General features: G+C 54.4%; 8 protein-coding genes across 42 annotated transcripts; 4 read left to right on the top strand and 4 right to left on the bottom strand.

Moving 5' to 3' along the window:
* Nucleotides 1-13,743: 13,743 nt before the first annotated feature.
* Nucleotides 13,744-20,076, top strand: EFNA1 (ephrin A1). 3 transcript variants are annotated; one of them, XM_069480490.1, is made up of 5 exons: nt 13,744-13,985; nt 17,165-17,460; nt 18,662-18,727; nt 18,890-18,940; nt 19,115-20,076. In XM_069480490.1, the coding sequence occupies exons 1-5, from the start codon at nt 13,894-13,896 to the stop codon at nt 19,225-19,227; spliced, it is 618 nt and encodes a 205-aa protein (XP_069336591.1). In that variant the 5' UTR covers nt 13,744-13,893; the 3' UTR covers nt 19,228-20,076. The 3 variants fall into 3 exon arrangements, with proteins under 3 accessions (XP_069336591.1, XP_069336592.1, XP_069336590.1); XM_069480491.1 differs by lacking the exon at nt 18,662-18,727; XM_069480489.1 differs by having other exon boundaries at nt 18,662-18,940; nt 19,115-20,025.
* A 972-nt stretch (nt 20,077-21,048) lies between these two features.
* SLC50A1 (solute carrier family 50 member 1) lies at nt 21,049-23,434 on the top strand. 5 transcript variants are annotated; one of them, XM_069478649.1, is made up of 6 exons: nt 21,049-21,190; nt 21,482-21,559; nt 21,699-21,822; nt 22,426-22,587; nt 22,846-22,965; nt 23,047-23,434. In XM_069478649.1, the coding sequence occupies exons 1-6, from the start codon at nt 21,111-21,113 to the stop codon at nt 23,146-23,148; spliced, it is 666 nt and encodes a 221-aa protein (XP_069334750.1). In that variant the 5' UTR covers nt 21,049-21,110; the 3' UTR covers nt 23,149-23,434. The 5 variants fall into 5 exon arrangements, with proteins under 5 accessions (XP_069334750.1, XP_069334753.1, XP_069334751.1 ...); XM_069478652.1 differs by lacking the exon at nt 22,426-22,587; XM_069478650.1 differs by lacking the exon at nt 22,846-22,965.
* On the bottom strand, nt 23,319-24,367 carry DPM3 (dolichyl-phosphate mannosyltransferase subunit 3, regulatory). The gene is made up of 2 exons (XM_069478654.1): nt 24,330-24,367; nt 23,319-24,205 (listed from the first exon to the last, which is right to left on the bottom strand). Exon 2 carries the CDS (start codon nt 24,198-24,200, stop codon nt 23,922-23,924), a length of 279 nt encoding a protein of 92 aa, XP_069334755.1. The 5' UTR covers nt 24,201-24,205; nt 24,330-24,367; the 3' UTR covers nt 23,319-23,921.
* Nucleotides 24,368-34,314: 9,947 nt separating this feature from the next.
* KRTCAP2 (keratinocyte associated protein 2) lies at nt 34,315-36,913 on the bottom strand. The gene is made up of 5 exons (XM_069478648.1): nt 36,812-36,913; nt 36,333-36,487; nt 36,162-36,225; nt 34,704-34,770; nt 34,315-34,467 (listed from the first exon to the last, which is right to left on the bottom strand). The coding sequence occupies exons 1-5, from the start codon at nt 36,891-36,893 to the stop codon at nt 34,347-34,349; spliced, it is 489 nt and encodes a 162-aa protein (XP_069334749.1). The 5' UTR covers nt 36,894-36,913; the 3' UTR covers nt 34,315-34,346.
* Nucleotides 36,914-37,454: 541 nt separating this feature from the next.
* On the top strand, nt 37,455-46,849 carry TRIM46 (tripartite motif containing 46). 7 transcript variants are annotated; one of them, XM_069478642.1, is made up of 11 exons: nt 37,455-37,634; nt 38,215-38,255; nt 39,003-39,264; nt 39,506-39,849; nt 40,528-40,671; nt 40,791-40,886; nt 41,588-41,841; nt 42,115-42,236; nt 43,245-43,547; nt 44,365-44,662; nt 45,680-46,848. In XM_069478642.1, the coding sequence occupies exons 2-11, from the start codon at nt 38,232-38,234 to the stop codon at nt 46,071-46,073; spliced, it is 2,241 nt and encodes a 746-aa protein (XP_069334743.1). In that variant the 5' UTR covers nt 37,455-37,634; nt 38,215-38,231; the 3' UTR covers nt 46,074-46,848. The 7 variants fall into 7 exon arrangements, with proteins under 7 accessions (XP_069334743.1, XP_069334741.1, XP_069334745.1 ...); XM_069478640.1 differs by lacking the exon at nt 38,215-38,255; XM_069478644.1 differs by lacking the exon at nt 38,215-38,255 and having other exon boundaries at nt 37,455-37,644.
* Nucleotides 46,850-47,990: 1,141 nt separating this feature from the next.
* Nucleotides 47,991-52,378, bottom strand: MUC1 (mucin 1, cell surface associated). Of its 15 annotated transcripts, none has more exons than XM_069478623.1 (8): nt 52,273-52,378; nt 51,678-51,805; nt 49,983-50,105; nt 49,821-49,876; nt 49,547-49,680; nt 49,280-49,401; nt 49,048-49,197; nt 47,991-48,065 (listed from the first exon to the last, which is right to left on the bottom strand). In XM_069478623.1, exons 1-8 carry the CDS (start codon nt 52,328-52,330, stop codon nt 47,991-47,993), a joined length of 846 nt encoding a protein of 281 aa, XP_069334724.1. In that variant the 5' UTR covers nt 52,331-52,378. The 15 variants fall into 15 exon arrangements, with proteins under 15 accessions (XP_069334724.1, XP_069334726.1, XP_069334725.1 ...); XM_069478625.1 differs by having other exon boundaries at nt 49,983-50,051; XM_069478624.1 differs by having other exon boundaries at nt 51,678-51,778.
* LOC138389115 (uncharacterized) lies at nt 50,263-51,646 on the top strand. Its single transcript, XM_069477279.1, has 2 exons — nt 50,263-51,558; nt 51,641-51,646. Exons 1-2 carry the CDS (start codon nt 50,263-50,265, stop codon nt 51,644-51,646), a joined length of 1,302 nt encoding a protein of 433 aa, XP_069333380.1.
* A 2,393-nt stretch (nt 52,379-54,771) lies between the features above and the next one.
* On the bottom strand, nt 54,772-64,962 carry THBS3 (thrombospondin 3). 9 transcript variants are annotated; one of them, XM_069478613.1, is made up of 23 exons: nt 64,863-64,962; nt 63,585-63,791; nt 62,766-63,022; nt 62,561-62,663; nt 61,691-61,717; nt 61,396-61,478; nt 61,260-61,311; nt 60,991-61,139; nt 60,509-60,649; nt 60,210-60,287; nt 59,684-59,836; nt 59,373-59,483; nt 59,175-59,282; nt 58,706-58,865; nt 58,238-58,369; nt 58,073-58,121; nt 57,594-57,787; nt 57,227-57,405; nt 57,068-57,116; nt 56,665-56,861; nt 56,223-56,395; nt 55,169-55,308; nt 54,772-55,080 (listed from the first exon to the last, which is right to left on the bottom strand). In XM_069478613.1, the coding sequence occupies exons 1-23, from the start codon at nt 64,939-64,941 to the stop codon at nt 55,022-55,024; spliced, it is 2,880 nt and encodes a 959-aa protein (XP_069334714.1). In that variant the 5' UTR covers nt 64,942-64,962; the 3' UTR covers nt 54,772-55,021. The 9 variants fall into 9 exon arrangements, with proteins under 9 accessions (XP_069334714.1, XP_069334715.1, XP_069334723.1 ...); XM_069478614.1 differs by having other exon boundaries at nt 58,073-58,125; nt 58,251-58,369; XM_069478622.1 differs by having other exon boundaries at nt 58,073-58,125; nt 58,251-58,369; nt 61,267-61,311.
* Between the last annotated feature and the right edge of the window lie 254 nt (nt 64,963-65,216).

The following is a 65,216-nucleotide window of genomic DNA, read 5'->3' as shown; positions in this document are numbered from 1 at the left end:
AAAGCTCCTCCTATGTGTCTGGTACATCGTAGGAGCTCAATAAGTGGTCATAGTTTATTATTAATAGGTAAAAATGGTGCTGCTTCCTGGATGTCAGGCAAGTGTTAAAGTCATGAAGGGCTACAAGAGTTCAGAGGGTGGAGCCATCCCCAAGGTGTCCTTCCTGGAGGACGTGGAACTTAACATAATGTTGCTAGATAAACTGTAGAACTCCCAGGTGAATTTGGATTTCAGGTAAAAAATGAATCTTTTTTAGTATAAGTATGTCCCAAATATTGCATCAGACATAATTATACTAAAAAATTATTCAGGCCGGGCGCGGTGGCTCACACCTGTAATCCTAGCACTCTGGGAGGCCGAGGTGGGCGGATCGTTTGAGCTCAGGAGTTCGAGACCAGCCTGAGCAAGATCGAGACCCCATCTCTACTAAAAATAGAAAGAAATTATATAGACAGCTAAATATATATATAGAAAAAATTAGCCGGGCATGGTGGCACATACCTGTAGTCCCAGCTACTCGGGAGGCTGAGGCAGGAGGATCGCTTGAGCCCAGGAGTTTGAGGTTGCTGTGAGCTAGGCTGACGCCATGGCACTCACTCTAGCCCAGGCAACAGAGCGAGACTCTGTCTCAAAAAAAAAAAAAAAAAAAAAAATTATTCATTGTTTCTCTGAAATTCAAATTTAACTGGGTATCCCATATTTTTATTTGCTCATTCAGCCTAAACTTGAAGAAAGGGCAGCACAGATGAGCTGGGAGGAGAAGTTGGAGGGGAACCTACCAGGCTAAGTGGGAAAATTAACAAGCCCATGTGCTCACATCTGCCAGGTGCTGTGCTGGGCGCTTTACAAGAGTGTCACAAATCCCTGTGAGGTATTTATTATTCTTTGCGCTTTACAGATGAGGGAACTGAGACTGAAGACCACTGCTAGTTTGCATTTAAACCCTGGGTCTGCCTGGCCCCTAAGCACCTGTTTCTTCCCACGAACCACATCCTGGGCGCAGTAGAGAAGCAAAAGAAATACCCACCTTGGTGTTAGAGCCCCGCAGGCATCTGCCCCAGTTCTGTTCCAATACAGGCTCACTATTTAACACCAAGCTCAGAAATTATGTTTTCTTTCTTTCTTTCTTTCTTTCTTTTTTATAATTCATTTTTGAAAGCTGAGCCCAACAGCTAGACTTATAGATTGCCACTCCCTTTAACATTTCCATTTAATGAGGCTGCATTTCGGGTGCCTTTGAATTATTCATATGAATCAAGTGTTCTTTCCATGCTCAGTTTTGTGTTCCACGATACTCATCCCCAGAAACCACCGCGGGGAACGGTGCCCAGTTGCTGGAGTGTCACCATCCTTCATCAATCAAGTGCCAGGAAATTTTATAATAAAGACAAATTTGCCACAGATCTTCTAGCCCCTCATAAACGCTATCCCCAAACAAAGGCTTTCCTAGCAAGATAGACATTATGTATCATAACAACAACTAAATAAAACCACATTTTCTTCAAATTATGTTTTGAATGCCACCAATTCTAAATTGAGCACAATTACATCTACACTAAATGATGTACAGTTCAGAATATGACATTTTTTTTAAAAATCCTAAAATGTAATACCAAGTTAGGTCCCTGTCCATGTGGGGGTCTTTCTTTTCTGCAAAGTAATTCTCTTAAAAAAAAAGTTTAATTCAATAAACAGTGACCAAGATCCCACTCTGAGCACAAAGCTGCAGGGAAGACGACAGCCAAGACACAGTTCTGGTCCTCAGAGGACTTGTGATGGGGAAGGGACACATATTCAGCTAAATTTCAGAAGAGAAGGAACAAAGTAAACATTGTAAAAGACAAAATGTCACAGGGGCCCAGAAGAGGGAGTGATTAATTCACACTGCGGGGAGGTGGTACTGAGCCAGGCTGGGAAGGATGAGTAGGACTTTGACAGCTGGTGACGGCATTCCAGGCAGAGGGAACAGCTGAAGCAAAGGTAGAAAGGATGTGCGGAGGGACTCACCATCCTCATCTAATTTATCCAACTGCAGATCGCTTTACTCTAATTATGATGTGTTGTCAAATATTATCACACCTACTTGCTTCAGAAGTAAAAATCATATACCTGCATTATTAGCCCTAAAGGCCTCTAACTAATGATTTATAATAGAGTGGCTTTGAAAAAGATGCTAATTTCCCAGACTAAACCACTCTCCCAAGTCCGGGGCCCTTTACGCACATTCCAACACTAGGAACACACACCCCGACCAACAACAGCCTCCTTTTCTCGCCCCATCCGTTGGCTGCCTGGCATCGCTGCCTCTAAACTCCATCATTAACACATACTCCAGGCCACACATGCACACGAATTACCAATTCCCCATACACAGTGCCAGACAGGAAACACATTTGGAGGATTTTAAACAATTTTAAAATGTGCCTTCAAATTTTACAACTTGCTTTACTTGCCCGAGGGAGGAACCAACCCGCTTATATAAATATATAAGGACACAGCCCCAAACAGGCTTGCTCCACATCCCACCCAGCTTGGGGGATCTGGATTTTTCTGTGTGAGGCTGGTGGGTTGGGGGAGTTGGGAGATTTTGTTTATTTTGATTTTGTTTTCCCCTGTGTCTTCAGTGGCCACTGGATTTTCTGGTCATGTTTATTTTATAGGCACTCCCAGTAGCCCTTTTCTCAGACCACCCGCCACACCACCAGCTTCGCACGAAACCATTCCGCAGGCTCTGGGTGGACCTATTGAAGAAACACCTCAAGGAAAGGCTTCCCTGGTGGGGACTCAGCCCGTTCCTAGGGTCGGAGTGGCTGTGGCGCAGGGGAAAGGCCCCTCTCCTGGCAGCAGGGGCAGGAGGGACCCCTTTGGGGCTGAGAGGAGTTAAGCCTCACAGTCCCCTGCCTGGCCCAGTGCCCGATGCACAGGAGGCCCTCAGGACTCCACCCCAAATTCCTCACTCACTGTCCCTCTCACTGGTTCACATACTGGGGTCTCCAGTTAACCTTTATTGTTGTTGTTGGTTGGTTGGTTGGTTGTTTATTGCACTTTTATTACCTTTACTGAAGTATTATTTTCATTTACTAATATACACACCTTTTAAGCATATAGGTCGGTGATGACTTTTGACAAATGCATTCATTATAGACCCCTTGTAACTACCACCCCATTCAAGATAAAGCACATTTTCGGCTCCCAAGGAAGCTCCCTCACGCCCCTTCCAGTCAGTTCCCCACCCCCATTCCCACCCCCAGCCCCGCCTCAGTCAACCGCTGAACTGCTCTCTGTCACTGTAGACTAGATTTACCTGTTCTGGAATCAATTAACTTTTTCTATCCCTGCACTGTGGCTGGCTGGCTAGTGTCTGACACTGTCCCTCTGTAGCACCTGGCCTTCTCCAATGCTGCAGAGTATCCAGGTGCATCTAATGACACACAGGGCTGGGGTTTTTTATTTGTTTGTTTGGTTTTTAGACTTGGCAAGAGAAAGATGGGAACAAGGCAGAGGAAAGGAGAGTCTCGGGTATGTTCTTGGCCTGGTGGAGGGTGTGAGCAGGAGCCAGATGACTGGCTTTGATGAGGGTCCTGGGGCCTCAGGGCCTGATCCCTGACCTTTGGTGACTAAGCACAGCCCAGCGTTGAAGAGAGGACCTGCCCTCAACCTGTGCAAGGAGCCCAGCTCCAGCCGGTAGTGGCAAATTTGTAGCTATATCCACAGCTCCCGCCCCTACCAGGGCAGGGCTCGTCCCTTGCCTTGCCCAAGCTTTCTGCAGGACTTGGCTGGACTGCTGTCCCGGGAGGGGCTATGGAAAGGCGTCCCCAGAGTCTGATGGCTGTGTGCCCACTGGGGTCAGATCGCCATGCAGCCAGGAGGGAGCACCTCACAGGTGCGTGCTTGCTGAGGGCTCAGCGGCAAAGCCCTCATCCTCAGAGAGGACTAGAAACCCCACTACAGCGCAGCCAGTCGGCAAGCATGCAGACCCATCCTCAGTCCAGCTGCAGGGAAGCATGCTGGGGCCCCATGGATAAAGTCAGCTATGAACGAAAACTGAAGAGCTGACACACCAAACCCTAACATGTGGAAACACAAGTAGCCTTTCTTGGGAAGCCCCCAACAGAGGTGACACAGGAGGGGAGACAGTCCCTCTTCCCCAACCCCCACCAGCAGGAAAACACAGAGCTCAGCGAGCCCAGACATGTTTATGAGTCCGCAGGAGATGCCCTATGGGGACCATCCGCAATATTGAGGGGACTTCACAGGGGGCTGGAAGTCCTGTATCAGCAGGCAGGGGCAGGAGCCAGGTGGATTAGGAGTTGCTGTCCCTGTAAGCCCTCTGCAATAAAAATCACAATAATTTCCATAACAATAGCTAATCCTGAAGTCTTTCTATATGCCTGACAGGCCAGCCTTTCCAAGTACTTTACATATATTATCTCATTTAATCCTCACCATGATCCTATGGTGGGCACTATTATTATTATCCTCATTTCATAAATGAGTAAACTGAGGCACAGATGTGCTTTGCCCAGGGTCACACCCAAGTAAGTGATGGAGCTGGGATTTGAATTCCCGCAGTCTCTCCCCAAAGCCCAAGCTCTTCACTTGGATGAGGCCTGGGGAAGCAGGTGACCTGGGCATAGGTTCTCATAACTTCTTTCCTCTTTATCTAAAACTGGGCCCAGGTTTCCCCAACCAAAAAAAAAAAAAAAAAAAAAATTCTTCTTCCATTCTGAAGCCTCAAGCTACCAGCCTCTCCTGGCTAACATCTGCTTATTTGCTTGCCCGGCTTCCATCCACCCAATTATTCTTGGAGAGCCCCCTTTATCCTCAATCTTGGACTCCAGAACCTCTCCCAAAGCAGTCTCTGTGGCTGGGGACTGCTGTGCTGGGACTGGCCAGGCTTAGGACACTTGCTCACTACTGACCCTGGGTGGTGGGCTGATCCCATTCAAACCATAAACAGAGCCAGGGAAATCAGGAGCAGACCTATGTTTGGGGGAAATGACAAGAAGTTCTATTTCAGTTTCTACTCAACTTAAAGTGCTTGGGAACTCCAGAAGAATGGATTGAGAAGAAATTGCATATTGGGGCCTAGGCCTGGGAACAGTGCTTTGAGAGGAGTGGAGATAGAGCACAGGGTTAGGATTTGAGACCCTGGAATTGCTTTGCCTGAGGGTGGAGAGCTGGCACAATGCCTGCAGGAGCCAGGCAGGTATCATAAAAGAGTGAGGGGGGCCAGGCAAAATCTAGGCTTCCAGCTGGCATTCCATCACCTTCGTCATCCCAGAAAAAAGAGGACACCTCTACTGGCTCAGCAAGAGCCCAAGGAGGACTCTAATTGTCCAAAATTGGGCTTCTGCCCCCAGAAGGGGCAACGGAAGCTGGGCAGGCAAACCAGCAGATGTTAACTAGGAGAGGCTGGTAGCATTAAGAGCCCTGGGTGGAGGCATCTGATTGGCTGAGCTCTAGCAGAAAAGGCCTGGGGATCAAGTATTTTATCTTCAGGCTTTCATAACCCTGCCTCTCACCAGGGCTCCTGACGCTGAACAGACAACTCTGTCCTCTCCCCACATCCAGACGGCTGCATCATCCAATAGAGACCATTTCCAGAACAGTCTTGCATCTCTCTGTGTCCCCCACTGGCCTGCACCCCAGACTACCACTCTTTGTCCCTCTCTAAGGGCAGCTGGATAGTATGGCACAGTGGTTAAAATAGCACTCTCAAGCCATATTGCCTTGTTTCAAATTCTGCGTTCATTGTTACTAGCTGTGTGACCTCAGGGACATTATTAGCTTCTCTGTGCTTCAGTTTGCTCATCTGTAAAATGAGGATAATAATACTACCTATCTCTTATGATGATTGTGAAGATTAAGTGCATTAATGAATGCAAAGTACTTCAAATGAGCCCAGAATGGAGAACATGTTCTATAAATAAGATCTGATGCTGTTACTATTCCCAGGGCAACTTGCCTATTCTCCACTCTTGGGTCTCCAAACCTTTCCCCTCTCTCTGCCTTCCTGGGCCTAGGGTTCCCCAGTTAAAATGTAACCCCCTCAGCTTGTTTCTGAGGCCAACGTGGGAATCTGGAATGGCCTCAGCCCATTTAAAACCAATCTCCCTGTAAGCCCAGTCTCCAAGGGACCTCCCCCTGGGAGTCCACCACCTCCCCAGACTTGGGGATTCCTTCTGTGAGAGGAGCTCTTTTTTCTGAGTCCCGCAGTGCAGTGGCCTCCCCCGGGTATTTCCCACGCTCTGCCTGGCATTCGAGCCATTTGTACACCCCTGACCCACCGCTCTGGGTGGTGCCTGGCCCCTGCCTGTTCCCCCCTCCCTAATCTGCGGCTCCCTTCAGTGCTTTTTGTGCCCTTCCCTCACCATTACCTAGTTAATTCCGACTCCTGTTTAAGACCCAGCTCAGGATCCCCAGGACTCAACAGCGCCTGGCACATGGCTGGTGGACTTGATGATGCCAAGGACATGATGCCAAGGCCATGAGAGAGAAGGACAGCAGGAGAGGGCGAAGGAGATGACAGTGCAGCCAGGGGAGGAAGAAGGAGCAGGGAGGAGGGAAGAACGGGCTCTACCCGCCTCCTTCCCCTCGCCCCTGCAGGTGCAGGGCAGTGTGGCCTGCAGGCTTCCTTTGGACATGCCATGCCCTTGCCCACTGTCCCCACCTGGAAGCCTCAAAAGCCATTTCCTCCACCCATCTCTCTGCCCTCACTGGACCTCAGCACCCTTGGCTGCCATGTCCCTCAGGCATTTATCACACACTACCTGGCATGGCAAACATTTGTGCTCCCGGGGCTCTTCCTCCTACCTCCCCCTCTCACTTCCAGTATCACATTTGCCTCCAGGTGGCCCAAGAGATCCCAGACCATGAAGAGAGAACCTTTACAGGCGGTGCTTATAGACAACTTACTTCCCCGGCCTAACACTAGCCCCTCACATCCGTTATTTCATTTGCTCCCTATCATAATTCCACAAAGAAGGTAGTCTTGACCCCATTTTGCAGATGAAAAAACCTGAGGCTTGGAGAGGTTAAGTAACTTTCCCAAGTTTCCACAGCTGGGACTCAAACCTGGATTTCTTTGCGCTGTCTCCCTGTTCATAGCGTGCCTTATCTTGCATCCCCAGTAGCACCTAGCCCAGCAGAGCACTGCTGTACAACAAATGAGCCAGTATCTGAACATCCACCACCTGCAGGGACAGGCCCAGTACTTAGGTCCTGGGGGACTGCATCTCAGAGCCTGTTCCCATGACCCCTCAGGTTCCTCTAGGACCTTCCACCACCCTCTCCTCCTTCCCCCACCCACTGGGCTCTGGTTCTGGAAGGACTTGCCCCGTCTCCAGTCCCTTCCTTCTCCTTCTCTACTCATACTCCCGTCATTGCTCACAGCAAATATAGCACTGAGAGCCAGAGCCTTGCCTTCCAGGACAGCTGGGCATCGGGGGTGGAACTAATAACATAGTGTAGACCCAAGCCCCACCAAGGGTACCCATCTGAGTTCTGAATACCATCACCTTTCTGAGCCTCGGTTTTGTCACCTGGTCACTAGGGACAGACGTAACTCCTGCCTTTGCCTACCTCACAGTGTGTAGGAGTCTATAAAGACGAAATGGCATGTGATAAAATGTACAACTGAAAACACTGCATGGTCATAAAATGTTACACAAATGTAAGGGATTCCAAGCTGGCTGTAACATGGGCATTAAACTGTAACCTCTCAAAGATATTTACCATAAAAAATCACAGAGCCATGGGAAAAGAATCAAGAAGTGTGTTTGCTCCGGAGACTTAACCTCCATGGGTGATTTTTTTCTTCATTTGTGTTTCTCTAAGTTTTCTGCACTGATCATATATTCATTCTGTAATTAGAAAAAAAAGTTACATAAAAGTAATGCTTCTGAAACATAAATATCTAAGTCCTGCTCTTATATTGTGTTGTGGTGAAAGACCATAGCTGGGGCGGAAAAGAGGTTTATCAGCTGCCCTGAGAGTGGACGTCCTCCTGCCCACCCCTCACCAGCTTTTCCACCCTGGAGTCTGAAGCAGGGGAGCCAGGAAGAAGGGATTTCTCCCCAGCCAAAATTATAGGCAAGGGATTCCTGGCCCTGTGTCCACTCTGTTCTTCCTTCCTGCCTGAAGCATTGCAGGCTAGGAGAAGCGCTTCCCATGAACCTCAAGGGTCACCACAAGACCCCAAAGCAAGGATTGTTCAGAGCTTCTCACCTTCCTGAGCTCCAGACCCCTCACTTCCCACTGCCCCTTGGACACCTCCACCTAGAAGTTCCACTGGTCTCTCAAATGCGGCACATACTGTTCACTGTTTACCCAAAAGCCATGCACCCCTTGCTTCCAGGCTAACAGAACTCCAGTGCCTTTGGGGAGCAGAGCAGATCCATGGGTTTTTTTGGGGGGGTGGATATAGGCCCCTGTCCCAGGCCCAGCCCCAGTCAGAGCACTCCCTTCTCCTGCGCAGATATGAGTGTAGCACTGGACACATGGACATGTGAGAGGGTTCTGTTTGTTGAGGGTTAGTGGTCTGGGGAGCTGCTAGAAAAGATTTTCTTACCAGATAAAAAGGGAGCCTTGGTAGGAGAGGGCCTTTTGTTCCCACCCCTCCTTCCTGTGGCTCCAGTGGCTTGGATGTAGCACTGTGGCTGAGGCAGCTATCTTTTTGTTTGTTTGTTTCTTTGTTTGTTTTTATTTTTTTTGAGACAGAGTCTCACTCTGTTGCCCAGGCTAGAGTGCCATGGCATTAGCCTACCTCACAGCAACCTCAAACTCCTGGGCTCAAGCAATCCTTCTGCCTCAGCCTCCTGAGTAGCTGGGACTACAGGCATGTGCCACCATGCCCAGCTAATTTTTTCTATATAGTTTTAGTTGTCCATCTAATTTCTTTCAATTTTTTTAGTAGAGACGGGGTCTTGCTCTTGCTCAGGCTGGTCTCAAACTCCTGAGCTCAAAGGATCCACCCGCCTTGGCCTCCCAGAGTGCTAGGATTACAGGCGTGAGCCACCGCGCCCGGCCGGCAGCCATCTTTAACCAGGGTCCTGAGAACAGCAGAGCAGAGAGGTGGGGAGCATTTTGGACCTTTGGCGACACTGTTGAACTCCTGTCCCACTTCCAGACTGCTTGTTATGGGGGAAAAATAAGCCCTTTATTTAAACTGTTAGTAGCTGGGTAATCTGTTATTTGCAGCCAAAATCATTCCTAACTGATACAATGTCTGAAACTGAACTCTTCATTCATCCTTCCCAGGTCTGCTCCTCTCCCCTTTTCTATCTGTAACACTCCTGGCCTCATGCCCCCTGCCCAGCCCTCATCCAACTCTGTCCTCTGCTTCCCCCTCCTCTGCCCCTTTTCAATTTCAGGCCCTAGTCACTCCCACTAGAACTCTGAAACCCATTTCAAATATCCCCTCCTCTGCAAAGCTCTCCTCACCCCAAATAAACATCCCTTCCTCTGTGAGCCCATAGCTTGTTATACCACTTATATCTCCATTATAATTCTTATCTTATATTCTAATTATACATTCACCAGTGGACTAGATTCCTTTAGGGCAAGAATGTATTTCAGTGCCTCACAGTATAATGTTTGACTCAAGTGATTAGTAAATTTTGGGTGGGAAAGGCAGCAAGATAAAGCATCTTTTGGTACTTTCTGGGCAGAAACCTCAGTAGTCCCATCCTCCTTAGCTCCTGCCCTCTCATCTCCCTCCCACTCCCCACCCTGCCCAACTTCCTCCTCCCTGCAGGGGACTCCCAGGGGGAGAATTCCACCTTCTTCCACAGAGTCCGGCCCCCTCCTGAGTGGGATGTGGGGAGGAACAGATCCATCAGGCCCTGGTCACCTTGACCCTTAGTAAGAGAACTGGACTAGTAGCCAAAAGATCTGGCTTTGGTATAGCAATAGCAAAAGCTTTTTTGCACATCTGTGAAATGTTCCAAAATCCAGAAAAGCATTATGCCCAGTGTACACAACATGAGTACAGAGCCCTTGCCTGTTGTCCTCCGCTAAGTACCCAGTCCACTCCAGAGCCAGTTCAGAGTAGGTGCCCCATAAACACTTGTTAAATCAAAGTCAATCGCAGGGTTATTCCTAAGTTCTAAGAATCAATCAACCCAACTGCTCAGCAACTGAGGGATGCTTGAGTACGTGTGCAGATGTGTTTATTTATTTATACCCTGCTTCATCACAATGGCAAACTCTGAAACACTCACTCAATGAAACATTACACTGCCATTAAAAGTATTGTTTACGAAGAGTTTATTACATGGAAAATATCTTCTGTGTAAAGGGGAGAAAAGAAGTACACAATTGAGATGAGTCACATTTATCACACTGTCTAAAAGCAAGCAAACATTCTCACGAGCAATAGGCTGGCAAGGAAGGGACACAAATGTTAGCAGTAGCTGGTGGTTCTTTTCTCCCCTTTATCCTCCTGTTCTCTATTTTCTAATTTTTGAAAAATGTACACACATTACCAATAAAGTGGGAAACATACACTTTGTTTTTCAAAATGACCTTGACGGAGTGGGGCAGCGCTGCTCCAGGCTCAGGTTCCGCCCCTCCCCCTGCTGCCTCGCCCCATAGCCCAGAGATGCCCTCTGGGGCTGAGCCAGGTAAGACTCTGCGGCTCTGGTCGTCCCCACCCCAAACCACAGGGCACCCAGCAAGGGAGTAGCAATCAAGTAGCCATGCCTGTTTTAGACTGGAAATGCTGCCTCCAGGCAACAGTGCCCCCACAGGTGGGCAGGGCCTCCCCCAGGGCACTCAGAGGGTTAACCGTGCCTCTCAGGAATTTCCAGAAAGGACTCACCGCGGAAATTTCCCAGACAGGCAGGCAGACAGACAGACAGACAGACAGAGACCTCAGACAGCTCTCGACGCTAAGCACAGATGTTCGCCTGGGGTGGTGGTGCTGACAGCCAGCACAGGCACACAACTTTGGGGTGAGAAGTAGCCCAAAGCAAGAATCGAGACCGGACCCGCCTGGGCAGGCTGGGGGCTGGGATGGGGAGGAGACGGGGAGGGGGACCCAGACTTGGTCTGCAGATCCAGTCTCCCAGCTCGGAAGTCCCTTCTGTCGTCTCTGTCTGGATCGCACAGTACCTGCAACTCTCCTCTCGGTCCACCAGGCGTCGCAGCGGCTCCAGGAGGGGTGAGGGCAGTGCGAATGTGAGTGGTGGGGCTGCAGGCTGAGCTATCTTTGACACTTAGCAAGTTTGCTGTGCTGATAGCTTGTCTATTTCCCCTACTGGTCTGGGGGACTCCCCAGGGGTGGGGATTTTATCTTAGACGCACAAATATATGGATAGAGGAGTGATGGAATCAAGGCCTCAAGTGAGAATGTTGAAGAAGTCTAGCTCTGAACCAGGGAAAGAGGGCTCTGCGTCCCGTTTGCCCCCAGAATTTCCCCCACCCTTGTCCACCCCGCTTGCTTCAGCCCCAGACACAGGCAGGGCGGGAGCGGACGTGGCTCCGCCAGGCTGGGCTCAGCGAGCCCGAACCTGCCCGCCCGAGCAGCGCAGCGTGGGACCCCACACGTTCCCGCTTAGTCCTGGCGGTCAGAGAAACGAGGGAATCCGGCCCAAAGCTGTCTCCTCCAGGGAGCAATCCGGGGCCACCCTCTACAGAGCTAACACCACCCCTCCCCTAACCCCTCTGCTGGTTTCTTTTTTGAGCAGTATGCCCAGAGGAAGTGAAGTACCTTCACTGAACAGTAAGTTCACTCACTCAACAAAGATTTATTGACCATCTACTATATGGGCTAGGTGCTGTGCCAAGCGCTGGCAATAGGACAGTGAACAAGGCAAAAAGTCCTGCCCTCATGGAGCTTCAGCTCTGTGGAACTCTCGAGCTGGGATGGCGTACTCTCGCCAGGGGCACGTGGGAGGCAGACACCTAGGTGTCCTCCTAGGTGAGCAAAAAGCGCGTGAGGTGCCGCCCTAGGGCAGATCCGCGTGTAGACTTCGGCCCCTGCGGGAGGGGCGGGCCGCACCTCGGATAAACGTGGGGCCAGGCACGTCGCCTGGGGCAGGTGCGCGGGGGGGGGGGGGGGGGCGAGGTACGGACTGGGGTGGCCACGCGCAAAGTCGGGCCTTGACCTGGCCTCTGGGTTATGGGGCCTGGCACTTAGTTGGCTCTTAGTAAATATTTATTGTAAGCCTCCTGCGGTCTGAGCTCCCTAGGGGTTAGGGGGAAGCTGGCAGGGCCCTCCCCGGCTCCAGGCTCCTCCCCTGGCGGGGTCAGCGCCGGACTTGCCGCGGCGTCCGGGCCCCGCGTAATTACAGGGGCTGTCGCCAAGCCTGGCACTAAAAGAGGAGGATGAAACAGCCTGGGAACTGGGGAATCTGAGCCTGAGCCGTCCAGGGGCCCGGGGTTGGTGGCTTCCCGCGACTCGCAGACACAAGGAAGGGCCAGCCTGGGGTGCACACACACTCACAATACCTACCCAGGACGCGCACACAACCACACAAACAAACCACCAAACACACGCAGACACATAGCAGTCGGCTCTCCCGCTCCAGGCACACTCTGGAGCCTAATCAAACACCTGCCGGCCCTCTCCACCCCAGGAACTGACACCCGCCCGCCAACCCCGCTCCAGACGGCCGCCGATCCGGCTGGGAGAAGCGCCCCGAGAGGCGAATTCCAGCGAGTTTGTTTACTTGGCGCGGGGAAGGGGGCCCCCAGCTGGGTACTGGGGCCTGACTGACTGAGAGACCCGAGCCGCACAGTGGGGGGGGGACGCCGCACGAACACCCCGCACCCCCACCCCACCCCACCCCCACTGCACGCCTGTACGTTTCCCCTCCTCTTCACACGCTGTTCACAAACATTAGCATACGTATGTCAAAGAGTTTCACACGCTTCCACACAGGCGGCTGTGATATTACAAACGCTTTCACACTTGCGCGCCATCACACGTATTTACACACGCCAGATGTACATGTGTGGTTACAGTTTGTCGCCCTTCATGCCTACATTCTCACAGTCCATAGTCAAGAGCCCGTTCGCACAGTACACACGTGTGTTGTCACACACACACAGGTCATTAGTGCCCTTTGGCGCATCTAGAAACAAGAACGGATCCCTAATGGGCCCAAAGGCCCTCCTGTCTCTCGTGCGCGCAGGCACTGGACAGAGGTGCCCTTAGCCCCAGCCGCACACGTTACACACTCGATCACACACAGCGTCGCACTTTATTCCCGGCATCTAGGCGATGACACAATCTCCTGAACAAAGACAACATTGACAAACCCAACAAAAACAACAGCCGCGCGCGTGTGTGTGGTGTGTGGGGAGGGGCAGTCGGGCGCAGAGTCCGGGAAGGGGGTGGGGGACGTGGAGAGTGTGGGAACGCGGGCGGCGGGGAATGCGTGTGCGAGGCTCGGGAGAGGTGCGGGACAGAACAACCGCGCACGCTGCGAGATCCGCGCCCGGCGCGGCAAAGCCGGGTCCCGCGCCCGCGCGTTCGCAGACTCGCACGTGCTAGATGGTTCCCTTCTCCCGCACGCGACTGCGCCCAGGGACACAAACCCACCACCCAGACGGGCCCACAGAGCTTCACGCAGACCGCAAGTGAGCAGCTTTGAGCAGATTTGTGCGGGCAGAGGAGCGCGCTCCGCTCTCTCTCACCCCGGGCCTCCTCGCCTCCCCGGCCCGCCCCTCCTCCACCTCCCCAGCCCCCAAGCCCCGGGGCAGCCGCGCGCCGGGTGGGGCGGGGACGGGGCGGGGTGTCGGGCGGCGCCGGCCCAAAAGGCGGAGTCGCTGGGCGAAGGGGCCAGAGCTGTGAGCGCAGTGCTGACTGAGCCGTGGAGAAAGCCAGCGGGAACCCAGATCCCCAGGAGCCCCTCGTCCCCGCCCGGCCTGGCCAGGCCCCACGCTATGGAGTTCCTCTGGGCCCCTCTCTTGGGTCTCTGCTGCAGTCTGGCCGCTGCTGATCGCCACACCGTCTTCTGGAACAGTTCAAATCCCAAGTAAGCCCCAAGTCTCCCGCTGACAGCCTGGGCAGCCGGCTGGCACTGCTCCCCCCCAGGATAACTGTCCCCACCAGCCTCTGACCTGAGCCGAGGGGAGGTGACCAGAGGTGGGAGGAAGTCTGCAGATTTTCCTCCCCTCACTTCTGCCCCGTATGTGGGGACACCCCACTCTAGGGCAGGAACCGGCTCGTGTCTACTTGCGCAGACACTATTTCTGCTTTTCCCTTCCTTCTCCCTGGCACCACTATTACTCTGAAGTGAAGGACCCAGTTCCTGCCCCAAGCGTAGACCATCCTCCCTAGCCGCCAGGGTTCTTGTTCTAGTACCATGGAAGTTTCTGTGTCCTTCCTCGTGTATCCCTTGGGCAAACTGCTCATACTGACAGATACCTGATATGACATCAAGAATGAGCAGAGTGCTCAAGGTAACCCGGAAGGACCCCTTGGGAAGGACTTGGGGTTCAGGTGTTAAACATTCACTCTGTACTTAAGGCAACCCTGGAAAACCCTCCACAAGGGGTCTTTTGGGGTGACGTGAGGCACATGCTGTGCATTGGTAGGTTGAGGGAAACACCTGTTTTATGGGGTTCAAGGAGTAAAACTGAAGAGATTGATGGAGGGAAGTCATGGGAAAGCTTCAGAAGGAATGGAAGGGGTTAAAAGGTTACAGAGGGCTCTGGGCAGGAAGGAGTTAACTTTTCCAGGGCAGGTTTAGGGCTGTGAGGCAAATGGTACTGGGAGGAAGACTCTGTCGGACCCTTTGTTCTTGCCCTTGAGTTTTCTGAAGTTATGGGAAGAATATTTGCCGGGAAAACAGGGAGAGGGTTAGGGTGGAGCAGGGACAGGAGGGCTGGGTCACAAAAAACATTTCTCAAAGCTTAGCCACCTTCAGCCCCAAGGAGCCTGTCCCCCAGTCCCCTCGAGAAATATCGTGCCAGCCTCCTCTGACCCCGTGGCATTGCCTAGTGGGGGGTCTGCTGTCTGTGGCACGTTGGGGTGGGGCAGGGGACAGTCAGCTGCCAACCCCAGAGGGCAATGCCCTCCTGCCCGTGGGGCTCCAGGGCAGCCCAGACAGCCCTCCCTGCCCCACTCCTTGCTGCCTGTTCTTTGCCTCCTTGACCCAATCAATCTTGTCCCAGTAGTGGGAGAGAGCAAAGTCCCTGTTTATGCCCATGCCAGGTGTTGACTGAAGGAGGAGGAGGGGACAGGAAGCCATGAGTAGGGAGGGGGGGACCCTGGCCTTTTCCGTTCCCAAGCTCCCAGGTTTCCTCTCTTTCAGGAAGGAGCCTCTTCCTTGCCCCCCTCCCCGCCTTCCCTGACGCCGCTGCCCCCCTTTCCCAGATGGAGAGCAAGAGTCAATCGAGGGCTAAGTGGATCAGATTGTACCCCCAGAAGAGGGGGGTGACGGGTGCCCCCAGTAAGCACAGCTTCTGTCCTGTCCTTCTGGCCACACACACCCTACTGTACCCAGGACTAAAGAGAAGCCAGTCAGCGTGGAGTCCATAAGCAGCCAAGCCGGGCCCAGCTTGGGGGCAAATATGAGGTGGCATTGAGCTGGGCGGGTGTGAGTCTGGGAGCATAGGTGACTCAGGACAGTGGGCACTGACCCTGGGATCTCCAGGCCCCAGGCGGGGGCAGTGTGGTGAGAAGGGCGGTGCCACTGTTGGGCACTGGCCTCCTTGTGCTATAGGCTGTCATTGTCCTGTCCATTCAGACCTGCTAGCTCCCCTTGCCTAGAGGACAGTGCTGGGGCAAGTGGGCATTGTGCCATCCTGGGGTCCTGGGGGCAGTCCACACTTGACAAGGTAAATTTTCACAGGTTCTCTTGAGTGCCGGGGCGGGTAGCAGAGGTGGATGAGGAATGAGTCAGTGCCCGTCACGGGAATGGGGGAAAGACGCCAGGCCCAGAGCTGAAATACCTGTTCTGAAATGGCTTCTATGTTTATCTCTCCAGAGTGGAATTTTAAAAGCCTCTTCTGCTCCTCTCTCTCTTTCCCTCGGGGTGGGGGAGGGGCCCTGCAAGCCTAGCTTGAGCGCTGGGTTGTCGTGCTGCTGCAAAGCCGGCCGCTGGGGGGTCATGCTGACTGGGCAGTGGTGCCCACCTCAGAGTCCTGGTGGCCTAACTCCTCCCCCTGCCCCTGCCCCCACCCATGCCCAGGGCTTTGGTTTGAAGCAAGTTGGCAGCTCACTCTGCTGAGTCTCTAGCTGGCAGTGCTTGGGGGAATTCAGAGAAGCTGACCAGCTGGAGGTGGGGGGAGGCACTTTCCCACTCCTGGGACCCCACCCAGACTGGAGCCAGGTGTCTGGAGCTGGTGGGGAGGGGCCGGTGGGCAGTCAGGCTGGAGCCTGTGGGGCCTGGGGAAAATGGACTGGGGGAGGGGGCTGGCTGCCCCTTGGGAGGAGGGGAGGGGAGAGGCAGCCTCAATCTGAGAACTCCACATTTCATCTGGGGGGAGGTGCAAGTGTTGCTTTTGGAGATAAAGGGACAGGGAGGTTTTGGGGTGCACTGAGAGAAGGGGACAAGGAGACCAGGGCTTAAATCTGAGTAGCCAGAAAGGAAGATTTGAGGGGACTGAATGGATTGATGAGAATGATTTAACTTAAAGGACTACGGCCATTATCTGTGGGCCTGGGTATAGGGGGGTCTGGGGAAAAGCAAAGCTGGCAAATGTGAAGTATACTCAGTGGGTCAGGGGAAAAATGAGAGGAGTGAGAGAAGTAAAGACATAGATGTGTCAGGGGCCCAGGAATCCTGATTACAGGATGGCCCAGCAGGGTCTCAGATTGAGGTCTAATCACATTTAAAAGCAACCGGTAGAATAGATTTGGGGAAATATTTATGGATAGAAGAGAATGATGAGTGAGCTAGAGATACAGGCAGGAGCCCATCCTTGGGTAATTATCAGGGGGGTTGGAAAGTGCTGGTGCTCGGGTGTCTGAAAGACACTGAGTGGATGCTATTTGAAATACTAATAGGAGACAGTTGGGGGAGTGTTTGGAGATGGTGGAGAGATGTGTAAGAGATCAAGATCAGTACACATTGGGAGTTGAGATTTTGGAAAAATCTTCAGGGAGTCTAGTGTGAAATGTGAGGGGTCGTGTGAACATGTGGAGGCTCGAGGCTCTGGCCTGGCTTCTGAATGTCCACCTGCTTCCTCCTCGTCCTCGGGCGCCCAGGTTCTGGAAAGAGGACTACACGGTACACGTGAGGCTGAATGACTACCTGGACATCATCTGTCCGCATTATGAGGATGACTCTGTGGCAGAGGCTGCCATGGAGCGGTACACACTGTACCTGGTGGAGCGTGAGGAGTACCAGCTGTGCCAGCCCCAATCCAAGGACCAGGTCCGCTGGCAGTGCAACCAGCCCAATGCCAAACATGGCCCAGAGAAGCTGTCTGAGAAGTTTCAGCGCTTCACACCTTTCACCCTAGGCAAGGAGTTCAAAGAAGGGCACAGCTACTACTACATCTGTGAGTACCTGGGAGGCATGCACACAGGCGCCTATCCTGGGGGGTGCAGTGGCATGGTGCCTATGCTTGGGTACATGCTTAATGGGAAGTCAAGCAGCAAGGGCCCCTTCCAATCCTGAATTCTGTTTCCATTCATTCACATCACAAATGTGCAGTGAGCTTCTACTGTGTGGCAGGCACTCTGCTTGGCACTATGCATACAGATAAATAAAACACTACAGAGCCCCTGTCCTCAGGGAAGCTGGGAAGAAATACGGATAGGTTAACAAACCATTAGAACAGTGTGATATGGCAAACATGAGCACAGGGGCCTTGGGAAAATGACCTGGGTACCTGCAAGGCTAGGGGACTCAGAGAAGGCTTGGTGGGGAAGATGACCCCGAGCTTAGGAAAAGCAGAGGAGTTGGCCATGCGTGCAGGTACATGGACAAAGGGAGGACGACATCCTCAGGGAACTTCCTGTGTTTCAGCCTGGCTGGAGTGAGAGGGACACAGAAAGTGGGGCAAGGTGAGCTTGGAGAGGTGGACAGCACAGATCATGGGGACCTAAAAAGTGCTAAGGAGTTTGAAGTTTACCCTAAGGGCAGTGGTGAGCCACTGGTGGATTTTAAAAGTTATAGGATCAGACCAGGGGTTGAATAAAAAAAAGAAAAAAATATCAGGCCAGGTACGGTGGCTCACACCTGTAATCTCAACACTTTGGGAGGCCGAGGCAAGAGGATCATTTGAGCCCAGGAGTTCAACACCAGCCTAGGTGACATAGCGAGTCCCCATCTCTACCAAAAAAAAATTAAATTAAATTAAAAAAAGATCAACTTTGTATAGAATGGATCTAGGACTCACTGTGTCATTGGGGCCTAGGCAGGAGTAATATAAAATGGGCCAGGTAACGGGAACATATTGTGAAGACCTCACCCAACTTCAGGCTTGGAGGAGTGAAGGATGGAATGGGGGGAGGGGACAGTGTCTGTGTTCTTTTTGCCACCAGTGCCGAAGCTGAGGGTTATTCCAAAGAATGAAAGGTTGGGCTGAACATTGGGCAGGAAGTCGGCAAAAACTAAGGAGAGTAAGAATCAAGATTAGAGGGAAGAGAGGAATTAAAATTAGTAGGGAACCAAGAAAGCAGGGCCAGAGGCACTTGGGCTTATATTTTATTCCAACAAAGGTTCTTTCCTTAACCCCCTGTGGGCTTATCTTGCAGCCAAACCCATCCACCACCAAGAAGACCAGTGTTTGAGGTTGAAGGTGACTGTCAATGGCAAAATCAGTGAGTGTCAGGGCCCTGTGGGCCTCCCTCCTGCATCTCTATGCTGGGCCTGGTCTAGTGATCTGGGATGGTATGGAAGTCCCACAGCCCAGCCCACTCAGCACTTGCACCCCTCTGCCTCCCTGGTACAATGCCTGACCTACTGTTACTCTTGTCTTTCAGCTCACAGTCCTCAGCCCCACGCCAATTCACAGGAGAAGAGACTTGCAGCAGGTGGGTAGCTGCAGCAAATTGGGTCTGGGGCACAAGAAGGGGTCTGCTTGAGGAGGTTATGTACAGGAGGTGGCTCTTTTTCCAGGCAGGGGCTGGGGAAACCCTGTTGTGCGAAGGGCCAGTGCAAATAGTGGGGCCACTCACAATGGGGGCCTTTGCCCTCTCACCTTGCAGATGACCCGGAGGTGCAGGTTCTACATAGCATCGGTTACAGTGCCGCCCCCCGCCTCTTCCCATTTGCCTGGGCTGTGCTGCTCCTGCCACTTCTGTTGCTGCAAACCCCATGAAGGTGTACACCACACCTGGCCTTAAGGATTGGAACTGGGCTAAGGGGACAGGAGCAGGCACCACACACGTGTCCTGGGGCCACTCCCAAAGCCCCAGCCCTGGGAACCACTCCCACCACATGCACAAGCTGTCACCCAGCAGCCTCAAAACGGGTCAGTATTAAGGGTTTGAACCCAAAGGAGGTCAACCAGCCTGGCAGTGCCATCTCCACCTCCATCTCAAAGGGATGGAGAAAAAAGTGGGGACAGTCTTTTCCCCACAATTCCTGCCTTTAAGACAAAGAAACAAGCTGTGCAGACATGGTCCCTTAAAAAAGGCACAGTGGGAGCCAAACTGGAAGAGGCCTGGGGCCACATGGATGGACAGAGCTTGGCAAAGATGCCCCTCCAAGAGCGAGCCAGGATGTTCAGATGAACTGAGTGAAGGAAAAGCAAGAAACAGTTTCCTGCTCGGAGCCAGGTACAGGAGAGGTAGCATGCTTGGGCTGACCCAGCATCTCCTGGCAAGACTTCCGTCTGTGGAGCTGCTGTAGAGAGGTTTGTACCCAGGCACTGCATTCTCCCCCATCCTGGGGCAGTGCTCCCCAGAGCTATGCCAGCAGGGGGGCTGTGCCAACCTGTTCTTAGAGTGTAGCTGTAAGGGCAGTGCCCATGTGTACAGTCTGCCTAGAGTGTAGCCTAAAGGGCAGGGCCCGTATGTACAGTGTCTGTATATAAACTTGCTGTGTGTCTGTGCTGATTTCTACAACTGGAGTTTTTTTTTATACAATGTTCTTTGTCTCAAAATAAAGTGTTCGGTTTTTTTTGGATGTGCTTTTCTGCTACTCCATATTAATTTATGACCATTGAGTCCCTATTATGTGCTAGGCTCTGTGCTATGCCCATAGCAAGTGGGTTTGAATTTCTTTCTCTCTCCAAAGAATACATGCCCCTCACCAGGCCCAAAGGGTGGGCTGTTTCTTCCCCTGAGGGTAGTCCGGGACAGGAGTGCTCCTACAGCAGTCTCTCGGGATCTAAGCTGCACTCCACTCTAGGAGATCTTCCTGTCCAATCTCTACCCACTCTCCCACCCCCTCAGAGCTGGGCTTTGGCATACCATCCAGGTACTTACGCTGCTTGGGTGAGTCAGGGAAGCTGGGAACGCCAGCTGAGGCACGCGGTCCCGCCCCACAGCCCCATCAGCAGAGACGTGTGGGAGGTTGGGAGGGAAACTTCCCAGCAGCAAGTGGGTTGGACTAAGGGGTCAGTGAGAGGCTTTAGTGGGTTGGCCAAGTCGTGTAAAGTTGGCCCTATGGCTCAAGAGGAAGGGCATCTGAGAAAGACTTGGTGATTTCTGGCAATCCCTGTTATTTAGGGAAGGGGATTCAGCAAACTCCGGGAAAAAAATCTCCCAAACCCTGTGCAACTAAGGTTCTTATATGGCGCTCTGGATGGAAGGCGTGTTGAAGTCCAGTTGAGTCTAGCTTTTGTTTTGAGGTCTACCGCGTAGGTGCACCGGCCTGAGGAACACAAGCGTTGAGGCTGGGGGCTAAATGATCCAAGGGTAGGCGGAGTGTGAGGAGCGGCGGGTGCCGGGGTCAAAATCGGCCGAGCCCTAGGACGGGGACCGACCAGGATCTGGAGGGCAAGGTCTGAACCGGTACCACTGGGATCGGCGGCGCGACGACCCGAACCGCCACAGCCCCGACCGGCGCGCGGCGGGGCGGGGCCCGAGTTCCGGTTCGGCGTTCGAGGGGAGGGCCGGGTTTCGCTTCAGTTTCCGGAGGGCCGGCCCGAGCGCGCGGGGGCGGAGCCGCGTGCGCGCGGGGCGGGGCTCCGGCGTCCCGGGTCCGGGCCAGACGGCTGGCGCGGGACGCTGGGCGCGGGATCCGACTCTGGGCGTGATGGAGACGGGTGGTGTGTTCGACTCGCTCCTATCCGGAGTTTGCGTGGTCTTCACCCTCGGCATGTTCTCCACCGGCCTGTGAGAGCGCGGCCGGGCTGGGCTGGGGCAGGACCGGGAAGTCAGGAAAAGAGAAAGGGGTTTAGAGACGTGGCCACAACACCGGGCTGCGTCCGGAACCTGGGTCAAAGTGGAATCGCGTCGAGGGGACCGGTGTACAAGGTCGAGGCTGATCATTCAGCCTGAGGCAGAAGGCAGGGGAGCTGGGGGAGGGTCTGCGGTTGTCTGGGGAGGATGACAGGCATCGGGAATCTCCCCCAGCACCCTGGTTCTCCCTGCCCACCTTTCATCCCTCTCGGGGCCCCATTACAGCACGGACCTCAGGCATATGCGAATGACCCGGAGCGTGGACAGCGTCCAGTTCCTGCCCTTTCTCACCACGGAAGTCAAGTGAGAGGGGCGACAGCTGCGGTGGGAAAGGCTGTCTGAGGGAGGTGGGGGGAGGGGTAGGAGAAGTGTGAAAGAGACCCCTTGGGTCCCCCTCCCACACTGAACCCCGCGGGCCATGTCCCTCCCCTCCACCCTGCAGCAACCTGGGCTGGCTGAGTTATGGGGCCTTGAAGGGAGATGGGACCCTCATCGTCGTCAACGCAGTGGGTGCTGTGCTTCAGACCCTGTATATCTCTGTGTATCTGCACTACTGCCCTCGAAAGGTAGAGCCCCTCCCTTGGACCCACTTCTCTGCTGCATGCCCTGCCTTGGGCAAACACTACTTCTTGGAAGACTATAACAGGCTGGCACTGACACCCTTTCCTGGAAGGCCCCTCCAGCCTTGCAGTTCTTCCTCCATGAAGGCAGCCTTCTGAGACACACGCTGCCACCCTTCAGGCAAGGCTGGTAGCTCTACCTAGCCTGAGATGCTCGTGCTGCCCTGAATTTCTGCCCAACAAGCTGAGGAGAAAGGGCTTTGTCTTTGGTATCTCTTTCAGAGCCAGGGCCAGTGGGTGAGAATGAGATGATTAGCCCTGCCTCCCCACTCAATCATACAAGCACTTATTAAGCTCCTACTGTTTGTTTGTGCCAAGCTCACAGAAAAAAAGATAGCTCTCCCTCCCCTGGAGGCCTCCAGTGTTCTGGGTGTATAAGACTTCCCATCACTGGTTAGAAAGGGGCTGTGACAAGTGCAATACTGGAGGCTTAAACAAAGGTTAGCTTCCCCATCTGAAGCATGGGAGAGGGCAGGATGAATTAATTCTAGCAGGGAAGTCAGAGTGCTCCTGGCACATCTGGAAGTAAGGCTGCTCTCTCCCCTGCAGCGTGCTGTGCTGCTACAGACTGCAACCCTGCTAGGGGTCCTTCTCCTGGGTTATGGCTACTTTGGGCTCCTGGTGCCCGACCCTGAGGCCCGGCTTCAGCAGCTGGGCCTCTTCTGCAGTGTCTTCACCATCAGCATGTACCTCTCACCACTGGCTGACCTGGTGAGTGGGGGTGTCCAGGGAGGTAGGGGAGATAAGGGCCAGGCTGTCATAGCCAAAGACAAGCTTATACTCTAGAGGAAGGGGAGACCCAAATCCTGGAAGGAGACAAGGCAGTAGAAGTGCGTGAGTGGGAGGCATGAAAGAAGGGTTGAGTGACAGATCAGGGAGGGTGTTTGACCTTTTTCCTGAGGAAGTTTTAGGCAAGTGAGAACTTTACTATGTGACTGGGCCAGGAGTGTCTTTCATTCTTTCCCACAGGCCAAGGTCATTCAGACTAAATCAACACAATGTCTCTCCTTCTCACTCACCATTGCTACCCTTCTTACCTCTGCCTCCTGGTCCCTCTATGGGTTTCGACTCAGAGATCCCTACATCATGGTAAGCAGAATAGGGATAGGGTCACAGGTATGCAAGGTGGAAAACTGGTTTCTCTCCTCATAGCAGTCCTTGTGATTTCAGGTGCCCAACCTTCCAGGAATCCTCACCAGCTTTATCCGCCTCTGGCTTTTCTGGAAGTACCCCCAGGAACAAGACAGGAACTACCGGCTCCTGCAAACCTGAGGCAGCTCACCTGACCACTGGACACCTTAATACCAATTTGATACCAAAGAGAGCTCCTTGTTTCAGCTGGTCCTGCTGACCGACTCCCCAGGTGCAGTGGGTTGTGGGAATAAAAGACAACTTTGAGAATAGAGGGACCAAAGAAAGCAGCTTTACTTAGATGATCTGTGGGACCTAGGAGATTAAATCACTTTTATTTTTCAGAGAGATTATTTTTTTTTAATTTTGGAGGTTGGGGTGATAGCTTTAGAATATGCCTTAAAATAAAGTGTTCCCCACCCCTGCCCATCGTGGTTCACTCTCTATTCATGATTCTCAACCTGCCTGGTTTGGTCAAGGGCAGATCCAGTTATTCTCAAGCTGGTAGAGTTGGCTCAGAAAAGGCGTCAGAAACAACCAAGAGGTGGGAAAGACCCAGGAAGGTCTTAAAAAGAACAGAGCTTGGATGTTATGAAGAATGGAAGTCAGGCTTCAAGTACTTCTTACAGGGTTAAAAGGACCAGGAAAGTGAAATGGTATTTCCATCCTGAGAGATCTTGAGAAGGGGTCTTTGCCTCCTTTGGAGGAAAACATGGAGAAGACCAATAAGATGCAAAAATAAAGGCAGAGATGGCCTCAGGAAGATGGTTCTTCCACCTCTCTTCTCGACCGCTGGTGCACAGAATCCCCAATTCCTACTCTCCTTACTCAAACTAAAGAAAGTTAGAAAATAAACTTGCTCTTTAATGGAGAATAGGAAGGAGGGTTGTCCGGGCAGGAATGGGGTTAGGGTGTCAGAAGCGCAGTCCTTTGCGGGCTAAGTCGGCTCGGGCCTCCTGGATCTGGTTCTGCAGCTCGCGTGCGGCGTCCTCGCAGTCATGAAAAGTGGCCACGCGATAGCCTACAGTGCCCAGGGCATAGCAGCCAGCGGACACCAGCAAGTAGGCGGGCAGTGGCCACAGGACCTCCTGGCAGGACGAGGGCAGTTCCAGGCCCAGGGCTCCCATGGTCAGTGCCGCCCAGGTGGAGCCCAGGATCGCCAGTCCCCAAAGCCACTGCGCTAATTTCGTCATGGCCACTGCAGAAAGAGAAAGCAAAGCTCAGAGTCCCTTCCACCTCGCTACCCGCTCTACATTTGAGACCCATTCCGCGTTGCCCTAGTCCTCCTCGCCCGCTCCCTACAGCCCTCAACATACACTTACCTCTTTGCCCCGCGACTCCCCTTCCCAGCGCGGCCCGACGTCAGCGTCCGGAAGTCCTGCCTGGCTCCCGCTCCGCCTCCGCGCGGCCTTCTGGGAGTTGTAGTTCACATGGCGGCCGCCGTCCTGATCTGGGTGGTGGTCAGCCCCCTGTGCTCCGCAAACTGCCGCCTGGGTGTGGAGGGCCCTCGGCTCTGCTTCCCCACCTCGGGCCCCAGCTCCAAGCTGGCGTGGGGCTTGTAGAAAGCCTGAGGAGACACCCTTAAACGTTGCAACAAGGTGGGAATGTCATATCGTTCCCCTTCAACTCTTCTCCAGCGCAGAAATTCTATCCATTCATTGTCAGTCACTCATTGACTCTTTGGAACATCTTTCTTTCTTCTTTTCTTTCTTTCTTTCCTTTTCTTTCTTTCTTCTCTCTTTCTCTCTCTCTCTCTCTCCCCCTCCCTCCCTTCCTTCCTTCCCTTCTTTCCTTTCTTTCTCTTTCCTTTCCTTTTCTTCTTTCTCCCTGCCTGCCTTCCTTCCTTCCTTTCTTTCTTTCTTTTCTTTCTTGCCTTCCTTTCTTGACGGGGTCTTGCTATATTATTGCCCAGGCTGGACTGAACATGTTTTGATACCTTGATAGACTGGAGAGATACAGAGATGCCAAGAGACCCGATGCCTTTTGGGGTGAAGGGGACAAACAGAAGTCAAGGAAGCAGTTGCATTGACAACTTAACCATGAATCCTTGAGATTAATGTTAGAACAGAGGTAGTTGTATTTTTCAAAAGAAACGCAGAGGTGCAAACAATATACCTTGGAGCTACAGGAAGAGGGGCTCCAGGATGATGTCCTTTTAAAAATGTGGCAGATCAGAGGAATTACCTGATGCATTTAAAGCATTAAGAGAAGGTATATAATTCTTTCAAAAAGTTTTGGGGATGAATTCATGATTAATATATATAATAGAAAACCAAGTGAAAGAAAAGATTAGGCAATTATCAACTTAAAATAAAACAGTTATAAAAGAAAGGAAAGAAAATTAATAAAATCCTGTCTGATAAAGACCACATCTGTCGTTGGACAGAGTTAGCTTTATTAACTTGCTGGGAGAGAGAGGACACCCCAGAGAAACTGTGGGGCAACTCATAACAAAAGAAGAAACAGGGTCATTACAGAATATGGGAAAAGGTTGACTTTAGGTAAAATATATATATTTTTTAAATTTCTTTATTTTTATGTTGAGATGATGTCTTGCTATATTGCCTAGGCTGGACTCAAACTCCTGGGCTCAAGCTCTCTTCCTGCCTCAGCCTCCCAGATAGCTGGGGCTAAGTAGCCACTCCTGGGTAGGTAAAATGTAAATGAAGCAGTGTTTTGGGTAAACGTGACTATAACAAAGGGATCAACGAGAAGTCTGGGCTGAGAAGTGGACTGAGGGTCCACTTGCAAACTACAGAGTTAAGATAAATGTAGGATGTTCAGGCTGCACTGAACATTTTTTGATTGCCACAATAGACTTCGGAGATACAGAGATGCTAAGAGACTCAACCCCTCTTGGGGTGGAGGCAGAAAGCAGGAATCAGGGAAGCAGCTGCAGTCAACCATTGTCTGAAACTTTGCACCTGGCTTGAAAATCAGAGCTACTTCTCTGTGTTAAAGTAATCCACATGACTCAGACCTCCAGGCAAGGTGGGATGTTCCCTTCTCACTGACTGATTTCAGATAGCAAAGTTTGTGACTGTCTATGGTTTTAGAAAACTAAGTTTCTCAGCCCTATGTCCTTGATGTTAACAAAAGCAGTTTTTACAGATTCACAGTCTTAGTACAAACACAAATGGCTCAACTGTGAAGAATATTTTCACAGCCATAATGTAAACAACTAAGTATTGATTTAACCATTAATATTAATAAATACTGGGATATAGTTAAATAGAGGGGAAGGGAGCATATTAGGAGAGTTGGTATTAGAGAGAATAAAATCCTCAACTTCTATAGTAGGGAGTCAATTAATTATATCTAAAATAGAAAAAAAAGAAATAATAATATGAGCATGTTATTTAGAAATACAGAGGCAAGTACCAGAAGCAGCAGCCTAGCAACTGGAGAGTGTTTGCATGGAGGAGTACATATGTAGGGGTAGAAGAGTATCAGGAGACGGTTATTTTTCATTAAAAGCTCTGTAGAACTAGTTGGATTTTAAAACTATACAAATTCCTTTGTTAAAATAAAAATTAAGGCAAATGGAAACATTTTTAAAAGCCTGCTATATGAGCTTCAAAGCCCTAACACTAGCTGGATCCCCCCATCCCCATCCCACCAAATCCTACTGGTTGCTCACTGGTCACAATGACTTTCAAATATTGGCACACTTCAGGGGCTGGACATCAGCTTTGCAGATCCATGAATTCTGTTTTACTCACACACAGCAGACTTGGCCCTGAAAGACTGCCACTCCCCAGAATATTTTTTTGAGGGGGGAGGATAATGAGGAGGGGTTTTCCCCAGCACACATAAAGATAGATGATAAATTATAAATTTATGATAATCAACAGCAGAAGAGTAAACATTCTTTAAAGAGCTATTATGTGTCCTACCCTGTGTGACATAGTCATGTTTAATTTTCACAACACGCTGCAGTAGGTACTTTTATATCCCCATGTCTGAATGAAGAAATCAAGACACAGAGAGGGTAAAAGGTAAGTAACTTGCCCGAGGTTATGCAGAAAGTAAGTAGCAGGGCTGTGCCATAAGACTCCAAACTATGTTCTTAGCAATTTCCTTCTACTGTGTGGCTGGTACAGGAATGGGTAGGTAGGGTCAGCATAACAGCTGACATTCATTGATTGATTACTACGTGTCAGGCACTGGGGTGAGTGCCTTTTGGGCATTATCTCAGTCAATCTTCACCGTAACCATATGAAATACATACTACTATCTCCATTTCACAAGAGAGGAAACTGAGGCATAACCTAGACAATCTTTTTCTAGAGCCTGCACACTTCATCACAATATAGCACCTCCTTCCCTAGATCAATGGAACAGAATAAAAAGTGCATGGGTCAAGCATGTGTACCAATTTAGCATATGATAGAGGTGGCACCTCAAATGAGTGAGGAATGATGGATTGTTAGAAAAGCACTTGCAACTAGCTTAACATTTGAAAAAATTAAGTTAGACTTCAACCTCACACCTTATATTATTATACCAATTTGCAGATTCACAGTCTTAGTACAGAGCATTAAAAAAAAAATTAATGTAGAAAGTGAAACCCTAAATATGCTGTAAGAAAATGTGGTGCAAATTTCTCTAATGCTCAGCTCAAGCATCATGTCCTCTAGGCAGCCTTCCTGGGCCTTGATCCTGTCTTGCAGGGTTGGCCACCATCTCCCTCCTCTGTGCTCCCACTGACTCTCTTTTGCAGAAGGCACTAACCATGTTGAGCTGCAGGGTTTTGTTTCCCTGCTTGTCCTGACCAGGGCCATTGTTAACTCCGGGATCAAGCACAGTGTGAGAAATCCAGCAGGGTTTCTATAAATGTAAGATAAATGAGGGACAGTTTAGCATCAGATGGTCTCCCGAAAAACTAACCCAGCTTTCCTGGTCCCAGGAAATATAACTACTGCAAAGACTCCAGCCTGCCAGACACAGGGTATTTGGCCTGGGATAGCACTAGACAAAAGACAGCAGATTCTCGTGGTCCAACTTCTTTCTCTTCAGTCTTTTTGCAGATCGTCACTCTTTTGCTGCCGCAGTAGGATGAAGTACATGTGATTACAGCAGGGCATGAGAGGCAGTGCAGCTTGGGAGCTAAAAATTTGGGCTTTTAGAGCCCAGTTGTCCTGGGGTTGGCTCCTGGCTTCGGCTTCTTCCTTTATTTAGCTGTGTGACCTTGGGCAAGTAATTTAACCTCTCTGAGCCTCGGTTTTCTCAGCTGTACAATGGAACCAATAATTGATCCTCCTCCAGAGTGTTGCTCTCAAAATTAAAGGAGATAATCTAGGTAGGGTGCTTAAAACAATGTATGACATTTGGGAGGTATACGATCCGTGGTAGTTACTCTTGTTGTCATGAATAGCTGTCATTAGTTACATCTCAGAGCTGAGGACACTCCTTAGTCCCTGCGGTTCCCCCCACCCCACCATCATTGACCATCTCCTGAGGTAGGTTACTTCTGCAGATGGCTAAGCTCATGTTTCTTAGGGTTTTCTCCTTTTGCTAGCTTTGGCTTCAGAGGGAGACAAATTCCAAATCTGAGAACTCCTTAATCTAGTGTACTGAAGGTGGAGCAATATGCAAAATTAAATAGAACATAGAGAAGCAGGGGATTGACTATCTGGGAGGAAGGCCTCATAGAGGCCCAGAAGCCTAAGTTGATACTGGAAAGATGAGTAAGAGTTGTTCAGTGGGGAGGAGGGGGGATCCAAGGCCAAGGGAGCAGCCTAAACAAAGGCATGGAGGCATGAAAGTTCATGGTGAGTAATCCTTCCTGGCTGTCTCTGGGACAAAGAATGCTTCATGGGGGAGTGGTAGAGATGAGGCTGGAAAAGCTGGCCAGGGTCAGGTGATTAAAGACCCCTTAAAAGTATTTGTGTTGGGGGGGTTGGTCCCTCAGATCAGTGGTTCCCATGTGCACCATGTGCACTCCCATGTGCACCTGTACATGTCACATCAGGTAGCAGGGGTTTCTGGGTGCCCACAGGTGCCAAGGTGATTACTGGGTCCTTGGAGAGGGTTCCAGGTAGTCAGGTTGTGTTGACTTCACCCCTGCCCTCAGGGCACCCACAGTTCCATAGGGGCATCAGGACAGACACACATGTAATCAACAAAAACACATACTACAAAATTATAGACAGGCTTCAAAAGGAAATGGCGGGTCAGGAATTGTGCTGCTAATTGGAGAAGGGGCTGCGGTGAGTCAGGGTTTCCTAAGGAAGGTATCCCAGGGAAGACCAAGAGGGACCCAGGAACAATCCTGGGCAACTGAGAGGAACATCTGGCTCATTCTGGAGATTCAGCAATTCGGAGTCGATGCAGGGTAGAAGCTGAGTTTCAATAAAGAGCTCAAAGTGTAACAGTGGTGTGCTGCTAATGAGGTTCTTGGTTCTTCTTTTTTTAATAAAGACTTATTGAACACCTGCTATATGCTAAGCAACATTCCAGGGAACAAAACAACAAATTCCCTGCCTTCGATGAAGCTTTTATTCTAGTGGAGGGAGACAGACAAGACACAAATAAATACTTAATATATCAAGTAGTGAGAAGTATTATGAAGAAAAGCATAGAAGATAAGGGGCTGCAGAGCGATGGGGTACACTATGTATGTCATATAGCAGGTCAGAAAGGCCTCTCTGAGAAGGAGACATTTGTATGGAGACCTGAACGATGTGGAGGAGGGAGAAATGTAGGTATCTGCTGAGAGAGCGTTCCAGGCATGGGAACAGCAAGTGTAAAGGCCGAGAGGCAGAAGCATACCTGGCACAGGGGACACACAGAGGCCAGGGGTGGGATGGACTGAATGAGTGTGGAGAAGAGAGCAAGGAAATGAGGTCAGAGGGGTGGCAGGGACCAGATGGTGTGGCGTAACCATGCATCGTAGCTACATTGGTTAAGCAATATGGCGGATGTGAATTTGAACTCCAGCTCTGCCTTCATTAATCAATGCGAATAATCTTGAACAGATTACTTTAGCCTTTCTTTCATTTTACCCCATTTTACTAAAACAGGGTGTATTAGGGTTCTCCAGAGGAACAGAACCAATAGTGTGCGCGTTCCTCTACATGTAGGATCCTAGCACTGCCCCCTGAGGAACTCTCTCCCTTCTATCTCTCTTTATTATATATACAGTAATTTTGTGTTAAAAAATGTTAGTTTGTCAACTACTAATATGAACATGCCTATTTTTCTTCATTTTTAAGTGTATGTGGAGCCTCAACAGATAGAAGGGACCTTGGCCTCTCTACATCTTTTAGAGAATCTGTCTCCAAGGGAGAGTTGCTGAGTGAGACCTGTGGGCCCAGGAGCTCCCCACCCTGCCCCACGGCCACCACAGAGGCTGCAGTGGGAACAGCTGGTTTTTCAAACACAGGGGAATGCTCTAAACTCCAATTCCGATCAGTGGTCAGGCCTACAAGGGTTCACACCTGACCCTTTGCTGCAAGTGATCGGGGTGCCTAACTCCAGGGCCAACTGGGAACTTCTCTGCCTCTGCAGGAACTCAACGGAATAGCATCTACAGTGCAACCTCTGTGTGGCCAGCTGGCTCTCAGCCCTAGGAGGGGTGGGGGTGGGATTTGGGAACATGATCCTGGTGTTACCCCCTGAGGAACTTCCAGTGTGCTGGGCGGAAGGTGAAGAAATGTACCTAAAGTGGAGCAATTAAGTGCCCCCAACTGTGCCTGTACTAGGGTGCCAACCACTGTTTGCTTAGGAGGCAGAAGTTAGTGACCCTAAGTCAAGGAGTGTGCGCAAGGCAGGCCAGCCCAGGAGGGCCCCAAGGGCAGGGCCTCCCGGCTTCCCATTCTTTCGTGGTTCCCACAGCGCCCAGGCCCCGCTCTGCTCACAATAAGCTTCAGTGCTTGCTTTTGATGGAACCTTTCCCCTTTGTATCTGTCTCTGTGTCTCTCAGCATCTCTGTCTCTATGGGTCTCTGGCTCTCTCTTGTTTCCCAACATCCTTCCCGAGCCCCTGGGGAGCAAAGCTGGGGGGGCCAGGCAGTGGGAACGGGACAGCGTCCTGTTCTCACCAAGGACAATAAGGGCCGGAAAGGGCTGGAGCCAAGGCCTGGCGCGGACTCCCCCTCCCTGCCTGCCCCGGGTGCCCCCAGCCCCCGCCCTGACCCACTGGCATGCCCTAAATGCCATTTGTCCCTCATGCTAGTGCCAGTCCGAGGGGAGTCCAGCTTCTGCCTGGGTTAGGGAGCCTGCTTGCCCTTGGTCTCACCTTCTCACTGCCCTCTCCTCCAGTGGCATCACCTTCTGCCTTAAACAGCGTCCACACTCTTGTCCACAGCCCCCTCCCCCTGTATTATTTACTCCTGTTTCCGGACCTGGCCGCGGGTGCCGGCGGGTGTCAGGGCCACGTGTGAGGGAGCAGGAGGAAACATCTGGCTTCCCTCTGTCCTCCAGGAGTGGAGACGCCCCTCTCTCCCCCAGGCCTATAGCCTCTGTGGTGGAGCAGAGCCCCAGGGGTCTAAGAGTCAAGAGGTTAGCACCTTTGCCCTTCTCACCCACAGGTCTCTGGGAGCCATGCAGTCCTCATGCCCCCTTACTTAATGATGGTGATTAGGTGGCTGTGATACCCCTGCCAGGGTTAATTGGCAGGTCAGGTGCAGGCAGCCTGCAACTAAGCACTCAGAGATAGGCTGGGTGGAGAGCAGAGGTTGGCGCCAACCTGCCTTGTAAATGCACCCATTCCCTGAGGAAGGGGTCATTATTCCCGGCCCACCTGCTGCCCCTGGTGCCGATGCAGTGGGTGGCAGCAAGTGCCCAGATATCTTGGCACTGCCCTGGCACCTGCTGTCCAGCTTCTCCCCAGCCTCCCCTAGCCAAAGAGGTGATATTCGCTGCCTGGCCCCACCCAAGCCAGCTCTCCCTGTGGAAGGCATGGTGCGCTCAGCTAGCCAGATCCCCAGGCTGTGTCTGGGGTCACCTCCACTGGGACCTGGCCCTCTGCCCACTGCTCCCACTCCAGGTTAGGAGAAAGCCAAGGTTTGACAGTGAGACCTAGAACCAACCCAGCCTGCCTGTAGGTCTGGGGCCCATTTTGGAGAACCTCCTCTTCCCCTCCCAGAGGGGCCCACATATCACAACACCCCTCACCACCGCCCCCACCCCCCCCCCATCCATCACTAGGTGAATTGGAGCCTAGAACTGCCATTCTCTCTGGGAGCCTCTGGTCTCCATTGAACTCTCTGTCTTAACTCCCAGCCTAGAGGGAGAAGACAAGGCTTGATTCAGGCTTCAGTCCTCCCAACTGGACCAGTCTTTCGGGTCCTCCAAGAAGGTTGGCTTCCACACACAGACCCAGCTACAACCCTCCCCAGCGCTCAGGGCTGGCTTGCAAGGGAGGGTGTTGCTCTATCTCCAGGAGAAAAACGTGAGCTCATAGCGCCCTCTGTAGGCATCCTGGACAAACTGCCTAGCCCTCCCTCAGGCAGGTTATAGAAAGGCAAGGGTCTGGGGTTCTGGCCAAAGACGGAGTGCGGTGGGGTGGCCTCTAATCCTTGACGAGAACTCCTCTGACTCACTTCCTCAGCTCCATTAGGCCTTATTCCCTAACTTAGGCACCTCCTACGTGCAGGATTTTGTTCTGGAAGGGCAGGTTTTCATTCAAACAACCCACCAGTCTTTACTGTCCCTTATCAGGCACTGTGGAAAACACAAAGCTGGGCCGGGTATGGTGTTTCAGGTCTGTAATCCCAGTGCTTTGGGAGACCAAGGCAGGAGGATCACTTGAGGCCAGGAGTTTGAAAACAGCTTGGGTAACATAGTGAGACGTCGTCTCTACAAAACATTTAAAAAATAACCAAGCATGGTGGCGTGTGACTGTTAGTCCCAGCTACTAGGGACACTGAGGTGGGAGGATCCCCTAAGCCCAGGAGTTTGAGGCTGCAGTGAGCTATGACCACACCACTGCACTCCAGCCTAGGTGACAGAATGAGACCCTGTCTCAAAAAAAGAAAAAGAAAGAAAATACAAAGCTGACCAAGAAGCAGTGTACACTGTAAAGCCCACACCATCCAGTAGGAGGGGGCCTAGGTGCCCCCAAAGGACAGGCACTCTGCAGAGTTGCTCCTCATGACAGAGCACACATAGGACACGACCTGAGCAGCTACCTGCCTCATTTCCATCAAGGCTGGCTGAGAAGATGGTGTCCCTGCTCCTTTTTATAACATTTCATATACTTTGCTAAAACTTAGGTAGTTCCTAGTGTCTTGGCTATGAGATAGGGAGAAAAATGAAGGTACCAGAACTGAGAGGTTAGGGGCAGTGACCAACCTGGGGAGGCATTCTAAACACAGGCCTATGTTTGTGCTGGAGCAGAACAGATGAGGCCAGAAGGGCAACATCGCTAGGAAGTTCCCACTTGCAGCAGAAGGGGCAGAGGGCTCACGTGCCCAGGGTGGGGAGCTGGGGTAGCAAAGCCCCTGTAAGGAACGCCATGGAACAGTGTAGGGGTGAGGGGCCTTCCCTGCCCTCACTCTTCTGTTCTAAGATCCCGTCCAGTTCTGACAGGCAGGCCTTCCTGCATTGCAGACTTTACCCCTTTCCCCAAAGATCAAGACTGCAAATCATTCATGTACTTTTCTTCCATGATTAGACTCTCACATAAGTATATACCACTCCTGGCACTGATGGTACTCAATAAATATTTGGTAAAAATGAACCCAGTGCAGTGGTGCGTGCCTGTAGTCCCAGCTATTACAGAGGCTGAGGCAGGAGGATCGCTTGAGCCCAGGAGTTTGAGGCTGCAGTGAGCTATGATCAGACCACCTGTGCTCCAGCCTGGGCAACAGAGCAAGACTGTTTCCATAAAATAAAAAAATTTTTTTTTAATTTGGTAAAAATGAATCTTGGGGCCAGGTGCAGTGACTCATGCCTATAATCCTAGCACTCTGGGAGGCCAACGTGGGAGGATCTCTTGAGCTCAGAAGTTCAAAACCAACCTGAGCAAGAGTGAGCTCCCATCTCCACTAAAAAAGAAAAAGAAAAAATTAGCCAGTTTGATGGTGCACACCTGTAGTCCCAGCTACTCGGGAGGCTGAGGCAGGAGGATCACTTGAGCCCAGGAGTTTGAGGTTGCTGTGAGCTAGGCTGACACCACGGCACTCTAGCCTGGGCAACAGAGTGAGACTCTGTCTCCAAAAAAAAAAAAAGTATCTTGAAGGAAGGAAAGGCTCACCATCCCCAAGGTCTGAAAAGAGTAGGTGCCCAACTGTTTTCACATTCTGCACACCCAAGCAGGTACTGGCAGATGAGGCTCACAACATATCACAGCTCACAGAGCTAAAAAGAACGAACTTTATTGAACATTCAAGGTTAGTTTCTCTTCTTGCCCTTGCCCGTGACCTTGGCTGGTGTGAGCACTGGAGCTGTTGCCTGGTACAGGGTGGAAGAGATCTTGTTGATGTAGTACAGACCAACCATAGAGAAGATGAAGCTACAGGGTGAAGACAGAAAGGTCATGGCATCACTGGGCATGCTGCCAGCATGGTGCCCCCTAGGGCAGACACTAGCATTGGGGAAAGAACCCAGGCTCAGATTTAAGAAAATGGGGACGGGCAAAAGAGGGAAAACAGAGGGGAGGTGTGGGGGGAAAGGTCTGACACCAATACAGGAGGATCCAGTGCCAAAGAAGAGGATGCTGCACCACTTACCCAGCTGTCAGGTACCTACCAGGTGGTGACACAGACTCGGTGGATGAGACCAGATGCAAAGAGAGCCAACAGGAGGCAGAGGAGGACTAAGGAGGCAAGAAGAGACAAGGAGTGTAGTGGTCAGAATGGAAATACCAGGCATTTGTATGTGGAGTCTAGGAGAAACCTACGGCTCTCTGAATCTTGGGCAACCTGCTTGGAAGGGTAAGACAACAGCAGGCAGTGGCCTTAATGATGGCCTAGGACACGAAGGTAGGAGATGCATGCTTTTTACCAGCTCTGCCCCAAGTGGCACTTAAGTTCCCTATGCTGGCTTTCCTCCCATAAAAAGGAAAAGGAAAAATGATAGCAGAGCCTGAAGGGCAAGGCTTGCTCCCATTTGGGGAAGAGGATTAAAGCCTTTCCAACAGAAGGGAGCCAATAAAAATCAATTCATTAAGCTAGCTGAGAAGCGGTGGAAGTTGAGGGTCTCTCTCCCTAGACACAGGTTGGAGGGCAGAGTGTCTGGATATGCTTGTCAATGGAGGCAGGAAAGGATCTGAGGACATCTGGAATAGGATGGGAGAGATGGTGGGAAGGCAGAAAGCAAGGACAAACAGGGTCCCACCTGCCCTGCTGCCGACAGCAGGGAAGGCAAAGAGGGCCCAGAACTTTGCACCACAACAATGGTCTCTTTCACAAGCAAGTGAAGACAGTACACATGGAAACAAAAAATCTAACAGAGAGAAGTCCTGAGGCTGCTGCTTGGAAGGAGCTCTGGAAGCCTACAACAGGGCCAGGTAGAGAGAGCAAGACCTAGACTGGGGCAAAGAAATGAGGGCAACAGGGACAGATCTTTGTTTTACCAGAGGAAGGTTTCACATGAGATTGCATCTGCTGTGAATTCTTGAGCATGTGGCATTCCTTAGGTGATCTGGCCTTGATGCCTAATTTGCTTTATGAACTTAATTCCCCATAAATAATTAAATCATCAATTCTTGCTTAAATAAGCAATTAACAAGGATTATTCTAAACAGAAAATAATCTAAAGTATTCTAATTTGGTCAGGATTCCTGCTGCCATAGAAATTTGGTGTATCTCATATTTAGGCTCTTCACAATCCCCTCAAATAAACAGAATTCACTATTATTGGCTTAATTTCACATCAGTGAACTTGGTCCTGCTGCTTCTTCGGCTGGGGAAAAAGAACACTTTCCTTTGGATGGAAGTAAAACATCAGCCCAAACTTGCCTGTTCCCCTCAAACCTTCCCTGGGAGCTGGCCAGAAGCTAACCATGTTTCTTGCTTTCACAGCCTTTCCAGCTCCAAGTCCAGGAGCCAGATAAGGTGCTGGATCCAAAAGTGTCTTGTGTCTTCAGTTTTAGTAAACGTATTTCTCCTTAACAACCTTTACCACCTAAGCACCTGGAGATTCAGTATCATGTTTGGGGGAAGCTAAAGAGAAGGTTCAAATACTGAACCTTTAATTTTCACTTACTCTCAGGGAAAATCTTTGCTTGGAATCCTTTGCCAAAGACAAGATTCTCCAGATTATTGAAGGCCTGGGTTGAGGAAGTTAAGGAACAGGGCATGCAACGGGGAAATTGTGTGGGGAAGGGGAAGAGTATAAGCCTACGTGGCCCTCCCCCTCCCCCCGCAGGAAGGATACAGTGAGAGAGAAGACGAAGAGGCCGGAGCCAAGCAGGCCCCCCTGAATGGTGAGCCACTCGGTGGAGGCCAGCTGGCGGCTGTACATCTGCATCCCAGCGAAGAGCAGCAGGGACAGGAGAGAGGAGAGCGCCAGCGACGTGCCTGTCCCCACCACTGGAGGAATGGAGAGAAAGGACAGAGTCAGGCTCGGCCCTCCCTCCAGGAGCCACAGGCAGATGCGGCCGGTTCCGGAGCTGGCTGGGCCGACCACTTGCCAGCACTCTCGGAACTGCAGCCACAGTCCCGAACTCCCCACGCCCCGCGGCGACCCCCAGGCATTCCGTAGCCCCGGACGCCCAGAACCCTCCCATCCGGTGGGAATGCCCGCTCCCTGGAACCCAGGACACGTCAGCTCTGCCGGGAGAGGACCAGGGAAGTTTGCCTGGCCCAACTCCAGACCCCGCTAGCTTGTCCCGGGGATCCCACCGGTCCCGTTACCCATCATGCCCCGGCCGTGAGTCCAATGGGCGCCTCTGGCCAAGAAAGGGGAGCCGAACCAGGTGCAGTTAACTGTGCGCATGCGTCAGCGCCCAACGCGGCCTTGCTTCACCCTCCGGGTCTTCTTTCTCTCGGCGCCTGGGCGCAGCGCCCTCTTCCGGTAGGGAGGAAATAATGCGTCGAAGAGCATCCTCAGCCACCGCCCTGGTCCCCAGGCTTTCCCCGTATCCGGTACATCTGCTGCCACTCTGTACAAGCTGCACTTATCTCTTCAAGTCGTTGGGCCCATGGCCTATAGCCTATAGCCCACCTCTGCCTTCTTTTCCATTTATGTCAACTCGAGGGCATGTTCCTCAAATCTCCTTGCCCCATGATCGTTGGCTCAACATCTCCCGTAGACTCTTGCCCAACCCAAAATGTAGGACTCTCACCCACAGCCCATCTTCCTCTGAAACTAACCTCTCGCTTTATTTGAGAAAGATTAGGAGCCAGTGAAAAATAAGAATATAAGAAATGCTTCCATCCTCAAATACCCTTCCATGTTACCCAACCCCCCCACCGCCCTTCGAGAACCACGTGGGGAGAACTATTTCCCACCCCCTACCCCGACGGGCGCTGTTCGAGGCTGGTCCCTGGAGCATGCGCAGTGACTCCTCACCCCCACCCCTCCCCACACCCCCACTGGGCTCCTGCATCAAGCCCGGGGTTCGCAGCCGCAGCCAGGATCGGGCACCCGGGGGCGGGCGGGCACGGTAGGGCCATGGCTGAGGGTGAGGATTTGCAGACCTTCACTTCCATCATGGATGCACTAGTCCGCATCAGTGTGAGTTAAGGTTGGGTAGAGGGGAAGGGGAGGGGGTGTATAGGGGTCCGGGGCAAGCTGGGACCTTGAACAGGTGGGGGACCAGGAGGATGCTGGGATGTAGACAGGGGGCTAGTGATGGCAGAAACGACTGGGAGGGTCTGGATGCAGGTATGAGAGGGGTAATCCCAGGTGCAGCCCGGAGGCGAGTGTCCTGAAGGCGTCGGTCTCCTGGAGTGTGAGGAGCTAGGAACAGCCCAGACGCAGCGGGTGGGCTGGGGTAGCCGCCAGCAGTGCACCAAGGCTGGGGCTTCGGGGGAAAGGCGCTGTGTTTCGTATGAGGAGGGGGATGTGTGAGCTTGGATATTTTCCAAGAAAACTGAGGACAGGTGGAGGGTGATGAAGGGGACTTCCCAGGGTGCAGGTCCCAATTTGGACCCCTCCCCAAGACCCCACCCCACCGCACCCCCAGTCAAGGCAGCCTCGGAGCCTGCGGTTGTCATGGCAACCCGTGCCCGGCTCTCCCAGGGGCGGTGCCAACACTGCTCCCCCCCACCACTTCCTTCCCCCTCCCTCCCTGTCCCTCCCTCCTTTGTGTCAGCTGCGCCCCTGACCGGGATGGCTGCGAAGAGAGGGACCAAGGTGAGGTGTGGGGGTGGGGCATAGCCTAAGGACCCCCGCCACCAAAAGGGGGAGGGGTACTTCCGGTGGGGAGGGGGCGAGTAGGCGGGGCACTTGTTCCCCCCTAGCTTGGGGAGGGGGTTGCCGCTGGCCGGGTTGCGCTGGGGAGAGGGTGGGATGGTGGGGGGCGAAGGGAATGGTTTGGTATCGAGGGACTGGAGGAGATGGATGGGGAAGTGAAAGATGGGGAATGGAGGCTGGGGCGGCCGCAGGCCGGAGCCGCGGTAGGAAGACGTATGGGGCTCGCAGGAGGATGGAGAGCCAGCAGCGCCTGGCTATCGGGAGGAGTCAGACTCGGGGTGGAGGAGTGCTAGAGAAGGGGGCTGGGGTCCGCACGGAGCTGCAGAATGGGCGGTGTCCTTGAGAAAAATGCGAGGGGCAGACGGCCCAGAGATGGAGGGATGAAGGCAGGTGAGGGGAGCTGCCAGGTGGGGCTGCTGCTGTCGGAGTGATGGGGGTGGGGCTTGACGATGGGGGATGCACCAGCTCCAAGCATCCCTCCTCTGGGCCTTTAGCTCTGCAGAAAGGAAACAGAGACAAGGGTCTGAGGGCTGGGAAGGTCTGTGAACCAAATCAAGGCAGGTGCTGGGGAAAAGCCCTAGGTAGCTTGTCTTGCCCCTTCCTAAGACCCCCTAAGGGCAGCCAAGGGGCCTGCTTAGATATACTTAGGTGTCCAAGCTCTTACCTAGCCTCCTGGTCTCTCCACAGACGAGCATGAAGAACATGGAGAAGGAACTGCTGTGCCCAGTGTGTCAAGAGATGTACAAGCAGCCGTTGGTGCTGCCCTGTACCCACAACGTGTGCCAGGCCTGTGCCCGGGAGGTGTTGGGCCAGCAGGGCTACATAGGCCATGGTGGGGACCCTAGCTCCGAGCCCACCTCTCCTGCCTCCACCCCTTCCACCCGCAGCCCCCGCCTCTCCCGCAGAACTCTCCCCAAGCCAGACCGCTTGGACCGACTGCTTAAATCAGGTGGGGCTAGGGCCTGTGGGGTGGGGGTGGGAATGCTGGGCTGTTCGTCAGGAAGATGGAAGGGGTCCTTCACTGGTCAGGGGCATCTGTCTGCCTTTCTGGGGGTGGAGATACTGCTCATCCAGACTCTAGTGACAGCTGAGATCTGGCACAATAAAAATCTAATTTTAATTTAACAGACTTCCTCCACCCCCAGCCAGCTATAACTCTCACCTCATCTACCTCCCTGGTTCATCCACAGGCTTTGGGACATACCCCGGGCGGAAGCGAGGTGCTTTGCACCCCCAGGTGATCATGTTCCCGTGCCCAGCCTGCCAGGGTGATGTAGAGCTGGGGGAACGGGGCCTGGCGGGGCTTTTCCGGAACCTGACCCTGGAGCGTGTGGTGGAGCGGTACCGCCAGAGTGTGAGTGTGGGAGGCGCCATCCTGTGCCAGTTGTGCAAGCCCCCACCACTAGAGGCCACCAAGGGCTGCACAGAGTGCCGCGCCACCTTCTGCAATGAGTGCTTCAAGCTCTTCCACCCCTGGGGCACCCAGAAGGCCCAGCATGAGCCCACCCTGCCCACCCTCTCTTTCCGCCCCAAGGTGAGCTGGCCCTTACAGAGGGAGGGACATGGTGGTACTGGGCGAGTGGGGGCGCCTGGCATTATGAGCTTCCAAAAGGAGGTGGGCAGGAGATTGCCACTGCCAAGCACCTTTCTCTGTAACAAAGTCACCGCAAATCATCTCTGGGCCTTCATCTCATCTACTGCATGGGGATGGTAGTACCTGCCCTGCAGTATATATGTACTGGCAGGGTTGTTGAGAGAATCACATGAAATAATGTTTGTTCACTAAAAAGTATTATCTGTACACTAAAAACGTCTGTATGCATTCATTCATTGAACAAATATTTATCAAGCACCTACGTGCATGGTGCCATTCTAGGTGTTAGGGATACAGCAGTGAACAACACGGACAAGGTGAATTATTAGCCACAAGGCTAAGATTAATTATCACCATTATTATTATCATTACCACACATCCCGGTGAGGTAGATGAAGGGAAGAGCAATGCTGGTGAAATGGGCATTGCCAGAGACTGCAGGAAAGGCTCTCCTTGGTGCCAGTGTGTACCACCAGGTGGCACTGTGGAGCACCACCGGCTGATCTCTCCTCCACTCCCATCTGGCCGGTGGAGGGAGGGCACCACACTGCTCTCCTGGTAGATAGCGCCCTTACACATACCATCGGTTGACCACCTCATTGCTCTTTGTGTCCCTAGGGCCTTATGTGCCCAGACCATAAGGAAGAAGTGACCCACTACTGCAAGACATGCCAACGGCTGGTATGCCAACTCTGCCGGGTGCGGCGCACCCACAGTGGGCACAAGATCACACCAGTGCTCAGCGCCTACCAGGCCCTCAAGGTGAGGACCCCTCCTCATTCAACCCCTGTGCTAACTCACACTCTCACCCTCTTGCACCTCCTCCTAACTGCTGCTTCCGCAGAGCCAGGCGTGATGCCCACCTCTTTCTTCCCCCTCAGGACAAGCTGACAAAGAGCCTGACATACATCCTGGGAAACCAGGACACGGTACAGACCCAGATCTGTGAGCTGGAGGAGACTGTGAGGCACACCGAGGTGAGGGAGGGCATGGAGATGGGCCCTGGGCCCTGCGTGGGGGTGTGGGCAGGAAGGGGGTGTGGGTGGGCATCACCCAATCACTTCAGTGCAACCTCAGGAAGCCCGCGAGGTGAGGTATGTCCAGGTTCTGGTTAAACCAGGTTGGCAAGAACCCCAGTCCCCCAGGCCAGGCTGTACTTGGGGCTGCAGCAGGGGCGGGGTGGCTATAGCTTAGGACAGAGAACTCAAAAGCCCAAAGATGTCACTCAGATGCTGTCAGGCTCAGTTGCCTATTGAGGATGGCACACATCCCTGGAGCTAGCATGAGGTGATGGCTCTGATAGCTTCTGCCAGACTGCTTGAGTCAGCTGACATGGGGATGGACAAATAAGGATGGCATAGATGCCAGGAGACATTAGTGCAGTCCAAGTGGACATTAATGCAGCCATGGCTTCTTTTGTTTGGCTGAGTCCTTAAGGGGTTGAAATTATGATATGGACATCCAGAAAGGTTAGAAAAATGGCCAGTAGTAGAGCCCATCTTGGGGCATAGGTGTCTTTGCAGCCATGAGCTTGGCCCTACTGGAATAAGTGAGTAGGATTTCCCCAGATCCCTTGTGATCCTAGCCATGCTGTGGTGTTCCAGGAGGCTGGCACAAGTGCTGCCTCCAAGAGGAAGACAGTAAGTCACACGTTCTTTGGGTGTTGCTCCCTGGGCAGGTGAGTGGTCAGCAGGCCAAGGAGGAAGTGTCACAGCTGGTGCGGGGGCTGGGGGCTGTGCTGGAGGAGAAGCGGGCATCACTGCTTCAGGCCATTGAAGAATGCCAGCAGGAGCGGCTGGCCCGTCTCAGCGCCCAGATTCAGGAGCACCGGAGCCTGCTGGATGGCTCAGGTCTGGTGGGCTATGCCCAGGAAGTACTTAAGGAAACAGACCAGCCTTGCTTTGTGCAAGCAGCCAAGCAGCTGCACAACAGGTACTCAGGGGCATGGCACAGGGGCACGGGCTCCTGGGGGGCAGAGACATCATGGGTGCAGCCAACATCTAAGGCAACGTCTAGAGCACTGCCAGGTGGAGAGCTGAGCCCCCTGGGGATTTTCATGAGGCCAGACTGATGTCAGCTTGTGCCAAGAGGCAAGGAAGAGACCCAAAGCAGTTGCTAAGGCTCTAGGGGCAGGCAAGACAGACTCAAGGGGAAGGGTGGCTGCCCAGATGGCAGTGCCTGACCCTTTTCTCACCCCCATCCCAGAATTGCCCGAGCTACTGAGGCCCTCCAGACGTTCCGGCCAGCTGCCAGTTCTTCCTTCCGCCATTGCCAGCTGGACGTGGGGCGTGAGATGAAGCTGCTGACAGAGCTTAACTTCCTGCGAGGTAAGGAGATGGCCAGGCCCCATGCCCAACCAGATCCTTCTTCCCTTCCTCCCCAGCAGCGGGCCCGGGGGGCAGTGCCCACCAGGGACCTCCCCGGCCTCCTACCTGGCCTGGCCAGCCACTCCTCCCACCCAGCCCACCCTGCCACACCGTCCTACCGCGCTCAGCGCTGCTTCTCCCTCTCTTTGTTTGTAGGCTGTGGCCACCGCGGACTCTGCTCCGGAGCACCCCAGGCAAGTCAGCGGCCCTGCCCCGGGGGTCCTGCCCCCCGCCGGGCCCCCCTCCCCACCCCGACGCTCTCACGCAGCTCGGCCACCCACTCATTGCTTCCTTCTTTTTCCTGCCTTCATCTGACCTCATGATCCTCCCACTTGACCAATGCCCTCTGTCTCTCTTCTGTCTTCTTTAGGCCCTTGCCTAACTCTGGCCCTCTGACCTTTTGTCCTTGTGACCCTTGCCTTCTGGACTTGCATTCTCTTCCCCTTGATCTCCCCCCCTGCCCTGAAGCTTTGCTTTCCTCTGTTGTCTGCCCATTTTCTCCCTTGCTGACGCTGCATCTCCCTCCCAATCCTGTTCGCCCTCCTGCTCTGTGCCCTCTTGCCTGGGTTCCAGTGGCCTTTGCCTGCCTCTCCCCGGGGCTCCTCTTAACTCATAGAATATCTAAGCCGGAAGAGCCCCCTGAACTTATCTGGTCTTATACCCTCACTTGACAGAGGAGGAAACTAAGGCCCAGAAAGGGGAAGTGACTTATCTCAGGCCCAAGTGAGCTAGTGGCAGACCAGGACTAGAACACAGGCCTCCTGACTTCCTGCCCAGAACTCTCCTGCCTCTTTCTCCCCTGGGCCCTGCCCCTCCTGTGCCCAGTGCCCAGATAAGTCTTTTCCCCAGCTCCCTCTCACCCACACTCACCCCCCCGGCTCCCGCTGCTTCCCTTTTCCTGCCTGCCCCTGCCCTCCATGCCAGGCCAGTGGCCAGGCCCTGACTGACCCCTGCTGTCTCTTCCAACAGTGCCTGAGGCTCCTGTCATTGACACCCAGCGTACCTTTGCCTACGATCAGATCTTCCTGTGCTGGCGGCTGCCCCCCCACTCACCACCTGCCTGGCACTATACCGTTGAGTTCCGGCGCACGGATGTGCCTGCCCAGCCAGGTCCTACCCGCTGGCAGCGGCGGGAGGAGGTGAGGGGCACCAGTGCCCTGCTTGAGAACCCCGACACAGGCTCTGTGTATGTGCTGCGTGTCCGTGGCTGCAACAAGGCCGGCTACGGCGAGTACAGTGAGGATGTGCACCTGCACACGCCTCCCGCCCCCGGTGAGTGAGCAGGCGGGTGGGCGTGGCGGGTGGGCGTGGTGTGGCAGGCACAGGTGGTCGTGCAAAGGGCACAGGGTATGCCCGGGCCCAGGCACTAACAGCTGGTTCCGTGTGGGCACTGGAGAGGCCGTTTAACATAGTGGGTCACCTGCACTAGCTCTGGAGCTAGAGTGCTTGGGTTCAAATCCCAGCTCTGCCTCCTGCCAACTGTGTGGCTGGCTTTGGGCAAGTTTTTCACCCTCTCTGAACTTCAGAGTCCTTTCCTGTAGGGATAATATTACTTACCTCATAGGGTTGTTGTGAAAATTAAACTGTTGTGAGATGACACATGTAAAGTCTTAGCACAGTTTCTGGCTCATTAGTAAAGTGACTCTCTAGAAAATAGTTTGGTCACTGGGGTGTGGACATGATGGGGAAGCCTTGCCACCTAAGTAGGGGGCATAATATGTAGGGCTTGGGCAACCAGAGGGAACAGAGCAGTAGTGGGGACTGTCCACAGGGCTGGCCACAGGAAAGGGGTTAGAGGAAGAATTGTGAGTCAGCTCGGTGGAACCCTGGTTTCTGTGTGCACTGGTCATCACTGAAACTCTTCCTGGGGCTCCCTGCCCATCTGGGGTGCCCTTTCCTTTTCTCCTATTCCCCCCATTCCAGTTTCCCAGGAGCTCCCTGCCTGTTCCTAGTGACCGAACCCCTCAGCAGCTTGTTCCCTGTTCTGCAATCTCCCAGTGTCTCATACTAACTAACACCTCACAGCCCCCAGTGCCAGTGTTTGTCCCTGAAGTCCTTCCTTCTGTCTCAACCTTCCCCCTCCTTCCAGTCCTGCACTTCTTCCTCGATGGCCGCTGGGGTGCCAGCCGAGAGCGGCTGGCCATCAGCAAGGACCAGCGAGCAGTACGAAGTGTTCCAGGGCTACCCCTGCTGCTGGCTGCTGACCGGCTGCTGACCGGCTGCCACCTGAGCGTGGACGTGGTCCTGGGTGATGTGGCTGTGACCCAGGGTCGCAGCTACTGGGCCTGTGCTGTGGACCCGGCCTCCTACTTGGTCAAGGTTGGCGTCGGGCTGGAGAGCAAGCTTCAGGAGAGCTTCCAGGGTGCCCCCGATGTGATCAGCCCCAGGTCAGGCCCCTCTGGAAGGGATGGGGTGTGGGGGCTCTGCATAGGAGCTTGGGACAGGGTAGGGGTGGCAAGGGGAGCACAGACTTGCTGGGATGGGGCTGGCTGGGGAGGGGATTAGGAGAAAGTTGTACGAGCATGGAAGCCAGGCTGGGAGGCCTGTGGCCAGCAGAGACATGGGGTTGGTAAAAAGGTTTTTGGAATGTGTGGTCAGGGAAAGGGATGATGGAAGAGGGAGCCATCTCCACCTCCTTCCATCTGTCTGTCACTCAGGACCAACACACCATCCCTCCAAGCCTCTGTGTCCTTTCTCACTAATACCCCATCCACATCCTTTCTCCACAAAGCCCTTTCTCTCCAAGACCTCCTTCACCCACCTCTTTTCTCAACATCCTAAAATTCTTCCTTTCCACATCCCATCTCCACAACCCTCCTCTCTGCAACATCCTGTTTAACACCCTCCCACACAGGCTTTTCTCCCTAACCCCTCTCCCCAGCACTCTGTCCCCCATCATCCCCCAACGCCAATCCCCTCCTAAACCCCATCACCCCCAGCCCTACATCCTCTAATATCCTTCATCTCTGACACCCACCTTCCCAACAACATCCTTTCTCTGTTCCTCCCTTCTCCCTGGTATCTTAGTCACTAACCCCTGATTCTGCCAACATCCGCCTAACCCTCAAAACCTTCACCCAGGGTAATTCCCTCCACACCTCTTTCCTCGACCCCTCCCTATCTCGGTAAGTGCTGCATTCCGTCAATGTGCTTCATCAGTGCCTCGTCTTTCCTTGTCCCCCCAGTGCCTCTCCTGCCAGTGTGCTTTCCTTCCAGTACCCGTTTCCCACCAAACCAAACCCCCAACTTTGTACTCTAACCCATGTCTCTTCAACATGTTTTCTCCTCGATACCCCAAATCGATCCCGTCAACCTCTTGCTCCACATTCCATCCTTCCAGCATCTCCCTCCGGCACCCCATCCCTCACTCCCTTACTCCTCCTACCCTACGCCCACTCCTACAGGTACGATCCGGACAGTGGGCACGACAGTGGTGCTGAGGATGCCACAGTGGAGGCGTCGCCACCCTTCGCTTTCCTAACCATCGGCATGGGCAAGATCCTGCTGGGGTCCGGGGCGAGCGCAGGTGCAGGGCTGACAGGGAGGGATGGCCCAGCAGCCAGCTGCACGGTGCCCCTGCCACCCCGCCTGGGCATCTGCCTGGACTACGAGCGAGGCCGGGTGTCCTTCCTGGATGCTGTGTCTTTCCGTGGGCTCTTAGAATGCCCACTGGACTGCTCAGGGCCTGTGTGCCCTGCCTTTTGCTTCATTGGGGGTGGCGCAGTACAGCTACAGGAGCCAGTGGGCACTAAGCCTGAGAGGAAGGTCACCATTGGGGGCTTCGCCAAGCTGGACTGACTCTTCAGGCCCTCTTCCAGAGCTGGGGTCCTCCTGACCCCTGGCCCCCTAAGCCTCCTGGCGCCAGGTTGTTACCCCCAAACTCTTCCTACCATGTGGTCCTGCCCCTTACCCTATGTCTGTGTCTTCCCAGGGCTTTCTCTTGACCAAGGGGCTCTCCTCTGCTCACCACTCTAGCTGTCCCCCATTCTCTCCCACTGCCTGCTAGCACAGGCCCCACCCCACCTGTCTCTGTACCATGCCCTGCCTTTGGCCTCTTACCCAAGTCATGGAGAGAGCCCCTTCTCCATCTCTGTGCTGTACCCCCCAGGCTGATTGGGAGGGAGGGCACTGGAACACTGGGCATGGTCCCAGCTCTGCCCGTGGCCCTGCTGAGCTCCCTGCCCCATTGATGCTGAACTACAGCCTCGGGGCAGGCAGGCTCTTTGGCTGGACACTGTCCAGGCACTCCCTGGTGAGGGAAAGGGGACCCTATCATTCTGCTTTATTTATTTGGGTCCCCATACCCCCCAGCCGCATGCCCCTTATGTCCCTCTTCTCCCTCTTGCATGCTTTACCTGTCTCGCACCCATGCCAACGTGCCAAGTCTCCCCTGGGGACCCAGCTGAGACTGAGTACCCCCACTGGGTTGGGCCAGGCAAGGCCTCTGGTGCCCCTGCTGCCCCTGCTGCCCCTCTGCCATGGGCACTGCTAGGCCTGTGCCGAGCAACAGCTGTTATTTTCATGGTTTATAAACAATAAACTGTGATGCCAGGCACATCTCTGCCTTCCTTGAGCGTGACCATTCCTCTTAGTTTCTGTGCTGGGTGTGGCGGGCCGGAGGGCTCCAGGGTGCTCTGTTGTTCCTCAGAGCGAGGGTGCCCGGTGGGTCTGGTCGCCAAGCCAGGCTCTGCCGAGCCGACCAGGGCCAGCAGGGGGCGCAGCTCTCCAGCTGCCGGCGTCAGGCCCCAGACGGGGCGTCCGGGCGGCCTTGCCCTGACCCTGGGGGAATGTGGTTGAGGGGGCGGGCACTGTGCCTGGGCCCAAAAGGGTCAGGGAACCAGAACCATTTCCCCATTCCCAGGGTGCTGGAAAGCCCACCCCCCAGGCAGCGGACGGGTGGGCCGGCTGGGGGCCGGGGAGGGACGGGCCTGGCGCCAGCGCCCGGATCCAACCCAGCCACCCAGCCACCGACTTATCGTGGCCCTGTTGACTCTGCGGCTGTTATCGCTGCCCAAGGATTTACTTCACACTCGGGCAGCTAAGAATAGAGCCGCCTGCGGGCACCGTGCCAGGGCGAGAAGAGGGCGCGGGCCCGAGTGAAACCCGCGGAGGAGAGGGGAGAGCCACTGGGCAGGCGGACCCAGTCACGCTAGCCCTCCGAGTCCACCTAGGTTTTGTTTCCTCCTTCCTCTTGTGCCCCAGGGGTGGGGGAGAGGTGACTGAGTTCTTCCGCTGGCCACCCCTGCGCCCTTATGTCACTTCTTCCCCACATCTCCTGCTTCTTAAATTAACCCCGCTCCTTCTTGCCTCTTTTCCTTCCCCTCTTCCCCAAAGCCCCCGTCTAGGCCCCCTGGCAGACACATTCTGACCGTGTCTCCCATCCATGGGTCACAGATGAAGGATCAGAAGTTGGCTCAGCGGGAGGCCACGTTTTATTCAGCCGTGTGTAGGTTCCCACCCCCATCTCTGGGCTTTGTGGGCCCGTCCTCCCTCCGGGAGCCACCTGCACCACTCCCCAGGCATATCCCCCAGGGGCGAGGATGGGCTTCACCAGGCCCAGAGGGGTTAGGGAACTTGGTGGGGTCTCTGAGGGAAGCTGGGAGCAGCCCACCCAGCTCACCAGCCCAGAACAGAGTGGAAGGACTCTGGCGGTGGAGAACCTGAGGGGGGCAGATTGGCACTGGCTGGCTGCTCAGCTCAGCTGGTGACATGCCCCTACAAGTTGGCAGAAGTGGCTGCCACTGCCGGGTTCGTGTAAGAGAGGCTGCTGCCACCGTTGCCGGAAGAAACCTGGGTGGAGGGAAAACAGATCCAGGGTGAGGGGCAGAAGCTACCTCCTAGGGCCCCTGGATGGCACCCCAGGCAGGGAGAATAGGTCCAAGGGCCTGGCCAGCTCTCAAAGGGTTAGTTCAGAGAGAGCACCTGCTGGCCTCACCAGCAGCCAGGTGACTGTAAACAGGGCTGCTCCTCCTCCCTCTGCTCCCCTTCACCCCTCTCCTTGGCTCTAATCACCCACCTTGCCCTCCCCTGCCGCCTCTTTCCCTCTCCATTCTCTACTTCTCCAGCCCAAGGAGATGTGTTAAAACTTAAGAGGTAAGTCTCCATGAGGAGGAAAATGGGAGCAAGAAAAAGAAACTCCTCTCTCTTCCCCCACAGGGAGAGGCTTTCCAGCCCCAGGTGGTGGCAGTAATTATTTACTAGGTCCTGTAGGGAAAGGCCAAGAGACGAAAGAGGGAGGGGGGCAGGTCCCTGCTTCCTTGAGTCTCCCAAGAACCCCACTGGCACCCAGGCTCACCTGGCCTGGTGACACTTCCTCTACATGAGAGACACCCCCCCTCCAAGCCTTTCTCAGTCTACTTTCCATTCTTAGGAGATGAATGGGGACATAGGTGCTCATTCCTTGTGACTCTTGCAGGAAGGGCTCCCCTGGGCACAGTGCCGCACCCATTTTGCCCTTGGGCATCCTAGCGAGCACTGCAGTGGCACAGTTCAGCCAGAGCCAGCCAGCAATGGACGGCAAAGCTCTTTTGGGAATTCTGGTAGTGGAGGCACTCCCTCTTGAGGGCCCCTTTCTTCTGTGGTCTTCTCTCCAGTCTTGTCCCCCAGAACTCCTCTGACCTCCACCCTCATCCTTGCCAGGCCCTCCACTGCTTACCTCGTGACGCCTCTCCCCTTTCTCCTCTCCCAAGTTCTTTAGGTTTTCTAAGTATGCCTGAGAACCCCTGCCTATCCCAAACCTCTGCCTCCCCCAGCCTGTGGAGCCCATCCTCACCTCCTCATAGGGGCTACGATGGCTACTGCCAGGGGGCACATAGCGTCCGTGGGTATGGTAGGTGGGGTACTCGCTCATAGGATGGTAGGCATCCCGGGTTGGAAAGATGTCCAGCTGCCCATAGTTCTTTCGACGGCACTGACACACAGCCTGGGAAGATAGGAGGTTATGGTGGGCCAGGGGTTCCTTCCACCAGGGGGACTCTGGTCAGGGCCAGAGACTGAGGACTCACCAGGGCAATGAGATAGATGATGGCCAGCGTGACCAGGACACAGACCAGCACCAGCAGGGCGATGCCCCAGCCTGGTACCCCAGACCCAGACTGGGCAGAGGAAGGAATCGACACACTTTTCACTACAAGGAAAAACAGTGGTCAGGGCAGTCCCCCAAAGGAGACACCCTCCCCCTGCTAGACCAAGCAGAAGTGCAGGACTCCAGTTGCTGGAGGGAGAGGTGCCCTGGCGTGGTGCTGGGGTGGCAGCTGGAGAAGTAGCCTCACCACTGATTCCTGTGATATTCAGGTTATATTTGGCTGCTGCTGTCAGGTGCTGAAGAAGCTGATTTTCCACATCCTGGACACTGATGGAACCCTCTTGGAAGGCCAGAGTTGATTCTGCCACCACAGATCCTGGCCTGGTTACAGGGAAATAGGCAACTCAGCCATGGGTCCCAGATTCTCAGCACTTTTTCCCAACCATGAGTGCACCAGTCCTTCCCCAGTCATGACAACATCCACCTCCCCCACCACACGGAGTCCACACCCAGAACTGTACCTGAACTCCATATAAGAGATGCCCAGAAAATCCTTTTCTTTGTAAATCTGCAAAAACTGAGGTGGGAGGGAAAGGACTCAGGCTTGATGCAAAGTTTTGGAGTTTTGGAGCAGTTTTGGAGACTGCTTTAGGGGTGCATGGTGAAGGAAGGCAGATACCCACCAGTTCCGAAATGTTTCTCTGCAGCTCTTGGAAGTACTTGGTACTGGGATCTTCCAGGGAAGAATTAAACTGGAGGTTCAAAATGTGAAAAGATAGGAAGAAGAAAGAGATCCTAATAGACAGCTGGGAGGAAGTGCTATGATTGGGGGAGGTGGGAGAAGGTACTGTGCTATGGTGAGTGCTAATGGCAATAGTTCTGGTGCTGTGGGTGGCAAGGGTGGTGGGAGTATCAGAGTGGTGGCTGGGAATTGAAGATGGAGTACTCTTGCCCACTGGGGTTATGGTAGCCTTGGCAGAGGTGCCACCGTGCACCAGAGTGGAAGCTGAACCTAATGTAGAACTCTTGGTTGAGGCCAAGGTGACATCTTGGGCTGAAGTGGTGGTGGAGCCTGAGGCTGGGCTGGTGGCTGGGGTTGTGGTGACATCGGAGACCGGAGAGGTGGTGGAGCCTGAGGCTGGGCTGGTGGCTGGGGTTGTGGCGACATCAGAGACTGGAGCAGTGGTGGAGCCTGAGGCTGGGCTGGTGGCTGGGGTTGTGGTGACATCGGAGACCGGAGAGGTTGTGGAGCCTGAGGCTGGGCTGGTGGCTGGGGCCGTGGTGACATCGGAGACCGGAGAGGTGGTGGAGCCTGAGGCTGGGCTGGTGGCTGGGGCCGTGGTGACATCGGAGACGGGAGCGGTGGTGGAGCCTGACGCTGGGCTGGTGGCTGGGGTTGTGGTGACATCGGAGACCGGAGCGGTGGTGGAGCCTGAGGCTGGGCTGGTGGCTGGGGCCGTGGTGACATCGGAGACCGGAGAGGTGGTGGAGCCTGAGGCTGGGCTGGTGGCTGGGGCCGTGGTGACATCGGAGACCGGAGAGGTGGTGGAGCCTGAGGCTGGGCTGGTGTCTGGGGTTGTGGTGACATCGGAGACCGGAGAGGTGGTGGAGCCTGAGGCTGGGCTGGTGGCTGGGGCCGTGGTGACATCGGAGACGGGAGCGGTGGTGGAGCCTGACGCTGGGCTGGTGGCTGGGGTTGTGGTGACATCGGAGACCGGAGCGGTGGTGGAGCCTGAGGCTGGGCTGGTGGCTGGGGCCGTGGTGACATCGGAGACGGGAGCGGTGGTGGAGCCTGAGGCTGGGCTGGTGGCTGGGGTTGTGGTGACATCGGAGACCGGAGAGGTGATGGAGCCTGAGGCTGGGCTGGTGGCTGGGGTTGTGGTGACATCGGAGACCGGAGCGGTGATGGAGCCTGAGGCTGGGCTGGTGGCTGGGGCCGTGGTGACATCGGAGACCGGAGCGGTGGTGGAGCCTGAGGCTGGGCTGGTGGCTGGGGCCGTGGTGACATCGGAGACCGGAGCGGTGGTGGAGCCTGAGGCTGGGCTGGTGGCTGGGGCCGTGGTGACATCGGAGACCGGAGAGGTGGTGGAGCCTGAGGCTGGGCTGGTGGCTGGGGCCGTGGTGACATCGGAGATGGGAGCGGTGGTGGAGCCTGACGCTGGGCTGGTGGCTGGGGTTGTGGTGACATCGGAGACCGGAGAGGTGGTGGAGCCTGAGGCTGGGCTGGTGGCTGGGGCCGTGGTGACGTCAGAGACCGGAGTGGCGGTGGAGCCTGAGGCTGGGCTGGTGGCTGGGGCCGTGGTGACGTCGGAGACTGGAGCGGTGGTGGAGCCTGAACCAGGACTGAGGTTGGAGTGTAAACTGCTGGTTGTGCTCACAGCAGTTCTCTCAGTAAGGCTGGATGGTGTATGGCTTTGGGTAGACAAAGTCTCTGTTTCTCTGCTTGGGCTGGAGTTTGTGTGACCAGAATCTGTAGAAACTGTTGAGGATTGACCAATCGTCATACCTGTTAAGAAGTTGAGGTGACAGGGTTGAGTTGGAGAACAAATTCAAGCAAGGAGAAAATATAACCTCTGGCAACCGGAGAGGTCCTCCCAGGTGGATGGAGGAGTGGGCAGTGTCAGGCAGCCGCCGGGTCAGCCCTCTTCCTCCCTCCCTGTGGGCAGCCTCCCTCTCTCTGCTCACAGGCCTCTGCTCCTGGCTTGCCCAGGTCTCCTTTCCCAAGACTTACCTCTCCTGACTCCCTTACCCCCAGACTTCTCTCCAGGACATTTCCCGCCCCTGGCACCCACTTTCCTGGGGCCTGACTCTTCTCGGCCTGTCCTTAGCCTTTCGTTCATTCTGGCACAGACAGGGCCACCCCTGTCTGCAATTTCTGCCTTTCATGGTTCCATCTGCCAGGAAGCAAAACCCACAGAAAGGCAAAGAAGACCACATAAGCAGGGCAGCCCACTCCCCACCTGTGCCCCTCACCTGTAAACACTGGAAGCAGCAGCAGCAGGAAGAAAGAGGACTGGATGCCTGGTGTCATGGTGGAGAAGAACTGGGTGAGGAGGGGGCAGAACAGACTCAGGCAGGCGCTGCGTGTGAGGTGGAGCGGGTACAGGTATCTGCTGCTTTATACCAGTCCCCCGCCCGCCCTAGGCACAGCCGGAGCAGGTGACAGGTGACAAAACCCCGCCCCCTCCCCCCTTCCCTACCTCTTCCTCCTCCTCCTCCCAACCATTCCTGGGTAGGGTACATGGGCTCTAATCACTCAACCCTCTTGACAACCTGTTTGTTCTCCAACTGGCCTCCCCCTTTCACCAACCACTCCCTGGCTCCAGAAGGTGGGGGAAGAGGAGGGGCCTCAGGATTCTGCGACGTGGGGCTCCCTGGCTCTAGTTTTTGCCCCAAGGCAACAGCTAAGGTGAGAAAAGGGAACAGACAAAGCTGGCTAGGTCTAGGTCCTGGACAGCAAGAGCAGGAAGCCCACCCCTGGGTCCCCCACTCCACTTCCCCACCCATTCTGTGTCCACTGAAGCCCCACTCTGTGGGGCTGAGATAAAAACGAGGGCTTGACAATGAGTGGACTAGGTGCTAGTTTTGGACTCCCTCCCCCCACCACTTCCCGGAATAGCCCCACCCTTCTAACCGCTCCCTGTCCCGTTCCACACACAGTTCTACCCTGAAACCCACAGTCCCCGCCCGGGCTGCACTTTCCAGCAGCCTGGGTTCCTTCCTTGGTTTTCTCCTGAGAAGGGAGTGGGGGGAAAATTTTCCATTTAAAAGACGAGAAACCTGGGCTCCAACGAACCCTAGGGTCCTTCCTTTCCACCCTCCACTTTCTAGCGGCGGCCAGCCCGCACTGTTGTCCAGGAGCTCCTGCCATCTAGTGGTCACCAGAAGCCTTGTGGGGCTGGCCCGCACCGGCCCAGGGACTGCCCCGACCCGGTGGAGAGGAGCTTGGACGGCGCTGCCTAATGGGGGCAGAGCCTAGGGAGGCTGGGCCGGGGAGAGGAGTCAGTGCCTTGGACGGAGAGGGAGGAATGCACAGTATAATGAAGGGACTGGGAGCTTTAGGAGGGGTACTTCGGGGCGCGTGGGGACGGTGCCTGGAGGAAATGGTGCTAAATGTGTAGGGTCCTGAGGTACGTGGAAGGGGTATGGAGGTATGTGGGAGAGGACATCGGAACGAGAGAGGGGGAATGGGACAAGTTATATGGGTGCAGTTACATATTTAGGAGGCTGAGAGTAGGTGGGCCTACAGAATGGACTTTGGGGGCACAAAACTATCCTTTTGGGAGCAGAGTGGCATTTGGAACAGGTAGGCACCTGGTGGGGGGCAAAACCATATATGAGGGTGCATAATTTGAAAGAACCGAGAGATATTTGAAGGACAGAAATATTTTGGTGCAGGGAGGTATTTGGGGCCACAGCGGCTCGCGGCGCTCAGGCTGGCACGAGTGCGGTCTAGGACGACGGAAGCAGTTATGACTCTATTAGGAAAACAATTCTTAGCCCCAATCAATTCAGATTGGGAAATAATACATTAAAAACACTTCGGTGCGGCGCGGGATTATACAGAAGCGCGCTCAGGAGGCGCGGGAGCGCCAGCGTCCTGCTCAGCTTTCAAGGCTCGGCTTTGTGCGGCGGCCGGACCTGGGGGCGGGCGCGGGGCGGGGTGGGGGCGTCTTACGTCAGCGCGCCCGGGCGCGCGGGCCGCAGAGGCGGAGAAGCACCCCCACCCGCAGGCTAGAGAAAGCACGAGTATCTAGGTGGGCGGCCCCAAACTTCAACTCCCGGCGTTGCCCAGCAACAGCCATTCAGTCCGGTTGCTGGGACACGCGTCACCATGGCGACCGCTCCGCGCCGCTCAGTCTGAGTATTTAAAGAGCAAGCGCGCGCAACGCCTGGGCGTCGGAAAGCGGCCTTCCGGGACTCCGTGATCTCCCCTTGTCCCTTCACCCCTCCCCCTTACCATTCCTTTCACCTTCCGGGCGCTGAGGCTTTCTGCCCTCCAAGGTGAACCCAACTCCCCAGCGCGCCCCCAGTTCCTGGGCCGGGCCGGCTTCAGGCGGTGGGGAGTGGGATCCCGGGCCCCGGGCGGGCGGGAGGGACGGGACGCGGTGCAGTGTTGTTCTTTCCCCCGCCAATATTGCACTCGTCCCGGCCTCCGGCCCCCCCGGCCCCCCGGCCTGCCCCTCAAGGGGCAGCCCCTGCTCTCCTGGCTCTCGATTCCGGCTGATCTAAGATAGACTGGAGTGTCGCCGCTACCACCGTAAGTAGGGCTGGGAGGACTTTAGCCATCCTCTGACCAACACTCTATCCTTCACTTAACCCCATCCGGCACCTTCCCCACCCGCACCGCCTAATCAACCCAACTTCCCCTAAATCTCTAACTGCCAACCTACCAGTCTTTCTCCCTTCTCAGGTTCCTTCCTGATCCCCACCCTATCCCGGAAAATCCCTAAAATAAGCAATTGCACTGGCTTAGAAAACAACTGGAACTTTATGGCAATGTGCTGTTATCTTTCCTGGGGTTAGTGCCTGAGTAATACCCCTTGAAAACTTCCCATCCCCTGAAGTGGGGTGACGACCCCTCTGGAGCTGAACTCCTGATGAATGTCAGAGAAGGGTCTGTGTTTGGCTAAGGGGCTGTAGCTTAGACCCCAGGGTCTCCAGGATCGACCCCAAGGCCAAAGGGTCTAAAATCAGGATTCTGAATCCGGTGGTCACCTCCTCACACCCTTCCCTGGAGCAGCTGCCTCCGGAATGGCTCAAAGTCCTCAGGCACTGTGTCTGAAGAAGGGGAAATAAGTAATGTCAGAGGATGTGGCTCTCCTGCAAGGGCATGAGGGGTCAGGTTGATCTCGGTCTGCAGCCTCACCATTGCATCGATACTGGAGATTGGACCAAATGATGTTTTCTTGGGAGAAGCAGAATACACCGAGTCGCCCCCCTCGCATGGATGTGTCAATGATCACCCCAGAATCCGCCACTAGCTGGGGTCCCTCATAGAGTTTCACCCTGTCCAGGATAGGAGTGTCTGTTGGTGCTAGGGTGCCAGTGGGCACTGTGCCACCATGCTGTGGGGGGGGACCCTGCTCTTCTCCAGCCCCCCTTGAGCTCACCAGGCCTGAGAGAGAAGGGAGGGAAGGAAAGGGGAGGGAAGGGGGGTGCTTTTCTCAGGCCTGGGGCCCCTAGCTCTTTGTCCGGCCCCTTTTGCATCTCAAAGCACCAGCCACATTCCAAGCGAGGATTGGGTTGCCATGACGATGAGCACAATGGGCTGGGGGGTGAAGTCACCCGCTTCCCAGGCTCTAGTCCACCCCCTTTTATCCCCTGTCCTGGCACCCCACAGCCCCAGGCACCTTAAAGGGGAACCAACCCAGGTTGCTGGACTCTGGGCTCTTAGCCATAGAAAGTCCAGCCTCTAAGCAGACCCACTTCTCCTCCCTTCCTGGTCATCGCCACTAACTAGGGGCACTTGTTGGAGGGAAATGCAAAGTTGTGGACAAAGTGCTGAAGAGAGAGGCCAGTGAAGTCTGGGCCTTGGTTTGCTCTTCTGTAAATGATGATCCCTTCCAGGTCAGACACTTTGATGAGGCAAGTTCTGGGCTGTACCAATTAAGGGGCCAATGTGATACACCCCTCCACAGATTGGCCCGTGGCTGGGAGGCTCCCGGGAACTGTAAAGGGCATCTAGGCCAATGCCCTTGTTTTATAGAGGGGAAAATGGGGCAGGAAGGAAGAGCGGCTTGACCAACATTGCTTATAGGTTCTTCTGTCTGTGGTGAGAAGGGAGGTGGAGAGAAGAGGCCACGGGCCCCACCCATGGCACCAGGGAATTGAGTAAAAAGGAGGCCACTGGTGAGTCCCAGCTAAAGGGAAAGGAAAGACCCGGCCTGGGTCCCTCAGGTGGGCTCAGCCCCACTCCTCACCGAATGTAGCCAACTTGAGGCCGGTGCAGCAGCTGCCAGCGATACGAGGTCTTATCACGCCAGCCCACGTTTCTTGGGTCAGTCCACAGCAGTCGTACCTGATCAGGAGTGTGGCCAGTATGCCACAGGGCATTTCGGAGGTGCTCACCTGGGCCAGACACTGATGTCACTGCCTGGGGAGCATTGGCAAAGACAATGAATGGGTCAACCACAAGGCCAGAGTGAGGCTGGTAAGAGAGACAACAGGTTGGTAAGTGCAGGTGGGAAAGGGAGTCATGGGGGTCAGGGGAATGCTCTGGTGCCCTGGAGAGCCAACCTCCAAGCCAAATGTCTGGGTGAGAGGGTTCCCAGTCAGGCAGTGGGGTGGGGAGGAGCCCTGGGGCTTGGGAGACACAGGTTTGGGAAAGAGCCATGGGTTGGGGAATCTGGGTAGCTGGGGGACCTTAAGCTGTAGCCCGGGCTGAGCAACAGCCCGGAAAGGTGTGGCCTGCCAGTAGGTCTGCTCCGTCTGCTTCCACATGACCACGTAGAATCGGCCACTGTCCTGATAACTGAAGAGAAAGCCTGCGTAGTCATCATCAGTCACTGTGTTCACATGGAAGGTACCTTCAAAGTCCACACCATTGAAGGCTGTGTATCCTGGGGTAAGGGTTGGGTAAAGGTCAGGGGCAGCAAAGCTCCTGGTGGCCCATTGTGAGACCTGCTACATGTGTGGCCAGCTTGGTCTGCTGCCCTTCTCTCTCACCCCTTTGCCCATCCTCCCTGTCCAGTTCCTCCCCCACCCTCTGTAGGATTCCTCTGTTTGAAAATTATTGAAATTGCTGAACTGGGTATCCCTTACATACCAACTGCCAGGCCAGGGTCACTGTTCATGGTCTGAACGATTTCCATGCCCTGAGGTGGTATAGTAAAGAAAAAAGCCATGATCCAGGTGCTTTACCCCACTTAGCCCCTGCCTAGTAATCTGGTCTAATAGCACCTACCCAGCCCACTGCCCTGAGTACCTGGTTGAGCACAACCCAGTTTGGGTCAATCTGAGCATCACCCTCAGGATCCAGGACGACGGTCTGATAGGCCCGAAAATCCGTGAGGGTTACCTCGGCACTTTCGGGACACACATCCAGGGGGTCGACCACAGCATCATTGTCAAAGTCTTCCTCACACACATCACCAACGCCATTGCCTGGGCAGAGTGAGGCTAGGTGCTCAGTAAGGCCCTAGTCACTGCCCCTAGCCAACACTACCACCTCTTGGGCCTTGCATTCCTGGCCTCTTTCCCCACCCTGCCCTTCCTCACTCCCCAGCAGGACCTGCTGCCTCCCCCTGAGCAAAGCCCACAGCAGTCCAACCCTATCTGGGCCCCAGAGTTACCATCTGAGTCCTTCTGATTGGGATTGGGTACCAGGCGACAGTTATCAGGACCAGGAGGCACATAATCTGGAATGCCATCATTGTCATCATCCCCATCACACTCATCTCCAAGTCCATCATTGTCTGAGTCCAGCTGGGAGCTGTTTGGCAGCTGTGGACAGTTGTCCTTGGTGTCCTGATGCCCATCTCCATCGCTGCTCAGAAGAACAGGCACCAAATAAAGGCTCAAAGGTACTCCCCATCCTTCCCCTCTTCTGCTTTGCAGTCTCTCTGGAGTCTACCCTCCAGCCAGCCAGACCCCTTGCGGTCAGCCAGATGAGGTGAAGGTCCAGCAGTAGGAATGGAGGATAGACTATGAGAATGACTTCCTGCTCAATAGTATAGAGAATTAAGGCTAAATCATAGATGGACTTGAGAATATGCTAGAGGAAAGTAAAATATCCCCTGTAAGACCTTGCATGTCTTGGCCAAGAGCCTACCTGTCTTCATTGGTGTCACAGACATCCCCCACCAGGTCACTGTCTGCATCTGTCTGAGAGAGGAACCTGTTCTCACCATCTCCTCTTGACAACTCTGAAGAGGATGACCCGACCACTTCCCATCCAAAGGGTTGGAGCGTCATGCACAGTCCCCTCGCCCCTCACCATTCCCCTGTACCTGGGTAGGATTGCTCATTTCAGGACAGCTGTCACAAGCATCTCCCACCCCATCCTCATCTCTGTCTGTCTGTAGTGGGTTAGGGACTTTAGGGCAATTGTCCAATCCATTGGGGATGCCTAGAAGACGTGGGTAGCACCAGGTTGTCATTAGAACATGTCACACTCTCTTTTTTAGGTTGGTGAAAGCCCTGAGCTGTCTCCTCACCCAGATGACAAACTGGTCAGGAAATCTGCCTGTTCCTTGTCTCACCCTCTAGCCCACACCCTGCCTGACCCTACACCCTACCTCATGTTCCCATTGACCTCTACTGCAGGTAATCTCTCCTCGCCCAAGCCAGCTTCCTCAAGCATACCTCCCAATTCTCATAGACTCCCTAGCCTCCCTGCTCCAACCCCACCTGTAACCAAATTCTTACAGGTCCCCCAGCCACCCCCTGAGCCCCAGGCCTGCACCATCCCCATCCACGTCGTTGTCACAGGCATCTCCTTCCCCATTGCCATCTGTGTCCTTCTGGTCATTGTTAGGAACGTTGGGGCAATTGTCACAGGCATCACCAAATGAATCTGTGTCTGAGTTCTGCTGGTCCTTGTTGGGAAACAGCCGGCAGTTGTCCTGGGCAAAAGGGTGGGAGAGGAAGGGTCAGGTCTGCCCCAAACCACTGGCCATCTTGTCCCACCTTGTCCCTGTATCCTTGCCTAAGATCACCACCCCTGTGACAGTCGACCTGTTGGCCACAGTTCCATCCACCCAACTTCCATGTAGTCCGCCTTGTCCAGGGCACCAGGTTTATGCCTCCCTAATTTGGAATATGGGACCCTTCCTAGAGAGCTCCCAGGGTCCAGGGAGAGGCAGGGTTGTGGGATGAGGTAAGGGACACAAGGAACAGGAGAGCAGAGGAGCTGCGAGAGGTTGGACAGTCACCTCAACATTCTTGATCCCATCCCCATCAGCATCATCATCACACTGGTCCCCAACACCATCATTATCAGCATCTTCCTGCCCAGAGTTGGGTGTTAAAAGGCAGTTGTCCTAAAGTTCAGGGGAAGAAGATGGGTGAGTTCTGGTCTGACCCAGCCTGGGGCTCCCCACCACGCTCACTCGCCCTCCTGCCCCCTGCACCTGCTTGCAGTGTTTGTTGTTGTCCATGCAGGGCAGTGCCTGGTCTGGGTAGCCATCGATGTCTGTGTCAGGCCCACACACGTTCCCGTTCCCTGCCCAGCCCACGTTACACTGGGGCAACACAAAGGGTAGGAGTTAGCAGTTCGGGCTGCCTCCTCTACCCCTGTCTTCCCTGCTCCAGGCTCTGTTCTCACCACCAACCAGTTCCTGGGCCCAGGCCCACCTCCCTTTCCCATGAAAGGCCCCAGCGCAGGCCCTAAACAGTCCCCCTTTCCCCAGATTCTCCCTTTCCAAACCCAGATCCAGCTCACCTGGCAGGATACTGCACCATTGCGTTCAAAGAGACAGTGAGCATGGACGTGGCAGGGGCTGTGGGCCGGGCTGTGGCAGGTCCGGGCTGGGAGGCAGCCCTGGCTCTGGTTGCCCAGGAAACCCAGGCGGCAAGGACCACACTTGAAAGAGCCCTAAGAGTGGGGAAGCAGTGTCGGAAGGACGGTGAGCTCGCCAAGCGCCCAGGGCCAGCACCACCCGACCTGCGGGGTGGAGGATGGGCACTCACAGCTATGCCACGTATATCAGTATATCCTTTAGGTTCTCATGACAACCTTTCAAGGTAGATAATAACCCCATTTTTCAAATGAGGAAGCTGAGGCTCAGAAAGGTTAAATAACTTGCTAAGATCACAGCTAGTAAGAGGCAGAAACCAGAATTCCAAATCAGGTCCATGTGAACACCTACTCTGTGTAGTGCCCTAGGGAAGGAGGAAGGGCAGCAGGAAATTGAAGCAGGGGTTACACATTCCCACCACCCCAGACACACTCAGGGTATTCAGCTCACCACGGTGTTGGTGCAGATGGAGTTTGGGTCACAGCCACCATTGTTACCATCATTGCATTCATCGATGTCATTGCAGACCTGAAGGGGCAGACTTTGAGTGGAACCAGACCTATGGTGGGTCTCCTCAGATACAGGAGAGGGCACTGATGTGGCCTTATCTGTAACATTGATATTAAGCCCAGACCCAAAGCCGATGCAAAATCAGCCTCATCCCATGTATCATGGGATCCCACGTCCAACCCCACAGCCCCTGGCCTTCACACAGCCAAGATCCCTGTCCACACACCACCCAACCTGACCTGTTTGCTGGCCCGGGCATAGTCGATGCCCACACCAGACACCTGTGTGCCCTTGTACCCTCGAGGACAGGCCTCACAGTGGAAGCCGGGCATGGTGTTGATGCAGCTGGAACCCGGGAAACAGGGGTCAGCATGAGCACACTGGGGACCAGATGAGAAAGCAGAGGTCACCCCCCAACTCCTGGGAAACTCAGGCCCCTCCCTATGATCCTAGAGTCATTCTCTCACCCAGCCGCACCCCAGCCTCCCTCTGTGTTCCCCTGCTGCCTCCCCATGCCCCTGGCAAATGTCTCAAACTTGCCCTGCCACTGCCCCAGCTCCTTCCCTGTGTGGCTTCAGTCTTTGCCCCAGGCCTACTCTCTCCTTCGCCTTTTCTGGTCACTGACCTCTCCTAAAATCCAGGTTCCGCTCTTGACCAACATTCATCCCACCCTTTTGGGCCCCTCCTGACACCCTCACCCCAGCTTTCTGCCCTCCCCCACCTCGTTGATGTCACTGCAATGGGTGCCGTTGCCCTGCAGGCCTGGGGGGCAGGGCCCACAGCGGTAGCCTGGGTACTCGTACACTTCCATGCAGTCCACGCCTTGGAAGCAGGGGTTGGGGCTGCAGTGGGAGCGCTGCTCGTGGAAGCCTGGGGGGTGGACACAGTCAGAGCCACCCACAGGTCACCATTCAAACCACGGGAAGGGGAAGCCATGGGGTGGGGGGCCCGGTGCTGCCATCTGGAGCCCTCCCCTGCTCTCCCACTCACCGCACACCTGACACTCCATGATGGTGTTTCGGATCAGGGACATTTCCTTCACCTGTAGAAGGATGGAGAGGAGTCAGCTCTTGACATGTGCCACCCCGCCCCAGGATAAGTACCACCCTTCAATGCCCACCCAAACCTGGTCTCGGATATCATCCCGCAGCTCCACCAGGATCTGATTGAAGAGGGTGAGTTGGGTGACCAGCGCCTTGGTCTGCTCTCCTGTCAGGGTCCAGGGCGTGGAGATGCTCAGAACTGGGGTGCCAGCCCTGGCCCCTCCTTGGGTAGTAAGCCAGCTCCTGCCACTGCTGCCTGGCCCCCTACCTTTAAACCCACCCCATTCCTGACTGAAGAGGACTTAGTTTCAGGCAGCTGCCAAAGCCTGGGGCCTCCTCCCCACTGTCGCCCCCTCTACTTCATGGCAGCAGACTCACCTAGAATGGAGTGCAGTGCATTGGTCACTAGAGAGGAGAAGAAAACATGGTCAGGGGTGTGGGGCGGAGATATAAATAGGGACCTGGCTGGTTAGGAGAAGGAGGGAAGACAGGGACAGCAGAATCCAGATGGGACTTAGAATCCAGATGGGATATTGGCTGGTGGGAGGGCAGAGCAGCCAGGCAAGCAGCACCAGCACTTTCCCTGGGGCGAGGGACCCTCTAAGGGAGTTGCCTCATAGGAAGTCAAAATCCAAATCCTCCTGGTTCCCAGGCATGGCAGTAGCAGAAGAGATCCAAGTGAGAGGTGACCCCAAAGTAGGGCAAGGGCCCCAGTACAGTCCATACCCTGCCTCCCTCCCAAGCTTCCATTTCAAAAGTGCTTTCTTTGAAATATCTGGGAGAAGTGGGTGTTTTATTTAGGTAGGAGCCTCTGAACATCCCTGTCAGAGAGAGCAGGCACATGGGCAATGGCAATGCTCAGAAACACTGCTGCTCAGTGACAGCTGCCGATGGGAGCTAAAAAAGACCCGAGACCAGTATCTCAGTCAGCCAAGAACAAGCAATTAACTTCCCCACTGTCCCCCAGAGTTCCTCAGAGTTACGATCTCTTGGATCGTTTTATTTTTCCAGACACCCTGGTAGCAGGATGACCTGATTGGGAAATTTTTCTGACCCACACCTCCTCGGATGGCTATATTGGAGATCATAGTCAAGAGGTGAAAGATTTGGGATAACAGGGTCAGACACCCCAGGAATAGGCAAACCAAAGGAATGGGTGTTAAGGGGGTGGGAGGTCAAGAGGACAGGAGTCACCAAAGACCATAAGACCTGTGGTCCAGTGTCAGCAAACAGAAGTCTCTGCATTACCTGCACTGTGAATAGACTCGTCCCCTTGGAATGGACACTCGCTCAGGGCTCCTACCCGGGCCATGGACCCACCCAGAATAATTTTCATAGATTCCACAAAGCCCTGGGGGGACAGCAGCAGAGTAAGTGGGAGGATCTGCCATCTCCTCCCCCAACTCGTGCAAACTCTGTTTCCACAGAAACTCAGAGGGTCCTCCCTGCTCACCTGCATCCTCAAGTAAGCCTTCTGTCCAGTCCTAATCTCCAACCCATCGACCTCTGCTGGAGGAATGGGGGCCAGTGCTGGAAGGCCAGTATGTTGGTCTCCCAACTTGCAGTCCACATAGAGCTGCAGGGCAGGGCTGGGTCGGGACGGGCCTCGGAGTCGCAGGAGAGCCGTGTGTGTGCGCCCATCAGCCAGGCCTGCTTGCTGTAGGTTCACAGCGTGGACTTTGCCATCCTCCCGCTGGTACCGCACCAGTACTGCCCAGAAGGGGAGGTCAGTATGGGTACCGTCTCCCATCCCATTTCCCAGTTGAGCCTTGGATCAACTCTTCTGGATACCACATCTCTAGGGCTACCATCCCTGATCAGCTATGTATCTCTCAACACCTCATACATAATAGGTACACAATAATTGTTTTTCAAATCGGTTTAGAAGCTAAGACGTTCTTAGTCTCTGGATTGTTCTATCCTCTCCTAGGGTGGCAGCTAGTTCTGTACCCACTGAACTGCCGCAGGGATCTGAAGGACCTCTTCTATATCACTGCTGGGGCACAGAGACATGCCTCACTCTCCCTTCAGGCATCCCCAATATAACCTCCCATCCCTATAAATACCAGGCCTCCCCCTATTGTTTGGATACCTGGCCTCTTGAAGCACCTCCTAAGCATCCCGTACCACATGGCCCCGATGCCTAAGCACAGTCTGATAAGACCATGGTCTCCAGTGGAGGTCAAGCAGAATTGGGAAGCACTTGGGAGGGGGAGAAGGGAGAGTGCTCAAGGGGGTCACTGTTGCAGGAAAGGAGATGCCCACCAGTCACCTTTATTGATCTTGCCCACAACAGAGGCCTCCAGCCATCGTGTGTTGTCTTGGCGAGAGTAGAGGCCAAAGAGGACACCACCCTGCTTGGGGGGCAGGCGGAAGGTGGACAAGAGGTAGATGTCCCCAGCAGTGAGCAGGGCTGTCCGGATCTTCTCTGCCACAGCTACCATCTGCCGGGACTCGCCCACAGTCAGCAGGTCAATTACTGGCCAGGCAGGAGTTATCAAGAGATCAGAGAAAGGGATCAAATATGAAGGCCTGCCCTCTCCCCTGAGCCCTCAGGGGTGGGGCATGCCTCATCACCCCCAACCCCCACCACCAGGCAGCATTAGTCACATTCTCAAAACTCAACCCTTTTTGCTATCAGGGGACAGAGGCATTGTCCCTTCCTTTCCCTCATTTTTGCCTGCTACCACCTCTGGAAACCTGCAGGCCTGAGGCTCACTTGGAAATACAGAAACAGCACCCCGCAAACTTGAGATGCCCCCACCAGGTGGCGCAAGGGAGATGCTGTGCTGATCTCAGGCAGGAGTGGCACCTGGTGCCCACAGCCCAGAAATGGGAGGCAGCTTCTCTTTCCACTGCTGGATTTGTTTTATTCCACACTCCAGTGGCCCTCTCCTCCCATCCTGGGGTCTCAGCACAGCCACTCTGAATAAGAACAGCTGTCCACTGAAGCCTCTGACCCTCCCACCATCTGGGCTCTCTCCCACGGGAATGTAGGACCCAGCTCCTCTGCCTCCTGTGTCCTGGCCAATCTGTGGTTTCCCCTCTAGCCAGTAAAGAATCTGTGCTTGTGTCATCTGCTCCAGCTACCTCTCCCACACCCATGGGCCCATCCCACCATCAGACCTCCAGGAGAGCCCAGAGCTCTTGTTCCCCACCCCTACCCTGTCCTTAAGCAGCAGGGCTGGGGACGGGGTTGAAGCTCAGGGATCCCCACAGTACAGGCACCTCAGGCTGCTCTCCCAGACCCCGGGGTGCCTACAGATGCCCAGACCCCAACCCAGCCAGGCAGCCCTAGCATCCAGTTCCGGAGTCCTCTGCCCTGGCTCATGCCTGACCCTGGCCAGTTCCCGCTCACCCACCACTCTGTGGTGCCCACTCCTCCCCACCAGCCCATAATTTCACCAACTCTAGGCAGTGTAACTCTTTCCTCCAACTCAATTTCAGGACTTTTCCCCTCTCCCCCTTAACCACATGTTCCCTGCTACCTGGGCTGAGGGAAAATGGGGAGGAGGCAGAGAGGGGTCTATGAGGATGGAGACAGGCTTACCCTGCAGGTCCTGACTGGCAGATGCGAAAGAGCAAAGAAAGAGCAGAGCCAGGGCCCCCCGAAGTTCCTGCGTCTCCATGCCGCTCAGCCGGCTCACTACCCTGGCAGGCAGGCGGCTGGGAGGGGAAAAGGCTAGGCGGAGAGAGCAGGAGCGGGGGGCGGAGGGACCGCGGGGGTGGGGGGGCGGGGGAGTCGGGGGGGGGGCCAGCAGGCGGGCGAGGGGGGGCTGAAACAAAGAGCTGCCAATCACCCTGGAGGCATCACCAACTCTGGGAACCAGGGGCACTGGGAAAGAGAGTCCTGGAGGCCTCCCTGCCTCCTACCCCTCCCTAATGGTCCTCTCCCCCACGTGCC

Source organism: Eulemur rufifrons, chromosome 8 (assembly GCF_041146395.1).
Source record: "Eulemur rufifrons isolate Redbay chromosome 8, OSU_ERuf_1, whole genome shotgun sequence".
Lineage (NCBI taxonomy): Eukaryota > Metazoa > Chordata > Mammalia > Primates > Lemuridae > Eulemur > Eulemur rufifrons.
The sequence above is the reverse complement of the archived record's forward strand: the minus strand, read 5'-3'. Positions and strand labels throughout refer to the sequence as shown.

Excerpts from the sequence above, each read along its gene's own strand:
- EFNA1 (XM_069480489.1), top strand. The coding sequence starts at position 13,894 with ATGGAGTTCCTCTGGGCCCCTCTCTTGGGTCTCTGCTGCAGTCTGGCC. Across the intron at positions 13,986-17,164 it reads TGGAACAGTTCAAATCCCAA|GTTCTGGAAAGAGGACTACA; the intron begins GTAAGCCCCAAG and ends TCGGGCGCCCAG. Across the intron at positions 17,461-18,661 it reads GCACAGCTACTACTACATCT|CCAAACCCATCCACCACCAA; the intron begins GTGAGTACCTGG and ends CTTATCTTGCAG.
- SLC50A1 (XM_069478649.1), top strand. The coding sequence starts at position 21,111 with ATGGAGACGGGTGGTGTGTTCGACTCGCTCCTATCCGGAGTTTGCGTG. Across the intron at positions 21,560-21,698 it reads TTTCTCACCACGGAAGTCAA|CAACCTGGGCTGGCTGAGTT; the intron begins GTGAGAGGGGCG and ends TCCACCCTGCAG. Across the intron at positions 22,588-22,845 it reads TCTCACCACTGGCTGACCTG|GCCAAGGTCATTCAGACTAA; the intron begins GTGAGTGGGGGT and ends TCTTTCCCACAG.
- DPM3 (XM_069478654.1), bottom strand. The coding sequence starts at position 24,200 with ATGACGAAATTAGCGCAGTGGCTTTGGGGACTGGCGATCCTGGGCTCC.
- KRTCAP2 (XM_069478648.1), bottom strand. The coding sequence starts at position 36,893 with ATGCGCACAGTTAACTGCACCTGGTTCGGCTCCCCTTTCTTGGCCAGA. Across the intron at positions 36,488-36,811 it reads TCACGGCCGGGGCATGATGG|TGGTGGGGACAGGCACGTCG; the intron begins GTAACGGGACCG and ends CCATTCCTCCAG. Across the intron at positions 34,771-36,161 it reads AGCAAAGATTTTCCCTGAGA|TCCTCCTCTGCCTCCTGTTG; the intron begins GTAAGTGAAAAT and ends TTGCCTCCTTAG.
- TRIM46 (XM_069478640.1), top strand. The coding sequence starts at position 37,572 with ATGGCTGAGGGTGAGGATTTGCAGACCTTCACTTCCATCATGGATGCA. Across the intron at positions 40,672-40,790 it reads GCGCCTACCAGGCCCTCAAG|GACAAGCTGACAAAGAGCCT; the intron begins GTGAGGACCCCT and ends CTTCCCCCTCAG. Across the intron at positions 43,548-44,364 it reads GCACACGCCTCCCGCCCCCG|TCCTGCACTTCTTCCTCGAT; the intron begins GTGAGTGAGCAG and ends CCCTCCTTCCAG.
- LOC138389115 (XM_069477279.1), top strand. The coding sequence starts at position 50,263 with ATGGTAGCCTTGGCAGAGGTGCCACCGTGCACCAGAGTGGAAGCTGAA.
- MUC1 (XM_069478623.1), bottom strand. The coding sequence starts at position 52,330 with ATGACACCAGGCATCCAGTCCTCTTTCTTCCTGCTGCTGCTGCTTCCA. Across the intron at positions 49,681-49,820 it reads ATCTCTTATATGGAGTTCAG|GCCAGGATCTGTGGTGGCAG; the intron begins GTACAGTTCTGG and ends CCCTGTAACCAG. Across the intron at positions 49,402-49,546 it reads GAATATCACAGGAATCAGTG|TGAAAAGTGTGTCGATTCCT; the intron begins GTGAGGCTACTT and ends TTTTCCTTGTAG.
- THBS3 (XM_069478613.1), bottom strand. The coding sequence starts at position 64,941 with ATGGAGACGCAGGAACTTCGGGGGGCCCTGGCTCTGCTCTTTCTTTGC. Across the intron at positions 63,792-64,862 it reads TGCCAGTCAGGACCTGCAGG|TAATTGACCTGCTGACTGTG; the intron begins GTAAGCCTGTCT and ends CTGCCTGGCCAG. Across the intron at positions 55,309-56,222 it reads CCTCAAGTTGGCTACATTCG|GGTGAAACTCTATGAGGGAC; the intron begins GTGAGGAGTGGG and ends TATCCTGGACAG.